General features: G+C 47.9%; 1 protein-coding gene across 1 annotated transcript; it reads right to left on the bottom strand.

The window, feature by feature from the left end:
- Positions 1–35161: 35161 nt before the first annotated feature.
- Positions 35162–50795, bottom strand: STC1 (stanniocalcin 1). Its single transcript, XM_075346248.1, has 4 exons — positions 50654–50795; positions 39156–39295; positions 36676–36887; positions 35162–35854 (listed from the first exon to the last, which is right to left on the bottom strand). The coding sequence occupies exons 1-4, from the start codon at positions 50772–50774 to the stop codon at positions 35584–35586; spliced, it is 744 nt and encodes a 247-aa protein (XP_075202363.1). The 5' UTR covers positions 50775–50795; the 3' UTR covers positions 35162–35583.
- Between the last annotated feature and the right edge of the window lie 21294 nt (positions 50796–72089).

Genomic DNA, 72089 nt, shown 5'->3' with positions numbered 1-72089 from the left:
CCGCACACACTTCCGGTTCCGTACATCCCCTGCGCTCTAACCCGCTCTTGCAGTCCACACAAACACGCACAAACAAACACATACGCACACACACATATTATGCTCCCCTTACCTTCTGTTCCATCGCTGGCCTCATGGTTCTTGTAGTCCACTGGTACAGGATGTGTATCAGGTAACCATCGCGACGAGGGAGGAACTTCCGCTGTCAGACACTACTCAAAGGCAGCGCGCTGGCCAATCAGAGGCAAGCGGCTCCTGCCTTTGACGTCAGCGCTCTGGCAGCGGAAGTTCCTCCCTCGTCGCGATGGTTACCCGATACCAGGGCCGCCATGAGGGCATTACTACTGTGCCTGGTGTACTGGGCCCGGTGAAGAGGGGGGGCCCGGGGGCCCGGCTGAGCCAGGGACAATTACTTATTTTTATTAAGCCCCGGGCCAGCCGAGCCCTCCCCCCATCTTCACCGGGCCCCAGTCACAATCACAGCAGAGGGGCCCAGCAGTGCTGCTTTTGCCACTATACACGTGGCTAATTTGCATCGCATGGAAATTAGCCACGTGTGCTGGAGATACCGCTGCAGCTGCACTGTGCCCCGACGTTTAGGGGGACTTTTCCTGACCTGTCAGAAATGAGGGCAATCTGACCTGTTGCTGCTCAAGGCTCTGGGGGCTCTTGGCCAAATTTGCCTCATCGCATGCAGAGTGTCGGGCAGGGAGCGATCCGCAGCTCTGTACAGTGTAGAGAGCGGAACTCAGGAGTTCGTCCTTTGCTCCCTGCCTTTCACTTTTCTGTGTGACACAGGCGCGCACTCCTTGATGACGTCATCACGCTGTGCACGCCTGTGTCATTTAAAAAGTACCCGGGAGCTGGGAAGTGAAGAGACGGCGCGGCACGCGTCTGTACAGCCGGTACAGGAGAGGTAAGGGTTAATTTAGCTTCTTATATTTTTTTTATTTAAATAGACTGAGGAGGGGATAATAAGGAGGGGGAGGACTGCAATTAGTAGAGGGGATTGAGGAACCTCCAGCAGCATTCACACACATTATATATATATATATATATATATATATATATATATACATGTGTATGTATATATATATATATATTATACTATGATATATATATATATATAGCCATATAATTTTTATATATATATATATATATATATATATACTAGAAGGTGGCCCGATTCTACGCATCGGGTATTCTAGAATTTACGTATTGTGTAGTTCATGTATGATTTTTGTTATATATATATATATATATATATATATATAGAGAGATGTTGTTGTCTGTAGTTACCAAGTGTTTGTGTAGGCGCTGTACATGTTCTGGGTGTTGTCTGGGTGTGACGGGGGGTGAGAGCGGTGTTGTATGTGTGTTGCGTGTGTTGCGTTGTTTGTGGAGCGCTGTGTGTCTGTAGCGTTGTGTGTGTGTTGCGCGGTTTGTGTGTGTGTGGTGTGTTTTGGGGGGAGGTATGTTTTGAGCAATGTGTGTGTTGTGCGGTATGTGCGTATATTTGTGTGTGCCGCGGTGTTTGTGTGTGCAGCGTTGTCTGTGTGTGCAGCGTTGTCTGTATGTGTGGGTGTCTGTGTAGGGCAGTTGTTTGTGGTTCCCAGTGTGTGTGTGTGTGTGTGGTGTGTTGTGCAGTGCGCGCGCGTGTGTGTGTGTGTGTGTGTGTGTGTGTGTGTGTGTGCATCAGCCTCTCTTCTCTCAGCCTACCTCTCCCAGCCTCCCTCCTCCCAGCCTCCCTCAGCATCAGCCTCCCTCTCCCAGCCTCCCCAGCATCAGCCTCCGCCAGCATCAGCCTCTCTCCTTCCAGCCTCCTCCAGCATCAGCCTCCCTCTCCCAGCCTTCCCAGGATCAGCCTCTCTCCTCCCAGCCTCCGTCCTCCCAGCCTTCCCCAGCATCAGCTTTCCCCTCCCAGCCTCCCTCAGCATCAGCCTTCCCCAGCATCAGCCTCTCTCCTCCCAGCCTCAGCCTCTCTCCTTCCAGCCTCCCCCAGCATCAGCCTCTCTCCTTCCAGCTTCCCTCAGCATCAGCCTCCCCTTCCCAGCCTTCCCCAGGATCAGCCTCTCTCCTCCCAGCCTCCTTCCTCCCAGCCTCCCTCAGCATCAGCCTTCTGCTCCCAGTCTCCCCCAGCATCAGCCTCCCCATGCATCAGCCTCCACCAGCATCAGCCTCTCTCCTTCCAGCCTCCCCCAGCATCAGCCTCCCCTTCCCAGCCTTCCCCAGGATCAGCCTCTCTCCTCCCAGCCTCCTTCCTCCAAGCCTCCCTCTCCCAGCCTCCCTCAGCATCAGCCTTCCGCTCCCAGTCTCCCCCAGCATCAGCCTCCCCAAGCATCAGCCTCCACCAGCATCAGCCTCTCTCCTTCCAGCCTCCCCCAGCATCAGCCTCTCTCCTTCCAGCCTCCCTCAGCATCAGCCTCCCGTTCCCAGTCTTCCCCAGGATCAGCCTCTCTCCTCCCAGCCTCCTTCCTCCCAGCCTCCCTCAGCATCAGCCTTCCCCTCCCAGTCTCCCCCAGCATCAGCCTCCCCAAGCATCAGCCTCCACCAGCATTAGCCTCTCTCCTTCCAGCCTCCCCATGCATCAGCCTCTCTCCTTCCAGCCTCTCTCCTTCCAGCCTCCCCCAGCATCAGCCTCCCCTTCCCAGCCTTCCCCAGGATCAGCCTCTCTCCTCCCAGCCTCCTTCCTCCCAGCCTCCCTCTCCCAGCCTCCCTCAGCATCAGCCTTCCGCTCCCAGCCTCCCCAAGCATCAGCCTCCACCAGCATCAGCCTCCCTCATCCCAGCCTCCCCCACCATCAGCCTCTCTCCTCCCAGCCTTCCCCATGATCAGCCTCTCTGCTCCCAGCCTCCTCCAGCACGCCGTGCTCCTCTGCCGACACTCACACACGCGATCGCATCCACTCACACACACCCGATCGCATCCACTCACACACACCCGATCGCATCCACTCACACACACCCCATCGCATCCACTCACACACACCCGATCGCATCCACTCACACACACCCGATCGCATCCACTCACACACACCCGATCGCATCCACTCACACACACAGACACTGACGATATCGCACATACGCGCTTATACTCACAACATCCGGGGATATCACATGCTTCTGGCCATGTGATCCTCCGGCAGGTCCTGGAAGATCACAACAGCACAGTATCGAGGCCGAGAAGCAAGCGATATCCCAGGATGTTGTGAGTATGTGGATGCGATGTGATGTGTGTGTGTGTGAGTGTGATCTGATTTGTGTGTGTGTATGTGTGTGCTGTTATGTGTGTGTGCTGTTATGTGTCTGTATTTTCCGGCGCTGCAGGACCTTGATGTGTGGATGCGATGTGATGTGTGTGTGATGTGTGTGTGAGGTGTGTGTGAGAGTGAGTGTGAGCCGCTGTACACTGTTAACTATGATACACATCGGGTAACTAAGGGACCTTAGTTACCCGATGTGTATAATGGTTACCAGCTTTCACGGCCTCCGTGAAGATCCCAGCATCGCAAGGTTATGTCTGGCGCTGCTGGGATCCTGACGGAGCCGGTGTAGAAGCAAGCGATATCCCAGCATGTTGTGATGTGTGAGGTGTGTGTGAGAGTGAGTGTGAGAGTGAGTGTGATCTGATGTGTGTGTGTGTACTCACCTGGGAATCGGGGCTCCGTGTCAGTTGGGCCACAGCGAGCGTGGATTGCGTGAGGGGGGCGGGGCCTGCAGAGAGCCGGGGCGAGAGGCCAATCCGTGTGGGGGGGCGGGGCCATGGCGAGCCCAGCGGCCAATCAGCTTTGTGTCACCGTAAGGACACAATTTCGGAGCATGACAGACAGACAGATAGACAGATAGACAGACAGACAGACAGACAGACAGACAGACAGAATAAGGCAATTATATATATAGATATAATATCTATATGTACAGTTAGGTACAGAAATATTTGGACAGTGACACAATTTTCGCGAGTTGGGCTCTGCATGCCACCACATTGGATTTGAAATGAAACCTCTACAACAGAATTCAAGTGCAGATTGTAACGTTTAATTTGAAGGTTTGAACAAAAATATCTGATAGACATTGTAGGAATTGTACACATTTCTTTACAAACACTCCACATTTTAGGAGGTCAAAAGTAATTGGACAAATAAACCAAACCCAAACAAAATATTTTTATTTTCAATATTTTGTTGCGAATCCTTTGGAGGCAATCACTGCCTTAAGTCTGGAACCCATGGACATCACCAAACGCTGGGTTTCCTCCTTCTTAATGCTTTGCCAGGCCTTTACAGCCGCAGCCTTCAGGTCTTTCTTGTTTGTGGGTCTTTCCATCTTAAGTCTGGATTTGAGCAAGTGAAATGCATGCTCAATTGGGTTAAGATCTGGTGATTGACTTGGCCATTGCAGAATGTTCCACTTTTTTGCACTCATGAACTCCTGGGTAGCTTTGGCTGTATGCTTGGGGTCATTGTCCATCTGTACTATGAAGCGCCGTCCGATCAACTTTGCGGCATTTGGCTGAATCTGGGCTGAAAGTATATCCCGGTACACTTCAGAATTCATCCGGCTACTCTTGTCTGCTGTTATGTCATCAATAAACACAAGTGACCCAGTGCCATTGAAAGCCATGCATGCCCATGCCATCACGTTGCCTCCACCATGTTTTACAGAGGATGTGGTGTGCCTTGGATCATGTGCCGTTCCCTTTCTTCTCCAAACTTTTTTCTTCCCATCATTCTGGTACAGGTTGATCTTTGTCTCATCTGTCCATAGAATACTTTTCCAGAACTGAGCTGGCTTCATGAGGTGTTTTTCAGCAAATTTAACTCTGGCCTGTCTATTTTTGGAATTGATGAATGGTTTGCATCTAGATGTGCACCCTTTGTATTTACTTTCATGGAGTCTTCTCTTTACTGTTGACTTAGAGACAGATACACCTACTTCACTGAGAGTGTTCTGGACTTCAGTTGATGTTGTGAACGGGTTCTTCTTCACCAAAGAAAGTATCCGGCGATCATCCACCACTGTTGTCATCCGTGGACGCCCAGGCCTTTTTGAGTTCCCAAGCTCACCAGTCAATTCCTTTTTTCTCAGAATGTACCCGACTGTTGATTTTGCTACTCCAAGCATGTCTGCTATCTCTCTGATGGATTTTTTCTTTTTTTTCAGCCTCAGGATGTTCTGCTTCACCTCAATTGAGAGTTCCATAGACCGCATGTTGTCTGGTCACAGCAACAGCTTCCAAATGCAAAACCACACACCTGTAATCAACCCCAGACCTTTTAACTACGTCATTGATTACAGGTTAACGAGGGAGACGCCTTCAGAGTTAATTGCAGCCCTTAGAGTCCCTTGTCCAATTACTTTTGGTCCCTTGAAAAAGAGGAGGCTATGCATTACAGAGCTATGATTCCTAAACCCTTTCTCCGATTTGGATGTGAAAACTCTCATATTGCAGCTGGGAGTGTGCACTTTCAGCCCATATTATATATATATAATTGTATTTCTGAACATGTTTTTGTAAACAGCTAAAATAACAAAACTTGTGTCACTGTTCAAATATTTCTGGCCCTGGCCCTGACTGTATATCTATCTATCTATCTATATATATATATATATATATATATATATATATATATATATATATATATAATATATTATATGCATATATAATATATTAATATATATAATATACCGTATTTTTCGCTTTATAAGACGCACCGGAATATAAGACGCACCCCAAACTTAGACATAAAAAAAGGTAAAAAAAAGAAAAATGGGGTCCGTCTTATACTCCGGTGTTCTCTTACCGGAGGGGGGCAGCAGTAGTGGTGAAGCGGGGTCACAGGAGGCACAGGTTGTGCTGGCAGGCGCGGCGGGTCAGTGGCAGTGGGGTCCGTGGTTGCAGGTGCCGTGGCGTCCGTGGTTGCAGGCGCGGTGGCGTCCGCGGTGGCAGGAGCCGTGGGGTCCATGGTGGTGGCAGCAGCCGTGGTGGGTGAGCCGTGCAGCAGGTCAGTGCAGTGAGTGTCCGCGGTCCCGGTTCAGTGGTGGCAGCGGCGGCGGCGACGGCTCAGTGGTGGGAGCAGCGGCGACTGCTCAGTGGTGGCAGCGGCGGCGACTGCTCAGTGGTGGCAGCGGCGGAGACTGCTCAGTGGTGGCAGCGGCGGGGACTGCTCAATGGTGGCAGCGGCGGGGACTGCTCAGTGGTGGCAGCGGCGGGGACTGCTTAGTGGTGGCAGCGACAGGGACTGCTCAGTGGTGGAGCAGACGGATGCGGTGTTTTCCCAGTGTGTCCGCGGTCCCGATTCAAGTAATGGCGCTCTGAGCGACGCATGCGCAGATGGAGCTCTCATGCAAGGGCTCCATCTGCGCACGCGCTGACTCCCGGAGCAGTGCGTGCGCAGATGGAGCTCTCATCCAAGAGCTCCACCGGCGCCATCATTTGAAAGTGGGACCGCGGACAACTGGTAATATGCTGCACAGCCGCCCGCCCCGCATGTGTAAGGGGTGGGCAGACCCCTTACAATGAGGTACAGTTTCCCCGGAATGTTGTTGTTATTTAATAAAAATGTTTTATTGTTATATGCACTGTTTTTAGGGGTTCCCCTAGTGGCCGGGTGGGACGGCTGTCTCCACAGAAACAGGGCAGAGGAAAGGAGGAGCCGGCAGCAGAAAGGGGAGGGAGAAGGAGAGTTGTAAAGGAAAAAAATTAGAACCAGAGTTGTTGTGTCCGGGACGGGAGAGAAGAAGCAGAGAAGGGGCAGAGTGTGGGAGCTGGGTAACTAGGAAAGCCGGAGAGAAAAGGAGAAGGCGTAACCTCAAGTGTGAAGCAGTACTGGTGTGGGTCCGGTCTGTGTGTAGCCGTAGTGGGAGCCAGGTGAAGTGGATTAGCCGGGCACATCCCCACTGGAGGAGACGTCAGGAACAGGTTTTTCCCCTAGCCAAAGAAGTGTGAAGTCATCTTGCTGTGTGTTTGCCTCTGTGATGGAAAAGTGCTCAATAAACAAGCCTGCTGGTTCAATTGATCCACGTCTACAGAGTCTTTGTACAACTGACGGCGACATCTGCACCACAACACTCTGCCCCACCAAGTCATCTCCTGTCCCAAAAGTGACGGCGGCACCCGGGGTAAGCCTAACCGAAGGGGCCACGACTACAATCCCCGAGGCACCCCTGGCGCCCCGTTGCATGTGGCGTAGTCGGCAGGATCCGGATTATATGCAAAGGGTCCCGATCCCATGGTGGGAAGAACAAGTGGTGCCTGAGGCGTTGGACCGGGCACAAGATGGCGGCAAGATGGCCGTCGTCTTCAAGGACACAGTAAGCGCGCTAAGAATTGGCGCCAAAAGAAGAGCCTGGGGCTGGCCAGTGAAGAAAAAGAAGTACGGAGTACTCCGCCCAAAGAGGGGAGGTGCTGGCCCCAGGATGCTGAAGACGACATGTGAAGTGGGCGGTGTTCCAGGAAAAAAGAAGAACCGCCGCGGAGGGGTCGATCTGATGTGTAAGACTGGGGGTGGAGTATACCCAAGAGCGGGAAAAGTAGGCCCGCCTCCACTTCCTCCAGCATCTCCACTGACCCTGACGCCCTTACCAGAAACGCTGACTGCAAGCAAGATGGAGAATTCCGAAGGACAGCAAGCTGCGATGGCTGCATTGGTCGCGACTGGCCTGGGCAGAGGACACCAGAAGCAGACTGCGGCTGCGTCTGCGGAAGGACTCACCCCTAACTTACCGGCTGTGCCCGGAGGACCGGAGCGGCCCACGAAAGTTACCTGGGTCACAACCTGGGACGCCGCGACCGGAGAGACCACGACCGAGGTCCGAGCTACTTACACGGCACAGCTGCCGTCGGGAAACAGACTCCTGGGAACTCCCTATCGGTGCCCGGAGGTACCCCCGCCGGTCGCGGTGGGATCTTCAACCCCCGCAACAGTTCCGGCCCCGGAAAAACCACACGCCCGGGAGCTAGAAAAGGACGAGTGGGGTTTCTTCTGGGATCCAGTGCAGCCGTCGTCCCAGATTCGGCGGAAGTCTCCATCACCAGAACCCGACCCGGTACAGGAGAGGTTGCTGGCCGAGACCGTGGCCCGTGAAATGATGGCCGGTCCCCGGAGTGATGAATTCGAATGACAGTGTACCGTCGGAACTGTGGTAAAGTTCAACCAGAAAGAGGGCTATGGTTTCATCGAGGATGAAGAGACCGGTGATCATTACTTTTATAACCGGGTGAATCTGAACACTGAGGGCCTACCACAGCGCCTTCATACTTTATACCCGGGAGAGAAGGTGCGGTTCATGAGAGAGGTGGGATGCCGGGGCCTATTTGCGGTAGGAGTGACCCGGATGCCCACTACACAAGAGGCTGCCCAATGGCAGCAAGAAATCGAGTGGGAAGAATGCCAATACCGGCGGCGTGCACAGCAAAGACCGGTACTAGCTGAGATTTCCCACCCGAAAAGCACACTGGCAGTAGCCCTGGAAGTCATGCCCGGACCGAGCACTGACCCAGAGAAGGGGACCCCGGCGGTGCTGGCTATTCAACAGAGCCTGGTTACTCACCCGGTGATTGTCATGGGCAGCCCCCAGCCGTCCCGTGCAGCGACCCCATCATCCCCGTCGGGGGTTGAGGAGACAAGACCAGAGACCGAGACACCGGAGCAAACTGTCAACTATGAACCCTTCCGGAGGCTGCGCCGGTTACCTGGTCAGTCCTTGTCTGACTACGTGAAGGCTCAACGGGCTGAATGGCAACGTGCTTATCACCCTGAGTAAACTGTCATGACCGGGAGATAATGGACTTGTTTGTTTGGAGACGGGCATTGTTCCAGAGCCGGAAAAGTTTTACCGTTTACAACTTGTTCAAGCTGCTGAGCCCGGAGAGAGCCTGATGCTGGACTGAGCCCGGGGCTCCTCCGTGTTGTTGAAAAAGCTTTGTAGTTTGGTGTTCCTGCCTTCTAAGACCGGGAGTGCTGCAAAAGCCTCCGGGCAGAAGCCCTGCAAAGACCGGGAGTGCTTACTGAAGGCCTCCGGGCACGCTATCTTCTAAGACCGGGAGCTCCCAGGAGGGACTCCGGGCGCCGAACTCGTGCGCCCCTTGCGTGTATCCTAAGGTGGACATGTTTGCAGTTTTATTACAATGACTTTATTATGTGGTTTTTAGGTTTGTGCCTTGCCGGGAGGCTTAGGCTTAAAGAGGGGAGGTATGTAAGGGGTGGGCAGACCCCTTACAATGAGGTACAGTTTCCCCGGAATGTTGTTGTTATTTAATAAAAATGTTTTATTGTTATATGCACTGTTTTTAGGGGTTCCCCTAGTGGCCGGGTGGGACGGCTGTCTCCACAGAAACAGGGCAGAGGAAAGGAGGAGCCGGCAGCAGAAAGGGGAGGGAGAAGGAGAGTTGTAAAGGAAAAAAATTAGAACCAGAGTTGTTGTGTCCGGGACGGGAGAGAAGAAGCAGAGAAGGGGCAGAGTGTGGGAGCTGGGTAACTAGGAAAGCCGGAGAGAAAAGGAGAAGGCGTAACCTCAAGTGTGAAGCAGTACTGGTGTGGGTCCGGTCTGTGTGTAGCCGTAGTGGGAGCCAGGTGAAGTGGATTAGCCGGGCACATCCCCACTGGAGGAGACGTCAGGAACAGGTTTTTCCCCTAGCCAAAGAAGTGTGAAGTCATCTTGCTGTGTGTTTGCCTCTGTGATGGAAAAGTGCTCAATAAACAAGCCTGCTGGTTCAATTGATCCACGTCTACAGAGTCTTTGTACAACTGACGGCGACATCTGCACCACCACACTCTGCCCCACCAAGTCATCTCCTGTCCCAAAAGTGACGGCGGCACCCGGGGTAAGCCTAACTGAAGGGGCCACGACTACAATCCCCGAGGCACCCCTGGCGCCCCGTTGCACATGCACAGAGTGGCAGCCAGCAGGCTGCCCGCCCACCCTGCGTACAAGCCGCTGGTTACCTGTGCTTGCGTGCGGTGGCAGCCGGGTACCCATGGCTGTGTGCGGGCGGCAGCCGGGTGCTGTGTGCGGGCGGCAGCCGGCTGCCGCCCGCACGGGCACCCGACTGCCGCTCGCACACAGCACCCGGCTGCTGCCCGCACACAGCCATGGGTACCCGGCTGCCACAGCACGCAAGCACAGGTACCCGGCCGCTTGCATGCAGCCACAGGCACCCGATCGCCTCAGACAGGACCCTCCCCCCAGGTACCGCTTTATAAGACGCACCCCCCATTTTCCTCCCAAATTTTTGGGAGGAAAAGTGCGAAAAGTGCGTCTTATAAAGCGAAAAATACGGTATATATTATATACTGTATATATAATATGATATATATATATTTATATATATATATAAAAATATATATAATCTATATCTGTCTATCTATCTCAGGATTCCCTGCCTCACCAGCTTTGATAGCAGCTGTTTCTGCGCTAATTAGGCCTGTGACTAGTTGCAGGGGCCGTTGTTTCCCCAGACTAGTCTGCCATCTTTCCATGCTATCCCACCCCTGTGGGCATAATAATATGATTTCCACAAGTCGGCGTCACCGCTAGCTCCTGGAAATTTTGTGCACACGTGTTGCTGTGCTTACTCACCCACACATCCCGGCTATAGAGAGGTGCACTGAGCATGGTTAGAGGTGCAGAAGCTGTTCCTCCAATCAGGTACAGTGCGCCTCTCTGAGGCCGGGACCTGTACACCCAACCTCAGATGAGGCTCAATGCGAGAGAACACAGCGGCTCATGTGCAAAATTTCCAGGGGCTGACGATGACTCCGGCTTGTGGAAATCATGTTATTATGTCCACAGGGGTGTGATAGCATGGAAAGAGGGCCAACTAGTCTAAGGAAACAATGCCCCTTCGACTAGTCATAGACCTAATTAGCATAGAAACAGCTGAGTTTATAAATCCTCTTTTTTTAAACATTCATTTTAGTGAATAACATTACACAGGGCTGGTGAGACCGGGAATTTTATCATACAGACGTGAATGCTGCTGGAGGGCATAGAGGACCTGACAGCAGGTTTCCTTTAAAATTAGTTGGATGGTGGGTGAGGATGCTAAGTTCTTCATAGTTTCCGCTCCAAAATGTATTATATGGCCCTGATAACCTCCTACCCAAACTAAAATTCATTATATAGCCCTGGTTGTGTCCTGTCCCCCCACAATTCATTGTGAAGCTATTATGGACGTATGATAAATTGTGGGGGGAGATCACATGACAGGGACGAAGGCTTTGTGCACACATTCAGTATTTGCAGCATAACATTGTGATGTGATATGATGTGTTGGCAGGAAGAGCACTGCATAAAATATGCGTTTTGCTTGCAACTGTAAAACGCTGCGTATTTTCCGCTACAAAATCGCAATGTGTGCACATAGCCTAATAATTAATTGGGGGAGTGTCACAGAGACTGATTAGTTTCTATTTATTAGGCGACAGATTATAGATAATGGGGGGCACAGTGCAGCTTATTTATCACCTTATATTCTGAATGGTGTGTGGCTCATTGTATAATGTATAGTCTGGTACATATTTATATTCAGGGGCGCAGTGTGAGGTAAATGTATGTATACAATATATGTGACCTTGTTATTTTCAGGGCTGCGGTTATCAATGTGACAAGAAGAGTAGTGGCTGTAAGATGGCGACATGAAGGTCTGACCAGATGGAGAAGAAACAACAGAGAATAACTTACCAGATGAGACGTCAGCGGTAAGTAACTTTCTGAAAACATTTATTCTGTACTGTATGACTTGGAGTATTGCTGTTAATTGTTAAATCCGTTAGGCCACATTATCATATTTGTGTGACATTTCCGGGTGTTGCCAGACTTTTTTTTATCAGACGGCACGCGGACCCCTAGAGTTTCATAGATGCATTCACATATCTGTGAAAATCACAGCTCTGAGAATGAGATCTGCGAGACTCGGAGCATGTGCTGTTCTGATCTGATTATGAGGAATAGGACAAACTCCATGGGTCTGTGCGCTGTCCGAGAAAAAAAAGTCAGGCAGCACACTGACACTGCACAGGGATGCAGGATGTAACCTCATTATTTAGTGTACTCACTATTTAAAGCGCTGTCCTTAACACTAGATGTCCCAGAGAGGGGTCATTTAACATTTCTACCTTTGGAACCCAGAGACGGGTCAAATGACCTGAAGGATTTGCGGTCTCTGTTGGCTCACTCGCCAACCGAGCTCTCTTTTTGGGTAGAGGAAGAGTCTCCTCATCTGCAAGATAAATAATTTCAAATTAACATTTTGTTTTGGTTCTAAATAAAAAATATAGTCTAAGGGTCATTTGACCCTCTTTCGGGACTTCAGGGGGGAGCTCGAAATTTCTGGGACTTCTACTGTTAAGTACATTGTTTCTCCTTTTATTATGTATAACACTGTCCCTTATTAGCATCCTCTCTAGTTATGTATGGTGCTGTCCTTTATTATATAGTGTCCTCTTTTTCTCTGTATAGCACCATCTCCTATATAGCATATTTTATTTGTGTTATTCACAGCTCCCTCTCTTTATTATGTATACTACATAGTTACTTAGTTACTTAGGTTGAAAAAAACCTAGGTCCACCTAGTTCAACCTTCCTCCACCAGTTCTACATTTGGTCACTAAGTCATTTATAACCAACAATGTTGTGTGTACTGAGGAAATCATCCAGCCCCTTTTTTAAAAGCTGTTATAGTATCTGCCATTACTACCTCTTGTGGTAGAGCATTCCACAGTCTGACCGCTCTAACTGTAAAGAACCCTTTCCTATTTACCTGTCGGAATCGCTTTTCTTCCACTCGCAGTGAGTGTCCCCTGGTCCTTAGTATTGTCTTTGGAAGAAATAAGTCATGTGCCAGTCCTTTATATTGACCACACATGTATTTATACATATAAATGAGATCTCCTCCGAGACGTCTTTTTTCTAAGCTAAACATATCTAACTTTTTCAACCTGTCGTCATATGGGAGGCCTTCCATTCCTTGTAGCAGTCTAGTTGCTGCCTTTGAACTGACTCTAACTTCTGAATGTCCTTTTTAAAATGTGGAGCCAAAAACTGGACCCCATATTCCAGATGTGGCCTTACAAGTGACTTATAGAGGGGTAACAATACGTTGGGATCACAGGATCTAATCTCTCTTTTTATACACCCTAAAATCTTGTTTGCTTTAGCAGCTGCTGCCTGACATTGAGTGCTGCTGCTCAGCTTATTTGTAATGAGAATACCCAAGTCCTTCTCCTGTTCTGTAGTCCTGAGTTTACTTCCATTTAATGTATACGCAGCTATAGGATTACTCCGTCCTAGGTGCATTACTTTACATTTATCAACATTAAATCTCATTTGCCAAGTGTCTGCCCATTCTGACATCTTATCTAGATCTTTTTGTAATATTGTACTATCCAGGTCAGTTTTTAATATCCTACATAGTTTAGTGTCATCAGCAAAGACTGACACTTTACTATCAATCCCATCCACAAGGTCATTAATAAAGAGATTAAAAGAATCGGTCCAAGCACAGATCCCTGCGGTCCCCACTGCTGACTATGGCCCATTTAGAGAATGTACCATTTATGACTACTCTTTGTTTCCTATCTTTTAGCCAATTCCTTACCCAGTTGCATATAGTTTCCCCTAGTCCTTGCTTCTGGAGCTTTAGTATAAGGCTATTATGTGGTACAGTATCAAATGCCTTTGCAAAGTCCAAATAAATCACATCAGCTGCATTACCAATATCCAGGTTTGCACTTACTTAGCCCCAACAGGTTGGTTAGACATGACTTATCTTTCATGAATCCATGCTGTCTGTCAGTTATTATATTATTTTCTGCAATATATTTTTGCATGTCATCCCTTAAAATGCCCTCAAAAACTTTGCATACTACTGATGTCAGGCTTACTGGACGGTAGTTGCCTGGATCTACCCTCTTACCTTTCTTAAATATCGGTACCACATCAGGCACCAACCCTGTTACAAGCGAGTCTAAAAGTCTAAAAAGATTAGATACAGCGGTCTGTCGATTACGGAGCTCAATTCCCTCAATATTCGTGCATGAATGCCAGCTGGCCCTGGGGATTTGTCAATGTTTAATTTACTCAGACGTAGGCGTACTTCTTCTTGTGTTAAATTAACTATATCGGGTGGTGAACTTTGATTTTTCACTTGTTGAATGATCCCTGGTACAGTCAGTTCCTTGGTGAACACAGATGAGAAATGCCTATTTAATATCTCAGTCTTTTGTTTGTCCTCTATAACTAACTTATTATTATATTTTAAGGGGCCGATACTATCCTTTGTTTTCCTTTTGGCATTAATGTATTTATAAAAGATTTTGGGATTTATTTTAATGTCATTGGCGATTTTTGTTTCAGTAGCTAGTTTTGCTTGTTTGATTTCTTTTTTGCATTTCCTATTGATATCTTTATACTTCTGAAATGCTATTTCTGTAATCTCAGCCATTAAGATTTTAAACGCCCTTTGTTTTGTTTTATTATACTTTGTACAGTCTTATTTATCCATAGTGGTTTCTTTTCATTCCTGGACATTTTATTACCAGAGGGTATAAGTTTTTTACAGGACTCTAGCAGTATATCCTTAAACTTTCCCCATTTATGTTCAGTATCCCCAGTTACCATGACTTTGTCCCAATCTACACATTTAAGCTCTTCCCTTAATTTGTTGAAATCAGCTTTCCTAAAATTCCAGGTTTTAGCATTTCCCCTTTGAAATGTTCTATTGAATATTATGTTGAAGCTTACCATATTATGATCGCTGGTGCCCAAGTGCTCCCGGACCTGTAGATCTGAAATTGTATCCGGTCTATTTGACAGGACCAGATCTAGCAAATTATCTCCCCTCGTCGGTTCATCTACCATCTGAGAGAGGAAATTGTCTTGAATAGTAGTTAAGAATTTACAGCTTTTAGCACAACCAGAAGATTCTATGTCCCACTGTATGTCTGCATAGTTAAAATCCCCCATAATAAGACCCCGATTATTATTATTAGCTGCCTTTTCAATTTGTTCCAGCATTTCACCCTCTATTTGTTCAGGTATGTTAGGAGGCTTATAGCAAATTCCAATTAGCATTTTTCCATTATTCCCCTTCCAATGTACATTTACCCATACTGACTCTACATTGTTGCAGTTCCCCCCAATGTCATCATTCAACACAGGTTTTAGGTTAGATTTGATAAATATACACACCCCACCACCTTTTTTGTCTTTTCTGTCCCTCTTGAATGTACTATAACCCTGTATGTTTGTCACCCAGTCATGGCTTTCATCCAGCCAGGTTTCCGTAATGCCCACCACATCATAATCCATGGTTGACATAAGAGTCTCCAATTTATTCATTTTGTTTGCAAGACTTCTTGCATTTGCCAGTAGACATTTAATACTATTAACACCTTTATTACTCCTAGCCTCCCTACGTTCCTTGCATATCCCATCCCCCCTAATTCTTCATTGACCCCTACCATCTCACTGTCTCTATGTGCTCTATCCCCTTTTTTGCTCCACTACCCTCCCTCCCCCCAGATCCTAGTTTAAAAGCTCCTCCATCCGTCTGACCATTTTCTCCCCCAGCACAGCTGTACCTTCCCCATTGAGGTGCAGCCCGTCCCTACCGTAGAGCCTGTAACTGACTGAGAAGTCGGCCCAGTTCTCCATGAACCCGAACCTTTCCTTCCTGCACCAATTTCTAAGCCACATATTTATCTCCCTAAGCTCCCGCTGTCTTTCTAGTGACGCTCATGGCACCGGTAGTATTTCTGAAAACACCACCTTGGAGGTCCTGGACTTTAGCTTCTCTCCTAGTTCCCTGTAATCATTTTTAAGGACCTTCCACCTGCCTCTAACTTTGTCATTAGTACCAATGTGCACCATGACCGCTGGGTTTTCCCCAGCCCCACCCAGCAATCTGTCTATCCGATCCGCAATATGCCGAACCCGAGCACCCGGCAGACAACACACTGTTCGGCATTCACGGTCTCGGCGACAGATGACCCTGTCTGTCCGCCTAATTATAGAGTCCCCTACCACCAACATCTATCTGGGCTTTGCTGCACTCCTATTTCCCTCCTTCCTACAGCAGTTGTTTTCCTGGTTGCTAGGAGCAACGTCCTGCTGTAGTGACCCTAGTCCTGGCCCTTCATTCCTAATATCAGCCAAACAGGCATATTTATTAGGTTGTGCCAGGTCAGGACTAGGCTCCCTGACACTTTTCCCCCTACCTCTTCTTCTAACTGTTACCCAGCTACCTACCTCTGGGTCATGATCTTCCCCACCTCCACCCTCCTCCATAGCACTGGCCCTAGCCAGAGAAAGCTCAGTGAGCTCTAAACTCCTCTCCAGATTTGCAATGCCCCTGAGTGTTGCAAGCTGCTTATTTAGATCAGTTACCTTGGCTTCCAAATACACAACATGCTTGCATCGAGTGCAGACATATTCACCCTCGAACGGCTGCTCAAGGCATGCATACATCTGACAAGATACACACCTGGTAGCATTGTCCATGGAGCACCTATTAAATGGGGATAAACAGTAAAGTAGAAAAATAAAGAAAGAAAAAAAAAACAATGGGAAACGTATAAGGATAAATTCAAACTATGAAATTGTGTTTAAACTATGCCACACTTATCTGTAATCCCCGCACCCTGCTGCAGTTCCTCGCACGCTCAGAACCTCGCTTGCTCTGGCTGGTTTATATAGTTCCACAAGGATTACCAGAAGCTGGCAGAAGCTTCTAGAAACAGGTGTGGCTAATACTACTAATTAAATCAGAAGACAACTTTTTTTTTTTTTGCTTTTTCACAGTATCACAGACAAACACAGACACACAATTCCCTAATGAAATTAAACAATTACAGTTATCACCACTATGAAATTGTGTTTAAACTATGCCACACTTATCTGTAATCCCTGCACTTTGCTGCAGTTCCTCGCACGCTCAGCACATGGAGGTGCCTAATGCTATGTAGGTCTGCACTGTGCTATATGCAGCCTGTATACTACATGTAGGTGCCTATTGCTATCAGGGTCTTCACTGTGCTATATAGGTGCTGTATACTACAAGAAGGTGCCTAATGCTATCAGGGTCTGCACTGTGCTATATAGGTGCTGTATACTACAAGAAGGTGCCTAATGCTATCAGAGTCTGCACTGTGCTATATAGGTGCCGTGCACTACATGGAGGTGCCTAATGCTATCTGGCTCTGCTCTGTGCTATATGTTGGCTGTATACTACATGAGGGTGCCTAATGCTATCTGGGTCTGCACTATGCTATATGGCAGCTGTATACTACATGAAGGTGCCTAATGCTATCTGGGTCTGCATTGTGCTATATGGCGGCTGTATACTACATGAAGGTGCATAATGCTATCTGGGTCAGCACTGTGCTATATGGCGGCTGTATACTACATGAAGGTGCCAAATGTTATGTGGGTCTGCACTGTGCTATATGGCGGCTTTATACTACACTAGCTGTACTACCCGGCTTCACCCGGGTTAATAACTACTGTTAACAAAATAGAATGTATTAACAAAAATGTATTCTGCACACAAAAAACACAAAACAAATAGATAGAAATGTAATTATTAAATTGTTTCACATGGTGAAATGTGTGCTGAGGGTGGTATATGTGTTCAAGCATGTGGTAGTGTGTGGCGCATTTTGTGTGTGTGTTCATATCCTCGAGTGTGGTGAGTATCCCATGTCGGGGCCCCACCTTAGCAACTGTACGGTATATACTCTTTGGCGCCATCGCTCTCATTCTTTAAGTCCTCCTTGTTCACATCTGGCAGCTGTCAATTTGCCCCCAACACTTTTCGTTTCACTTTTTCCCCATTATGTAGATAGGGGCAAAATTGATTGGTAAATTGGAACGCGCGGGGTTAAAATTTCGCCTCACAACATAGCACCCGGCGCTGCCTGGGATAGTAACTGTCTCTCTGTTTCTCTCCCATTCTCTGTCTGTCTCCCCCTCTGTATATATCTCTCTGTCTCTCTCTCTATCTCTTTGTCTGTCTGTCTCTTTCCCTGTCTGTCTCTGACTGTCTCTGTCTCTTTCTCCGTCTGTCTCAATCTCTTTCCCTGTCTGTCTATCTATCTCTGTCACTTTCCCTGTCTGTCTCTTTCCCTCTCTTTCCCTCTCTTTCCCTCTCTTTCCCTGTCTGTCTCTTTCCCTCTCTTTCCCTGTCTGTCTCTTTCCCTCTTTCCCTCTGTCTCTTTCCCTGTGTCTGTCTCTTTGCCTGTCTCTTTACCTGTCTTTGTCTGTCTCTTACCCTGTCTGTCTCTTTCCCTCTCTTTCCCTGTCTGTCTGTTTCCCTGTGTCTGTCTTTTTGTCTGTCTGTCTCTTTACCTGTCTGTTTCTTAACCTGTCTCTCTCTTTCCCTCTCTTTCCCTGTCTGTCTCTTTCCCTGTCAGTCTGTCTCTTTGTCTGTGTCTGTCTCTTTGTGTCTGTCTCTTACCCTGTCTATGTCTGTTTCTTACCCTGTCTGTGTCAGCCTCTTTCCCTGTCTGTGTCTGTCTCTTTCCCTGGCTGCATTGTGACACGCCAACATTCCATTTAAGGGCGTGACTGCGCATTCTTCTGAAGTTCTGGCTGAACTGTGGCTCCCAGCTCCATTCGCTTTAATGGAGGCAGGTTTTTTGGTGAATAACTGTAAAGCACGGGGTTAAAATTTCCCCTCAAATCATAGCCTATGACGCTCTCGGGGTCCAGAAGTGTGAGTGTGCAAAATTTTGTGGCTGTAGCTGCGACGGTGCAGATGCCAATCCCGGACATACATACACACACACACACATACATACACACACACACACATTCAGCTTTATATATTAGATGAGGGTGCCTAATGCTATGTGGGTCTTTGCTATATGCAGCCTGTATACTACATGAAGGTGCCTAATGCTATCTGGGTCTGCATTGTGCTATATGGGGGCTGTATACTACATGATGATGCCTAATGCTATATGAGTCTGCATAGTGCCATATGGGGGCTGCATAGAGAACTAAGGGGGCTTCATAACATTATATGGAGGAATATGGGGGATGCATACTACTATATGTAGTACTGTATGTCACCTCCACCCCAATGCTGTATACCCCCTCAGAGCTGTGTATAACCCCAGAGCTGCATGTCACCTCCCCACCTCAGAGCGGTTTGTCCCCCACCCCAGAGCCACTGCCCTCCTCTAGACCTGTATGCCCCCCTCTGGAGCTGTATGGCCCCCATTGCTGTATATCCCTTTCCTCAGGAATATGTATGCCCCCAAGTAATGTGTATGTCCCCAGCCTCTCTTGTGATGTATATACAGCAGTATTAGTGTTCTCTATGTGCGGCCATGTCTGTTAGTGACGACCACCAATCAGCGTGGCACAGACAGATGCCCAAGAGGAGCTGGATAGAGACAAGCGGGGAGGTGAATGAGGCTGTTGCCGGCTTCCCAATATTAGAAATATCTCTAATGTGTGTGTGTGTGTGCATGTATGATGTGTATCTATGTATGTCAGTGTATATGACTGTGTATAGATTTTTGTCTATATGTATTTTTGTGAATTTCCCTTTAAACATATATGTGTACGTATGCCTGTATGTTTATGTATCTGTGCATGTCTATGTGTGGATGGGGCCCACTGAGACTCTTTCGCCCAGGGCCCACAAAAACCTGGAGCCAGCCGTGGGGTGACCCACAGAGATTAACTGTTCCCTGCCTATTCTGGACAGCATGGAGCAGTACCTAAGTACCTAAACACTTACTTTCATACTTTTTGCATAAACACATTGCATACATTCACACAATTCACATTATTATAATTTAACAGCGATCAGTGTCTTCAGGGCAGGGGCACACGGGCCTAGTCACCCTCTTACATGGATGCAAGAAAAAAATCGGATGCCACAGTACGACGTGATTTTTACAGATATGTGCCGCACCCGTGTCAGCAGTCGGGCTGCTCGGATCCGGATCCGCGGTGGCTCAAGGGGTCTCCGGACCCGGGGGTCGTGCGGCCACTCCAATGAAGGGGGTATTTACAGGGGATTGTGTTAGAGTTCGTGACGCCACCCGTGATATGTGGTAATTTGGAGTACCACCGCTGCAGGAGGGAGTACCCGGGGGTGATGGAATGGGGCAGCCAGGTGTTAGAACCCTCCACGGGTAGGGGGGGATGCTTCGGGACTCGGTGATGGTGTTCGGGGAGTGTCGTGGGGAGTGAAGATGTCACTTGCGTACTCACTCAGTCCATTAAGCTGACACCGACAACTGGATAAATTAAAGTTCTGGATACTGCTGCCGCTGAGGGGAGCTAGTTTGGGTCCCGTCCCCAATGGTGCTGCCTGGTGATCCGTGACCTGTCTCCTGGCAATAAGTTTACTTTTCTGTTGGTCCCGTAGTATGGAACTTGCCAGGTCCCGCTCTCCACTATGGCTAAGTGTGGGAGCTTGCTCTCAGGGTTCACGCTTGGGATTTTCTGAACTGTTTTAGTGGAAAGTCCTATTCCCCTCGTTGCGCTAGTACCCCGATTTTGGAGCAGGTTGAGAGCGGATCTTGGAGGCTCCGTTCTTGTCGGGTAAATTGTCAGGTTGCCTGAAGCTACTTCCCGGCCTAGGGTTCACGTACCCCGTCGTGCCCTGGTCCCAGCCCGGTGATGGTGCAAGGTCGCCGGCTGTCCTCCTCGACAGCTCTGTGCCCCTTGCCACAATCCCCTGCGACCGGGGGTCCAGCTCTTCTAGGCCCAGACCACCGTCTGCTACCTAGACAGCTTCCTAGGAGCCCTGCTCCTGACCTCCTCTCTCCTTCGCTTCCAACACACTTCTCTCCTTTCTCCTGACACTCCTGACCTCCCCTAACCAACCCCCCCAAGTGGGCGACTGTATTCCCCTCAGGCCGTCCACTGGTGTGTCTGGTGAGTGTGGTGCAGAGTGTACCTAGGATTTAATTAGCTGATGTAGGCAACACCATATAGTTGGGAACCCATACCATGAAGGAGGCAGATATTGCACGGGAGGGCAGATTGTGCAATACCCTGTGACAACCTGATAGTCCAGGGGTGTCACAGATACATTACAATTCTCCAGCATAGGAAACTGTAAATGCTCCTGTAAATCATTAATAGCTGCGAAGTAAAAAAACAGATTGTATGTGTCGCGGGCGGGGAGGATGCCGCCGCTGCGCTCGCTAACGCTCAGGTCCGGCGCTGCTGCGGCTGCTGCTCGGTGGCTCGAGCGGTGGGCCGGATCCGGGGACTCGAGCAGCGCTCCTCGCCCGTGAGTGAAAAGGGTGGTTGGTTTTGGGGGATTTAGTCCGTGACGCCACCCACGGGTTGTGGTGAAGATGGGCACCACCGCTGCTGGTGACGGGGATCCCGGGAGCGATGGTAGGGAGCAGCTGGGATGTTGTTTTCCTCCTCCGTGGGTAGGGGTCGGTGGTCCCGGGGCCCGGTGGTGTGATGGGGAGGCAGGGTTGGTGAGGTGCAGGGTTGTAGGGACAGCGCGGCGCGGTACCGGATGGCACGGGTGTACTCACTCAGTAAGAGATGCACAAAGTCCTCGGTAAACCAAACGGCTGGATAGACGGGTCCCGCAGCCAGCCGCAGCGTCTCTCCCCGGACAGGTGATGGCGGCTGTTTTTCCCTGCACCTTTGTGTACTGTTTGACTACAATGGGTCCCCAACGGTAGTCCGCTCCCCGGTGTATGGATGCCGGAGGAGCCCGTTTGCCCGCTGGCGCTGGCCCTTGCGTCTCTAGCCTTAGGCGGTAGCTGTATACCCTCACGGTGCGGACGGTTGACTTCTAACGGGTCTTTGGTTGTTAGGAAACCCCTGGGGTTCCTGTCACACTCGGATTTGACTGTTGACGGCGACTCCAAGCCTAGTCAGGGTCCGATGGCCCTGCCTGTGTGTGCTGGCTTCATTTCGCTCCCCGGTCAGTACCGGCGGGCCACTGCTCGACCCCGGTCCTACGGTTCCACGTTGATTCACCACTCCTGCAGACAGCCACCACCATCTGCCAACCTTGCTGTCAGTACCTGGGCCACAAACCCAGACACTCTCCACTTTACTCCTCTCACTTCAACCTCCTCCACTGTTGTGTCACTTTTCCCGCCTCCAGGCCTGTGAACTCCTCGGTGGGTGGGGCCAACCGCTTGGCTCCGCCCCACCTGGTGTGGACATCAGACCCTGGAGGGAGGCAACAAGGATTTTATGTTTGGCTAATGTTGCTGTCTAGTGGGGGTGGGGGTGTATGTATGTAACCTGTGACGACCTGGCTAGTCCAGGGCGCCACATATGCTAATGCCAAATGAGAAAAAAAATCATCCACTTTTCTGGATGAAAATCAAATCGATTTTTTTTTTCATGCTTTCGTATAATCCTAGATTTGCACGACAGTATAAGAATTTTCATCTGATTTCCTCCAGAAAAGTGGGACTATTTTTTTCACCTGTTTTTACTCCGCATCTATTATTCAGTTACAGGAGCATTTATAATTTCCTATATTACAGAATTGTAATATATCTGTTAAAATCGTAGGCAATACTGTGACATCCGATTTTTTTTTTTCTCGCACCCATAGACTTGTATGGGGGAGTTTCTTCCGATTTTAGAGAAATCGCAGAAGGTCGAGATTTTTTTCACACAGATTCTGTCCGTGAAAAATTTGGTAATTTGCACTGCCCCATTAAATAACGTGTCAGTGTACTATCTGGTAAAAAATTGGACAGAACAAGTCCGATTTTCATGGTCATCTGAACAAGCCCTTAGCCCTATGATGGCTAACCTATGACACACGTGTCAGAGGTGACACGCAGAGCCATTATTGCTGACATGCGCGGCAGGGGCAGGCGGCCGCATCCCAATCTATAAGCCGTGGCCATCCGTGATTTAACTAGAACTGCATGTGCGGCTAAACTCTTCCAAAATGACCGGCCTGGTCATATGAAGTTCTAGTTAAATCACCAGTGGCCACGGCTTGTCTTGTAGATCGGGATGCAGCCGCCTGTAATTTGTGTTCTGTACCTTTAATCAGATGGGCAATGAGCCCCATAGGGGTGAATGAGCCCATGACTATCGGGAGGGTATAGGGTAGGAAGGGGTTAATGTTGAGGGAATAGGGCTGTGTAAGGGATTAAGGGATTGGTGGTTTGTTGAGCGGCGAGGATTGGGCCAGAGGTCATGAGGGGTGGGGAGAAAAGGGGGGGTTTATAAGGGGCAGTTAGGGGCAGTACCTCCTCTTTTGCCGTTGGTGCCAGTCGTGTTTGGTCAGCATCGCCGGTTCCAGGATGGCTGACCTAGCTGCGCTTTTGGAGTGGGTCCGTGGAGCCTCGGAAGTCCTGGGAGTGGATGTGGTGCGGGAGCAGCTGCGCGCAGCCTGTGGGGACGGAGCGACGGTGCCCTCAGCTGTGGCTGCGGCTGCAGCACCCGGACCTGTGCTGCGTGCTCGGCGGTCGCGGCCGCCGGAGCGTTACTCCCCCAGCGGGAGGGGAGCAAGATCCAGGAGCCCCTTACGGGACCCTCCGGGGCAGGGGAGCCCTCTCCAGCCTGCAGGAGCTTTGCCGGCCTCCGGGAGGAATCCTCATCGGAGATCCTGCGGGCCGGAGGTGGGCGGAGCTTGTTTGCGGCCTACTTCCGGTCCGCGGGCGGCAAGGCCCCGGACCAGATTAACGGCAGCCCCCGGTGATGTGCCGGCCGGGGGCAGAGCCCTGCAGACCAATGTAGCGTCGGGGACTCCCTGCAGACGGCAGGGGAGGCATGCGGATAGTGCAGCACAGGAGCTGCAGATCGCCAGACACAGGGCTGCGGGGGATGGGTCCAGCAGCCGGCAGGGCCACAGCAGGCTGTCGGTGGTGACGGTCCCCCCCAGCGTGGATCGTGCTGGGGGGAGGACTCAGCGGATATCGGAGGCCGGACGGCCTTCCTGCAGTCGGCAGGGAGGGAGACCAGTGGGGATGGCAAGTGGAGCCGAAGTGCAGCAGCCGACCTCGGGATCATCGTGGGTGGACGGCGGCAGGACGCCGCGTCGGGCGACACGAAAAAGGTCCAGCAGGAGGCGATTGGAGGAGCAGGGTGCGGTGACCGTGAGGGTTGACGGCCGCCAATCGCGAGCTGTCCCCTTGCTGGTCCCCCCTGAGGTCCTCAGCGGCGATTCGGACTCTGGTGACGAGGACGGAAGCGACAACACAGCGAGACGGATGGAGCGTCAGGAGACTCGTGATACGGCTGTTCCGGATCCGATTCAGAGGCAGCCCGGTGAGCGAACGACGAGTATGCTTAATGTTGTGGGTAGTGTGGGGGGGTGTCTTCGGTGTCGGCGAGTGCGCAGGGCTCTGGGGTTCGGGAGCCGGCGGCGTTACCGGGGGCAGAGTTTTGGGGGCAGTTATTGGGGGTGTTGCAGGGGCTGTCGGCTGAGCGAGCAGGTGCGAGCGGGTCTGGTTCTCCGGCGGGGGCTTGGGTGGGTCCCTCGGGTGGCGTGCCGCCGGGGGTGGCGGCGCAGAGTGTTGTTACGCAGGGAGCTGCAGTGGCGACAGAAGCAGGGCAGGTGGCAGGAGTAGCGGCTGGGTCGGACGCGGTGAAGGACGGGGGAAAAGAGAAGGAAAAGGAGAAAGAGGATGAGGTGGTGCGGCTAGATGATAGGGCGCGGAGCGAGGTATACGTTTGCTTCGAGAGTCCGCTGGGGGTGCATTTAAAAAAGGAGGTGAGGGAGAAGATATGGAAAGGGGAGTATGTGGAAATTTTTTCCCTGCTTCCCCTTGAGAAATTTAACTTGGATAAGGTGAAGCCAAGCGACTCAAAAAAGGAGAAGGAGGATGAGGAAAAGAGGAGGTATAGGCTTATTCCCAGGACATTTACCAACTGGTTACAGGCCTTTGCGATCTTAGCCAGTGTCATTGGGGAAAAGGAGCCGGAACATTGTTCCGCACTTTTCGGGTATATGGATTCGATTGGGGAGGCGTATAGAGTGTACGGCGGTTTAGGTTGGTTGAGGTACGATGAACAGTTCCGGCAGCGCAAGGCTCTGCGGGCCGGACTAAAATGGGACCACAAGGACATCTCCTTGTGGATGAGGTTAATGACAGCCCCGGCTCAGCCCTTTCGTGGGGCTGCCGGGGGTTCGGGTACAAGCAACGGGTCTTCGGCGGGTCAGAGAAAGGGGGCTTGCTGGCAATTCAATGAGGGACAGTGTAAATTTGGGGCCTCGTGCCGTTTCAAGCACGAGTGTTCCGGATGTGGAGGTTCCCATCCTGTGTCCAGGTGCTTTAAGAAGGGGAAGGGTAAGCCCGGGGAAGGGGCTGGAAAAAGGGAGGACGCCGGTGAGGGTAGAGGCGATGCTTCCCTATTTAAGTAGGTATCCGGATGTACGGGCGGCCGAGTTATTGAGGAAGGGTTTTACGGAGGGTTTTCGGATTCCGTTTGAATCTGGGGCCCCAGTTTTTCGCCCGGGTAACTTGAGGTCTGCAAGGGAACATCCGGAGGTTGTGAAAGAGAAGCTGGACAAGGAGGTTGAATTAGGGAGGATGGCGGGCCCCTTTCAGGACCCACCAATTTCCAATCTTCGGATTTCGCCATTGGGGGTGGTTCCCAAAAAAGAGCCGAAGAAATTTCGGCTCATACATCATTTATCCTACCCGGCTGGGTTGTCGGTGAATGATGGGATATCACCTGAGCTGTCAGCGGTTTGTTATGTGTCTTTTGACAGAGCTTTGGATTTGGTGCGGGCAGCCGGGCGTGGGGCCCTGATGGCAAAAGCGGATGTGGAGGCAGCGTTTCGCTTGCTCCCAGTGCATCCGGACAGTCAGCATCTGTTGGGATGTATGTGGGAGGGAGAGTTTTATGTGGACCGATGCCTGCCCATGGGATGTTCTATTTCTTGTTCTTATTTCGAGGCGTTTAGTTCTTTTGTGGAATGGGTAGTCCGGGACATGGCGGGGGTGCACTCCGTGATACATTACTTGGACGATTTCCTTTGTGTTGGGCCGGCAAGGTCCTCGGTTTGTTCATTGTTGTTGTTTACGTTGCAGCGGATAGCGCAGAGTTTGGGTATTCCTTTGGCAAAAGACAAAACGGAAGGGCCAGTGACTGCTTTATGCTTTTTGGGCATAGAAATCGACACGATGGCAATGGAATGCCGCTTGCCGGAAGGGAAGTTGGTGGATTTAAAAGCGTCAGTGCGGTCATTGTACCAGGCTAAAAAGGTGAAGCTGAGAGAGCTGCAGTCAGTTTTGGGAAAATTGAATTTCGCCTGTCGCATCATGCCGATGGGGCGCATATTTAATAGGAGATTGGCGAGCGCGACTGCTGGGGTGACAGCGCCGAATCATTTTGTCAGAGTGACGAGGTTGATGAAAGGGGATCTGCTGGTTTGGGATTCTTTTTTAGACAAGTATAATGGTAGGACACTGTGGATGAGCAAGGCAATGTCCAATAGTCAGATTGAGCTGTTTACGGATGCGGCAGGGGCGACGGGTTTTGGAGCGATTTTCCAGACTCATTGGTGCGTGGCACAGTGGCCACAAGCATGGAAGGAGAAAGGGCTGGTGAAGAATTTGGCTTTGCTGGAATTGTTCCCGATCATAGTGGCGCTCGAACTGTGGGGCTCGGAATTTTCGGGAAAAAAGGTTTGCATGCATTGTGATAATATGGCGGTGGTTCATTCGATCAATTCGTTGTCAGCAAAATCTCCCCCGGTGGTGGGGTATCTGAGGCATCTTGTGCTCCGTTGCTTGGCACTGAACATTTGTGTTGTGGCGAGGCATGTGCCGGGGGTTCAGAATGAAGTGGCTGATGCGCTGTCTCGGTTTCAGTTTCGCAGGTTCAGAAGGCTGGTGCCGGGAGCAGACGACGATGGAGCACTATGTCCGGAATGGTTGTGGGATCTAGCCTTGGCGTAGCTTGGGAGGGCATTAGGAGATCGGTGTCTGAGGCTACTTGGTGCCGATACCAGGCAGTGTGGAAGGAGTGGGAAGAGTTAGGCGGATCGGAGTTCATGGGGCCGGGTTATAATGGCCGAGTGGTGGGGGTTTTGGCGGCGATTAGTGGCGATTTTTCAGCGGGGCGGTCCGTATCGGTAATGAGTTACCGTTTGTCAGCCTTGGCCTTTTTATTCAAGTTGCAAGGTGTGCGGGATGCCACGAAGGATTTTCTAGTACGGCAGGCCATGAAGGGTTTTAGGAGAGGGGTGCGGTCGCGGGACTCTAGGCGGCCGATATCGCTACCATTGTTGGTGCGTTTAGTGGGCTGCTTGGGGGAAGTATGTGTGTCCCCTTACGAGCAGAGGCTGTTTGCAGTGGCATTTGTGTTGGCTTTTTTCGGGGCCTTTCGGATTGGCGAGTTGGTTAGTCCGGCGAAGCAGGTAGTAGGAGGTTTGTTGTTGGAAGACGTAACGCTTGGAGTTGATCGAGTGGAATGTCGATTACGTTTTTCCAAAACGGACCAGGTGGGGCGTGGGCGCCTGGTGGTTTTGTATGGGATACCTGGACACCCATTGTGCCCGGTTGGGCAGGTGACGGAGTTTTTGAAGATAAGGGGAGGTTATCCTGGGGTTTTTCTTGAGACACATGGAGGGTTCTGCGCTGTCCAGATTCCAGTTTATTGCGGTTTTAAAAACGGTGTTGGCACGAGTAGGGGAGGTGCCAGGTGACTATGGGTCACACTCCTTTCGGATTGGGGCAGCGACAGAGGCGGCCAAGTGGGGCTTGAGTGATGATTGTATCCGGCGTATTGGGAGATGGGAGTCGTCCAGGTTCCGTTTGTACATACGGCCTCACCTGCTGAGGGGTGAGGGGGAGTGACTCGGCTGGTTTGGAATTACAGGGGTTAATAGGTGTTTATTGTGAGGCATGGTTTTCGTTCAGTTGCTGTTTACTCTTGGTTTTATATTTTTTAGGTGTGTGCCTGGTGTGGATTCTCGGGCATTCCTTTGTTCACTGGGGAGCGTTGCGGGCGGATGTGCGTCCCGACGGTCGGCAACTTGGAGTGGCGAGGACGGATGCACGGGTCAAATGGATCGGGATTCGGGGCATGACCTGGGGGAGAGTTCGGCCAGAGGTGGCTTACTATAGTAGGATCGACCAGGATCCTAATGTTCTCATTTTGCATGTGGGGGGGAATGATTTAGGGGTGAGGACAGCAAGGGAACTAAAAAGGGACATTAAGCTGGATCTTTTGCACCTGTGGAGAGCGTTCCCGGGTATTATTATCGTATGGTCGGATATTGTGGCTAGGGAAAATTGGCGTTTTGGGAGGTCGGTCGACCGTATTAATAGGGCACGAATTAAATTGAATAGGGCGATTGGCCGTTTTGTGGCGCGGAATGGGGGCTTGGTGGTGCGACATAAGGAATTGGAGGAGTCGGCAGGTCAATATTTGAGGAGAGATGGGGTGCATCTCACAGATATCGGCTTGGACTTGTGGATGCTTGGTTTGCGGGATGGTCTGGAGCAAGCCATAGGGGTGTGGGGGGCCCGGGCCACGTAAGGAGTCACGCGGCCGGTCTGTGGCGGGGGGATAGGTCCGTTCCTAGAGGCTGGGAGCACCGATAGTCGGTGGGGAGTATGAAGTCACTCAGGGGTAGTGGCTTCAGACAGGATTGGGAACTTGTGGGCGTAGGTCCTGCAGGTTCTGGGGAGGGGTATTTTAACGATGGAACGTTAGTACCCCACACCTTGGGTTGGTTGGACACAGCCGAGGTGGTCCTCTGGGCCAGTGGTATGTTACGGCCAGGGGATAAGGATGATTAGTGGCTTCTTGGACGGACCTATCGGTTGTTTGCCAGTTGGGAGGGTATACATGTATCGGTTTATGTTTAAAGAGGGTGGCATGCTGAGCCACAAGTTTTGATACATGTATACTGTTAAATAAAAGCTGTGGCCATTCGCCCAAAAAGTTGTTATGTCTTTATTTCAAGTAGAGTGGTTAAGAGGTGTTTTGGTACATGGGAGACCCAATTATCCCTTTTAGATACGTCAAGATGGGCAATGAGCCCCATAGGGGTGAATGAGCCCATGACTATCGGGAGGGTATAGGGTAGGAAGGGGTTAATGTTGAGGGAATAGGGCTGTGTAAGGGATTAAGGGATTGGTGGTTTGTTGAGCGGCGAGGATTGGGCCAGAGGTCATGAGGGGTGGGGAGAAAAGGGGGGGTTTATAAGGGGCAGTTAGGGGCAGTACCTCCTCTTTTGCCGTTGGTGCCAGTCGTGTTTGGCCCGCCCACCCGCCCTTAATATATAAAAAAAAAAAAAAAAAAAAGAATGTAAAAATTATATATAAAAAATAAAAAAAAAAAAAAAAAAATGAAAAATTCAAAAAAAAAAAAAAAAAAAAAAATTGTAAAGGTTTATATGGTGGTTTTCTTTGTTTGTCGCAGCGGGGGGATAGGTCCGTTCCTAGAGGCTGGGAGCACCGATAGTCGGTGGGGAGTATGAAGTCACTCAGGGGTAGTGGCTTCAGACAGGATTGGGAACTTGTGGGCGTAGGTCCTGCAGGTTCTGGGGAGGGGTATTTTAACGATGGAACGTTAGTACCCCACACCTTGGGTTGGTTGGACACAGCCGAGGTGGTCCTCTGGGCCAGTGGTATGTTACGGCCAGGGGATAAGGATGATTAGTGGCTTCTTGGACGGACCTATCGGTTGTTTGCCAGTTGGGAGGGTATACATGTATCGGTTTATGTTTAAAGAGGGTGGCATGCTGAGCCACAAGTTTTGATACATGTATACTGTTAAATAAAAGCTGTGGCCATTCGCCCAAAAAGTTGTTATGTCTTTATTTCAAGTAGAGTGGTTAAGAGGTGTTTTGGTACATGGGAGACCCAATTATCCCTTTTAGATACGTCAAGGGAGCTGAGTGAGGCGTGCTTACGTACCATGCAGTACATAACTCGCCTCTCTCTAACCCAGGGATCTCAAACACATGGCCCGCAGGTCCCCTAAGTTTCTTGCAGCACGTAGGTCCCCTGACAATCGCGGTCCTATGCGGGGGGACCGCAGCCATCTGCGCTTTCCTTCAGAGTTTTTATTTCCCCCACAGTGCACAGGAACTCTACAGCCGCCAGCCAGAGGCCAGCAGGTGACATAGTTGTATGGGTCACCTGCTGGCCTCTGATTGACTGGCGGCTGCCATTGGTAACGCTCTGCAGAGAGAGTTTCTGTGTGCGGTGGGGGAAATCAATCATCTGAAGTAAAGCATAAATGGCTGCGGCCCCCGGTATAGGGCCGCGATCGTCAGGGGGCCTGCGGGCCGAAAGAAACAGGACACCGAGGGAATGGAGGACAGGTGAGAAGAATTTTTTTTGTGTTTGTACGTGTGTGTGTGTGTGTGTGTGTGTGTGTGCGAAAATGACATAATGTGACATAAATAGGGAAATTACTACAGGATGGGGCATTGCTAAAAGAAGGGTACATTTCTACAGAATGTGACATTGCTAAAAGAAGGGAACAAGGATTGGCACAAGAATGGACACATTACTATAAGGGTGACAAGATTGGCACATTACTAAAGGATGGGGCATATTACAACAGAGGACAAGGATGGGGCACATTGTTACAGGATGGGGCACATTACTACAGGATAGAGCACAAGGATGGGCACATTACTACAGGATGGGGGACATTACTACAGAGGACAAGGATGGGCACATTACGACAGGATGAGGCACATCCTCCTGAATGGAGCACAAGGATGGGCACATTACTACAGGATGGGGCACATTACTACAGAATGGGGCACATTACTACATAGTACAAGGATCTGCACATTATTACAGGGGACAAGATGGGTACATTACTACAGGGTACAAGGATGGGCACATTACTACAGGATGGGGCACAAGGATGTGCACATTACTACAGGATGGGGCACATTACTAAAGAGGACAAGGATGGGCATATTACTACAGGATGGGGACAAGGATGGGCACATTACTACAGGATGGAGAACAGGATGGGGTCATTATTACAAGATGGGGACAAGGATGGTCCCATTACTACAGGATGGAAACCAGGATGGGCACATTACTGCAGGATGAGGATAAGAATGAGCACATTACTACAGAGGACAAGGATGTGCACATTACTACAGTTGACAAGGATGGGCTCATTACTATAGGGGACAAGATGGGCACTGTCACGAACCTGGCCGGGGGGGTCACTCAGACGTCCCCCACTTGGTTGTGACCCTGTCAATCTATGATGAAACCGCACCTCGCAACCCCACCCTGACGTCTCTAATACGTCGGGGCCACGCAAGACGACCTTGTCACTTCCACCAACACGCGACATTCCGCGCCCCTTAAGGGTACGTAAGGTCCACTTGGCACAATGCAGTACTGACACTGCTTGTCCCCACAGGAACAGGGAGGCATGGGGAGTGGAACTGAGTCGGCCGTGCAACATTCGGCATGGCACCCAGCTTTCCCACAACCCCGATAGGCTGAGAGGGACTTTCCACTAGCTGCAGTGGAACAGAATTCTGCCAGTCCAGTACAGTGCGGTAGGCTGCCACCAGTTCCTTGTTAGATATAGACTTGGTCTGTTAGCAGGACTATATTTGGCCAGAAACCAGCCCAGGTAACGTGTAAAACTAAGCCGAACTCACAGACATTGGATTCGGAATCGAGATAAAAGAAACAGCCCAAGATTAAATTATATATTTAATCACCTTGAGGGCACACTAAATAATATACTATATGCAAGATGGGATTTACAGAATATATATGCCAGACGTACAGTTACAGGTAAGACGTGGTTACAAACAGAATAAAGATGGATCAATTTCCTTGTTCTTATGAATATGACTGGTGGTTGGCTGGCACACGAGGGCGCTGTGGAGCCGCAAGTTTCCTGGGACTTCTTCCACGTGTATCGAACGAGGTCACCTGAAAAAGTACACAACAAAATGTCCACTCTGAGGTTATGAATCTGGCCACATTCTATGTCCCCTCCCACTTGTGACCTCAGACTGCGCTGGCCTTCTACTCATCCAGGAAAATATAGATTTTCAGTTTTCCCTCATAACTCTGCCCCTGAGTGTCCCACACGGAATATATGAATATTATATTTCCCATCAGGATCTTATCTATCCATAGATAGGAAATATGATATGTCTGTGGGCTACCTTCAGGGAGTTATTAATTATTGAGGGCTGCGCACATCTTACAATTTAGCGGAAATATGTGGGACGTGCATCGTGCAGTCAGGAATCTGAAAATATACCTACCTTATTTGTGGAATCGACGCATTTGCCAATATTGTAACTCTTTCAACGGCTCCGAAGAGCCTGAAGAACCTGGAGAGCCTAATTGAAATTTGGTGTAAAACGTGTAAGAACTTGAGTTGCCCACCCCTCTTGGGGTGGGCAGAAGGATGTGCATATTACTACAGGGTACAAGGATGGGCACATTACTACAGGGGACAAGATGGGCACATTACTATAGGATGGGGACAAGGATGGGCACATTACTACAGGGGACAAGATGGGCATGTTACTACAGGGGACAAGATTGGCACATTACTACAGAGGACATGGCTGCTGGGGGGAGAGTAGATAATCATTATCTCCTCTCCCCCCAGCAGTCATTATCTCCTTTCCCCCTCCCCCAGCAGTCATTATCAGATAACTTTTTGTTATTAGAGCTACAAATATCACAAAATTATGGATTATTCGAGAAGTGACACACCACCTTAGTTATGCTTTTTTTTACGAATTTTGACACACCAAGCTCAAAAGATTGGCCATCACTGCCTTAGGTACACAAAGTCCTACAGGATAGACTCTACCCTGGATAAGTTGATTTATGGCATAATCTTTATTGAGACATGGACAAAATGTATTTAAAATCAGAACACACTATACAACGATAGATGCATTCACAATTTCACAATGATAAAAGCCACTGTTTCCCGCCAAATAAATGACCTCAATAACAGCAGCAACCAACCTGCCTGCAGATTTTTACTCATGAGATTATGGTCATACAACTGTCATCATTACCAATAATTTTTATGTGGCCCTTTGCAAACACAGAAAACTGACTACAGATGAATATACCTGATCAAAACATATGATTCTAAATCTGAGAGCAGCATGATGTAAAGGCAGAGGCCCTGAGTCACTTACTGGGCTGCTTAGTGTAGTTTTCATAAAATGACTGTTTTATCAACAGAGGATTATCATTACAGGACTAATAAACTTGTTTTTCCGTACTCAGATAACACAATAATGAAACATAGATTTTTAAAATAGGAAAGAACAGTTTGATATCCTACGACTTAATTATTACTGCTTCTTAAAAAGCAGGCTGAGAATGAAGTTCCCAAACAAAAAGTGACCAGGAGGTCACCTTTGGGCTTGTTCACAATTTGCATTTTTGCCACATTCTTTCTGCAAATTTTTGCTGTGAAAAAAAAAACAAAAAAAAAAAGTTTTACAGTATCAGCAAAGTGAATGAGATTGAATGAACATGCACACGCTGCTTATTTTTTTTGTATCAGATTTGGAGCATCAAAGCGTGTTCTCAAATCTGCAGCATGTCAATTCTTCAGTGTTTTTGCATTTTTTTTCACCCATGAACGGGGAAGATACATAAAAACTGCATGCAATTAACACGCCAAAAATGTGCGTATTTCTGTAGCATCTTTTCCTGACAAGAGATGCATTTTTCAGTGCAGAAATTAGTTAATATTTAGGTCTTGTGCACACATTGAGTATTTGATGAGTTGTTTATCTCAGTAATTGTAGCCAAAACCAGGAGTGGAAAAATCAGAAAAAAAAGTATAATAGAAACACGGGCACCATTACTATATTATTCACCCACTCCTGGTTTTGACTTACAAATACTGAGGTAAAAAAACTCACCAAATACTAAGGTAAAAACTCACCAAATACTGTGGTAAAAATCTCACCAAATACTGTGGTAAAAAACTCACCACATACTGAGGTAAAAAACTCACCACATACTGAGATAAAAAACTCACCACATACTGAGGTAAAAACTCGGCAAATACTCGCTTGCACGTGGCATTATCAGGTATGATATAACGTTCCTTTCACATTGCGTTTCAGTGTCTCCGTCGGGGCATACGTCCAAAATCCCACCCCGCCCCTCTGCTACGTCTGGGCATCCGCCTGCAGAGAGCGTATACACCCAAAAATGGTGCAAGACAGAGAATACGATTGCTCCGTCTGCTCCATTATACTCAATGGCCCTGTCGGCGCATACATCCAAAACTCGTTATGTGGGGGGAGGGGCGGGATTTCGGGCGTATGCCCCGACGAAGAGACTGAAACGCAATGTGAAAGGGGCATTAGACACCTTTGGCTACGTGCATACGTTAAGTATTTGGTGAGTTTTACCTCAGTATTTGGTGAGATTTTTAAGTCAGTATTTGGCGAGATTTTACCTCAGTATTTGGCGAGATTTTACCTCAGTATTTGGCGAGATTTTACCTCAGTATTTGGTAACATTTTACCACCGTATTTGGTGAAATTTTACCTCAGTATTTGTAAGCCAAAACCAGGAGTGGAACAATCAGAGGAAAGTATAATATAAACAACGGTATCACTTCTGTATTTCCTATCCACTCCTCATTTTGACTTAAAATTACTGAGGTAAAAACCTCACCAAATACTCAATGTGTGCACGAGGCCTTATCAGTAGGTTTCCTGGTAGGTAAGATTGTGCATAGCCAGTGGTCAGGGACCTGGTCTTGAGATGAGATTTCACGACCATGATCATATAGCATGTTAGTATGGACCAAGGAAAACAAAAAGAAGAGAAATGTTAACGAGATTACCGAACATTGGAAACAATTTGATTTTTTTTACGTAAATGCATGTATTTGGAAATCATTTTTGTAATTGGGTTTCATTAAAAATGTTGCACCATTTGACTTCTACAGCCTTTGTGTTGCACTATTTCTGGCTACAGAATAAAATAACTGAGGATCTGTGAGTAGGCTCCTTTTGATTGTCTTATGGGGGAGCTTGTTACTTTTAACCTTTTTATCTGATCGCTCTCAGCTCATTTATGACCACAGATTGCATCAAATATCAAATTTGAAAGTGTAGTGAAACAAAAAAGCTGTAAAAGCCTCAACTTTTAATGAAATCCAATTGCAAAAATGATTTTTTAACCCAATATACATGCATTTAAATAAAAAAAAAAAAAAACAAAACCCTTACGGTAAGTAATTGAAAAGTGTATTAATTTGCAAACTAACCAACCCAATGGAAGCTTATTAAACCTCTGATAACTGGAGAGAAAATGATGATTCAGTGATCATTTTGATGCAATGCAACATTTTGATATTGCGATCTTAGGCCATGTTAAATCTGTAGCACCAGCTTTGAGGTGAGTAAATGTTCTTTAATATGTAGGAACCAAAATGACATTTCCATCAACAATGGCAGATAACTGCTACCTGAAACAAAGAGTCAGAATTCTCAATACTAGGTGAGGTCATCATCCATAATATTTAGTTAAAAAGTTCGGGGAAAAACTAATAATTGGGCTACTCAACAAAAAAAAATGAAAAGTGTTCTACTTGAGTTGCATCAAGACATTTTCTGGTCATGGTCATTCATATCTTCAAAGCTTTGTCACAGCTATTCATCTTCTGAGGAGACTTGGGTAGAAGAGAGAGTTCCAAGGTCTTTGTTTCTGAAACTACGAAGATACACTCGAAGTTTCTGTAGGTCAACGTTTCTTTTGCGGTTAAAGTCTATTTTGGGTTGACTTTGGGAACACTTGTCACCTTGAAAGGTTTTAAACAGACTAGATAAATTGGGTCCAATCTGATCCATCAGGTTGTTTCTCACGGTGGTGACTGTTCCTTCATCACACTCCAAAAGACTGCCCAACAGTTTGTTATAATATCTGGAAGAGAAGCAGGAGACCATTTATAAAACTGACAATATGATGCATACATTCAATCTTTCATGGCATGACTATACATTTTAGGTAAACTATGGATAAGCCATTCAACAAAGATGATGTTATGATTCACATTTGTCTTTGCTCCTTGCAGAAACATTGGGATTTGTCTATTGCTCAGTTGTTTATATTCCCCAGGTCCTTACCGGTGAGCGGAGCTTGTTTGGTGCCTTGTTGCGGTAATTGCCTTGCTTTATCTGTGGGCTGTTTCCACCGGAACTTCGCCACTGATAGTTCCTGCTCTACAATGTGCGCTTCTGGTTCCCATGAATTTGTTCTGATCATCGTCCCGCTACCCCGACTCCTCTCCCTGTCCACCGCTCCGTCCATCTTGTCTGTGCTCCCTGACTTTCTGACCCTCCGTTTGTTTGGTTCCCTCAGTCCCGCTTCCCCCCCTTTTGTACTTACGCTCCCCTTCAGCTTCTGACCTCGGATTGCTCTCTGACTATGGTTCTGCTCCCCATCTGTACCAAACGTTACCTCCCGGCTACCGACCCTAGGTTTCCACATGACTTCGGCTCCTCTTCCTCCTTTGCACTGACGTGACCTCCTGGCTCTGACTCTCAGCTTGTACGACCATTCTACTACCTCCCCGTCTAGAAACTGGTGACATCTAGTGTGCAGACGCCGCATGCATTACACCTAGGAGCTCCACATCTCTCCTGTGTACCTGCATTACAGATGAACCTTCTTCTTCAGAATCTTCATAATTTAGTCTCTTTCGTAGACCAGAGAGCCAATTTTAGAGTCAAAGGAAGACTCACCTGTTAGAAAAATGCTGTGGTAGATGCACAACCTCGCTAATTGCCTCCACATTGTGACGAGCAATACTGCAAAGCTCAAGCTTAGAGTAACAGTCCTCTTGTACCTCAGCGATCATACGTTGTAGATTGGTACATCTTCTGATAGCCAGGAACACCTTTGAGGTTATGCCACCAACAATGCACTTTAGGCTTTCCTTCACAAACACTTTGCCCTGAGAGGAGAAAGTAACATCTGTAGAATTGCATTGCATGTCCACTACAATACCCCAAGCTGAAGATTAAATGGGTAAACCTGGCCAATTTTGTGTAATCTATTAACAATATAGTAATGCACAGCTTACTAACATTAGTGGAACTCCCAGGTATTGGTTGGACTGGTCACCATTCAATGTGTATTATATATTTAGCTGAATTTTATCACATAGCATAGCACAGTCAATAAGGAGGGATTATCATAGCCTCTATAAAAGCCGAAGCAGGAATTGCAGCAGCCATTTGGTACCTCTGGACAGAGAACATCGCAGCTCACAGCGCACCCACAGATGGGAAGAAGAAAGCCATAAAACAGTCAATAAACTATTCAGATAGTCAGTGTGACAGCAAGCAGTGAAGAACAGTTATCATCCGATTACCCATAGACTATAGGCCATAGTCATAAATTTTGAGGTCAGTTTGACATTACTAAATCTGTTTTTGTGTTGAAGAGCTTGAAAGAGATTGGATACCGTTTTAGGAGACCTCAGTGTATCATACACATCTTTTCAGGGAAATTGGTGAATTGATATTCTACAAATCGAATTTCCTAGGACCATTAAGCCAAGCTGGAAAATTTGATTTTTAAAAGATTCTCTAATCTCTATCATGTATATTGAATTTTCAATCTGTTGTTATTAGGGAAGACAAGCCACTGCCGGAGGCCAGTCAAAATATGTTCAATGCCTTATCTAATACTGACCACCATCTTTAATTTTAAAGGGGTTGTCTATTACTTTGATACTGATGACCTATCCTTAAAGACGTTTTCCAAGAGTATAATAAAATGGTCCCAATCATGTGATTCAAATGGCAGTCCATCCCAGTCCCGTGTCAGGACAGGTTGCAGTCTGAAGAAACAGCTCCTGAGAACTGTGTCTCAACTGACAGCAGAGTTGTATCGTAAGTATGTACCTGAGCTGCTGGAGCTGTGACAAGAGAAGAAATAAATCTTCTCCTCAGCTGACTGAGCACAACAGATTTTTTTTCTCCAGTCTCAGTCCTCTGCATGTAGTCAGTTGGAGAGAAGATTTATTTCTTCAGTCACAGATGTTACTCGACAGCTCATAGGTATGGTGAGATTATGATGCAGTTCTGTCAGTTGAGACACAGATCTCAGTAACTGTATTTCTTCAAACTTATAACTAACCTGCAATAATAGTAGGAGAGGCCATTTGAATTACGTAAAGGTGCCCTTTTCCTGGAGCCCCTTTAAGATGGATCGTCAATATCAGATCGGTTAGGGTCCAACACTCTATTCAATCGAATAGGACCTTAGCTTTTACAGCCACTACACAGTATATGGAGTTACTCTGTTCATCTTCCTAGCAGAACTTATAACAGCTGATTAGTGGGGGTGCTAGGTGTTGGACCCCATCGATATGATGTTAATGACCTGTCCTTGGGTTGGTCATCAATTTCAAAGTAGTGAACACATCTGAAGTATAATAAACACATGAACATAAACAAATTATTAACAAATTACTGTATTTTTAGGATTATAAGACACATTTTCCAAAAATTTGGGAGGAAAATGAGGGGTGCGTCTCATAATCCAAATGTAGCTTACCAGGTGGTGGAGAATGGTTACAGTAAGCAGGGGCAGTGCTGTGGGCGGGGCGGTGCTGTGGGCTGCGTCGGTGCTCAAAGTGGCTGGTGAGGCAGGGGCCGCCATCCTGAAAATGTCAGCGGTACGGGCTTCAAATAATGGTTGGCGCGTTGGTGCGTGTGCGCAGATAGAGCTCTTTGCTCAAGATCTCACGCGCCGCCTCTGGCCCGTTGATCTCCCAGCAGGGGTCTTAAGGAAGATGGTGCCCAGAGGTGGTATGTTTGCAGATAAAATCTCGACTTTTCATTGAGCGGATAACTCAATCTGCCCATGCGCCGACTCCAGACGCCATTTCTTTGAAGCCTGCAGCGCCAACCATTTCTGGATGTTCCTCCTGCCACACAGCACCTGCAGCGAGCATATAGGACACCCGCTGCACTGCCCGCAGCATTGCCCTGCTAGACTACCGCCCCTGCCTCCTGTGACTCTGCTCCACCATCGCTACCGCCCATTCCTCTGGAGTAAAAGATGGACCCATATTAATTTATTTATCTTTTTTCTCTCTAAATTTGGGGTGCATCTTATAATCCGATACGTCTTATAAATGAGAAATACCGTAATACCAGGAATAATATCAAGTACAATACATGCAGCGTGTGAAAATTCATTGTTTCTCTACCTGGGTATCAAATTTAGCAGCATTGAACAAGAAGGACTTGCAGATGTCATAGAGTCCATCAGTGTCACATGTTGTGTTCTCCAGACAGGCGAACGCTCCACAACCGACTGTCAAAGCTCCATTTAGGCAACGAACAATTTCTAATTTAAGGGGAAACAGCAGAATTCAATAGCTAAGAAAGAAATATTTTGACAAGTATTTTTCATGCTGTGTCTATGGAAAGTTATCTACCCTCTATAATTCTCTGGTGATGTGTTTTTCGGCTGATTTGTATGATTATCCTGTGAACCACAACCCCTTAGTAAATACCAATAAAATTAAAGGGAACCTGTCAGGTGCAATATGCCTCACCGCTAATGACGCTGGGCAATGGGCATTGAGTAGCATGTTAGCACTTCTGTTGTGAATGTCAGTTATGCTGTTGCTGCTGTGAGTCTCCCTCTTGTGGCCAGGAATAGTTTTGACAGAGACCAGGTGTTCTTGAGCAATGCTAACTCTCTGCCTATTTAAGCCTTGAGAACAAGATAGACAGAGTCTTTAAATTTGCTTAATAAGAAAAGCCCATACAAGCCAGAGTTAGAAAGATATTAAATATTTTATTAATGTGCTGTTGGGTACAAAAATATATGAAATATACAATAGAACCGGAGGGAAAGGTGCTGAAGGGGAAAGAACCCCACGTGTCCCAGAAGATGGAAAGGGAAAATTATTCCTCAGCCGTGATCATAGCGAGATTATTAAGGGCAATTGCCCAAGGCCACAAGAAGAGCTGCATCATAACAAAAAATAGGAAGAAATCCACATGGAGTGAAAGGGCCTTCCATGTGCCACCTACTCAGATCACTAGATACCGGGATAAACACGGGGGGACCGGCGTCCCAACACGTGTTTCGCGTTCAAGTATGCTTCGTCGAGCAATACTTGAACGCGAAACACGTGTTGGGAAGCCGGTTTCCCCCGTGTTTATCCCGGTATCTAGTGATCTGAGTAGGTGCGTAGTGCTGCCTTTTACTACATGGCACATGGAAGGCCCTTTCACTCCATGTGGATTTCTTCCTATTTTTTGTTATGATGCAGCTCTTCTTGTGGCCTTGGGCAATTGCCCATAATAATCTCTCTATGATCACGGCTGAGGAATAATTTTCCCTTTCCATCTTCCGGGACACGTGGGGTTCTTTCCCCTTCAGCACCTTTCCCTCCGGTCCTATTGTATATTTCATGTATTTTTGTACCCAACAGCACATTAATAAAATATTTAATATCTTTCTAACTCTGGCTTGTATGGGCTTTTCTTATTAAGCAAATTTAAAGACTCTGTCTACCTTGTTTTCATCATTTATGAGTTGTTGCTTGAACTACTCTGTGATTTACCTGTGTGTCCTGCATGTTTCTATTTAAGCCTTGGCCTCCTGGCTGTCTGAGCTGGTTATCATTGTCCTGTGGCTCACCAGCCTTTTCATCTTGCTTCTGACCACATCTACCCCAGATAAGTGCTTGGTTCTTTCTTAGTTCTTTTGTTCTTTTTGTTCTTATCTGGGTTTGTAATTTACTTTGGTTATTGTCAGTTTATTTGCATGCAGGAATCTCCCTTCTCTGTGGCTCCCTGCAGCTTTGTTTGGAGTTTTGCTCCTATAAAGGCCCAGTCACACACAACGACTTTCCAGCGATCCCGAAAACGATGCGACCTGATAGGGATCGCAGGTAAGTCGCTGGGAGGTCGCAGGTGAGATGTCACACAGTTAGATCTTACCAGCGATGCAGGAACAATACAGGTCGCAGTAGCAACCTGTATAACGATCTCAGCACTCACTGTGACCCTGTCACACAGTGTCAAACACAGCGATGTGTCCTGCCCAGCAGGACATCGCCTTTGAAGAAAATGGCCTGGACCATTCTGCAATGACTAGCGATCTCACAGCAGGGGCCTGATCGCTGGTAGGTGTCACACATAAGAAGATCGCTAACGGAATCGCTACTGCGTCACGGAAACCATGACTCAGCTGCGATCTCGCTAGCGATCTCGTTATGTGTGACGGTACCTTAAGTCCATGTGTTTGTTTCTTCTTGAATTTGTAATTGTTCCTGTTTTCTGTTCATTGGTTTGACAAGAGCGCCTGATATAGGACGGAGTACAGATCGTGCGATCTGAGAACCTTTTTGTACTACCACGTATTTGGGTTTTTGTAGGGTTTTTCTCTGGCCACAACCAACCCCTTTCCTATCCTTTCCTATTTAGTTAGTGGGACCTCACCTTTGCTAATCCTATCCTCCATCTGTGTATTGTATTTTCCTATATCACCATAGTCTTTGAATGTGGGGGGCTTGCTATACCTTTGGGGGTCTACTTTGAGGCAGAGAGTTATTCATTTTTCCTTCCTTTAGGATAGTTGGTTTCTCCGGCTGGGTTTGCGATGCATAGGATATTCGTTCACTCCTCAGCTACTTATAGTGTTGGTGGTTAGTAAGGGGATGGTGGCCAGATTAGTTGCCAATGCTCTTGTCACCTTTTTGCCAATGATATATTGTGATCTTACATGGTTCTGGATCATAACACACTTCCCTGTGTGTGTGCTAACCTGCTAAGATGGCAGAATGAGCGCAGGAACTAACTACCTTGTGACTAGTCCCTGGCCTCATTAGCATATCATAAAGGATCTTTAGAAATTCTTTTTATAAAGATCTCTTTATCTATGCTACTAGATACAGGGACAGTTAGTCAGGGATTAGTAATATGCACCCAGAACTGCTCGTGGTTCTGGGCGCATATTGGACCTGACAGGTTCACTTTAACATTAAATAAAAGGGCCCATACTTCTAGAACCATATAGTGGATTATGAAAAAAAAAAGGAGCAGCAGGAATACAACGGGAATAAAATAAGAACAAGGAATGGCAACTTTACACTCAGTGACACATCCTCTCTAATTGCAACAACTACAAAAAACACACAAAAAGTAATAATTAAAAGGTGGTTGTCTACTAGTCGGACAACCCTTTCTTAATCACTATGTTTGCCACTTGTAAAATAATAACATCTATACTCACCTCTATTAATGGCGCCTTACCAGCACTGCCTCTCCTGGGGCTCACATGACATCGTTATTTCACATGAGCTAATCAGCTTCATTGTCTCCTCCTTTGGACCTAATTGACATCTAAAGGACGTGAGGCCTGCAGCTGCTCTCTCAGTGTCTCCAGATGTCTGATTTGTCCAAAGGAGGAGAAAGTGATTAGTTTTAGGGATTGCGTGAAATAATGATGTCACGAGAGCCCCAGGAGAGGCAGTGCCGAACTACTGGAATAGTACTGCATCGGATGATATTATTTTACAAGGGGAAAATATAGTGATTGAGAAGGGGATATCCGTGTAATGGGCAACCTCTATATTAAAGATCAATACAAAAAAAAATCTAAAGTGACACAAAAAACACCAATAAAAAAGATAACAGCACAAAGCTAAATATAGCTTAAATATAAATTAAATATAAATACCCCCTATTTTACCATATAAGTGGACAAACCTCCTAACACATCAAATACAACATAATACAAACCATAAGAAGTACAAAAGTGCAAAAAGCATCTGTGAAATATATGAAAATCCAAAAGATTCAATAAACCAGACAAAATACAGCAATAAATAAATCAATACACAAATAAATATGACCAAACTAAATCCTACAAAAAGGCAACAAAGTAAAATAAAGAGGGATGCCAAAGTAGAATAAGGGAATATGAGGAAGCCTGATGTGTATTGTCACAACTCTCACAAAACTTCAATAACAACCCTAAACCAATCCAAAGTGCTTTACCCCTGACATCTTTACGGGAAGGATCAAGGTAGAAGTGACTCCAGCAATGGCATCTTGGCAGCAGTTTGTCCATAGACTAAGAAATCACGTTGAAAATTCAGCTTTAAAGGGAACCATGAAGTGATGTCCTAATAGCATGCTGTAGAGCAGGAGAGGAGCAGACTGATCTGTAGGTTTGTGGGAAAATATTAAGTAAAACCTGTAGGTTATTGATTGACATCCCTGCTCATGCTATGCTTAGGAGTCCAGTGGGCGGTCCTAAACAGTGACTTACAGCTATATATGTGTGTGTGTGTGTGTGTGTGTGTGTGTGTGTGAAAAAGTATACAAAAATGGCTGTTAGTCACTGATTAGGACCGCCCACTGGACTCCTAAGCATAGCATAAGCAGGGATGTCAATGACAAACCTACAAGTTATGATAAATATATTTCCACAAACTCATCAGTCTGTTGTATCATATGCTGACATTAGTTTGCATTTGTCTAGGGCGACAAGTGGTTAATCTGTATTTTAATAAGGTGTGTAGTCTGATTGTGTATGGAGGTTTGGTGTGTGATCTGCATGTGTATGGGCATCTGGTGTATGATCTGCATGTATATGGAGGTCTGGTGTGTGATCTGCATGTGTATAGGTGTCTGGTGTATGATCTGCATGTGTATGGAGGTCTGGTGTGTGATCTGCATGTGTATGGGTATCTGGTGTATGATCTGCATGTGAATGGAGGTCTGGTGTGTGATCTGCATGTGTATAGGTGTCTGGTGTATGATCTGCATGTGTATGGAGGTCTGGTGTGTGATCTGCATGTGTATGGAGGTCTGGTATGTGATCTGCATGTGTATAGGTGTCTGCTGTATGATATGCATGTGTATGGAGGTCTGGTGTGTGATCTGCATGTGTATGGGTATCTGGTGTATGATCTGCATGTGTATGGAGGTCTGGTGTGTGATCTGCATGTGTATAGGTGTCTGGTGTATTATCTGCATGTGTATGGAGGTCTGGTGTGTGATCTGCATGTGTATGGAGGTCTGGTGTGTGATATGCATGTGTATAGGTGTCTGGTGTGTGATCTGCATGCGTATGGGCATCTGGTGTATGATCTGCATGTGTATGGAGGTCTGGTGTGTGATCTGCATGTGTATGGAGGTCTGGTGTGTGATCTGCATGTGTATGGAGGTCTGGTATGTGATCTGCATGTGTATGGGTATCTGGTGTATGATCTGCATGTGTATGGAGGTCTGGTGTGTGATCTGCATGTGTATAGGTGTCTGGTGTATGATCTGCATGTGTATGGAGGTCTGGTGTGTGATCTGCATGTGTATGGAGGTCTGGTGTGTGATATGCATGTGTATAGGTGTCTGGTGTGTGATCTGCATGTGTATGGGCATCTGGTGTATGATCTGCATGTGTATGGAGGTCTGGTGTGTGATCTGCATGTGTATGGAGGTCTGGTGTGTGATCTGCATGTGTATGGAGGTCTGGTGTGTGATCTGCATGTGTATGGAGGTCTGGTGTGTGATCTGCATGTGTATAGGTGTCTGGTGTATGATCTGCATGTGTATAGGGGTCTGGTGTATGATCTGCATGTGTATGGAGGTCTGGTGTGTGATCTGCATGTGTATGGAGGTCTGGTGTGTGATCTGCATGTGTATGGGCATCTGGTGTGTGATCTGCATGTGTATAGGGGTCTGGTGTATGATCTGCATGTGTATAGGTGTCTGGTGTATGATCTGCATGTGTATGGAGGTCTGGTGTGTGATCTGCATGTGTATGGAGGTCTGGTGTGTGATCTGCATGGGTATGGAGGTCTGGTGTATGATCTGCATGTGTATGGAGGTCTGGTGTGTGATCTGCATGTGTATGGAGGTCTGGTGTGTGATCTGCATGTGTATGGAGGTCTGGTGTGTGATCTGCATGTGTATGGGCATCTGGTGTGTGATCTGCATGTGTATAGGGGTCTGGTGTATGATCTGCATGTGTATAGGTGTCTGGTGTATGATCTGCATGTGTATGGAGGTCTGGTGTGTGATCTGCATGTGTATGGAGGTCTGGTGTGTGATCTGCATGGGTATGGAGGTCTGGTGTATGATCTGCATGTGTATGGAGGTCTGGTGTGTGATCTGCATGGGTATGGAGGTCTGGTGTGTGATCTGCATGTGTATGGAGGTCTGGTGTGTGATCTGCATGTGTATGGAGGTCTGGTGTATGATCTGCATGTGTATAGGTGTCTGGTGTATGATCTGCATGTGTATGGAGGTCTGGTGTGTGATCTGCATGTGTATAGGTGTCTGGTGTATGATCTGCATGTGTATGGAGGTCTGGTGTGTGATCTGCATGTGTATAGGTGTCTGGTGTATGATCTGCATGTGTATGGAGGTCTGGTGTGTGATTTGCATGTGTTTGGGGAGTCTGGGTGTAGTCTATACTTGTAGTCTGGGTGTAGGCTATACTTGTATAGGGGATCTGGTATGTGGTTTCTATTTGTATAGTGTGTCAGGTGGGTGGTCTGTATTTTTATAGAGTGGGTGGTATGGATGTGCGTCTAGTGTGCAGGCTGCATTTGTATAAGGGGTCTGGTGTAAGGTCTGGATTTGTATAGAGGGTCCCTATGTGTCAATGTGATCTGTATTTATATGGGGGGAAGGTGTGTGGGCTACGTGTGTGGGCTGTATGTGTTTATGGGGTCTGCTGTGTGGTCTGTTTTTGTATAAGGGCTCTGGTGTGTGGTCTGTACTCATGGTGAAATTCACTATCGCTTACACCTTGTTTTCTGGAATAAAAATGGTTCTGAGGCAGTGTGGGGGGATGGGCAGTACACTAGAGATGACTGTGCTAGGAGAGAAGGAGTTATGCTAGAAGGGTTTACAATTTCGCACAGGTAAACTCAGCTGCACTGCCCTCCACCCACACCGACTTATACAGGAGACTAAACCAGGAGATTAGGGCTGTATCATTACATCTCACAAGCTAAAAATATTTGAAACCACCCGTGCCTCAACCAGAAACAAAATGGATAAAACACAAGAAGGAAGCAGCAGGTAGGTATAAAGCACGCCTTTCCACAGTACACAGTAACACAATCAGGGGCAGACATATCATTGATGCAGTCTGTGCATATGCACAGGGGCCCAAGAGGTAAGTGGCCCATTTCTACCTCCAAAGTAGGTGGAATTGTGCATTTTAATGAGTTATTGGACTGAGAAGGGCCCATATTCTCTCCTTGCACAGGGGCCTCTTCTGTCTGTGTCCGCTAGTAAACACAATTAATATAAAAAGCCAATGAATACCTCTGCGCTAATGATGGGCGTGCTTGCCACTGCTCGATACTCGATCGAGCATCAGGGAATGAGACCACTATGCTTGAGTCTCCAGCCTGATATTTTGCTACTCTTTTTCAGCCACCAAGCATGCAGGGATTGCCTTCCAATCACAGCAATGCCATGGCCATGTTAACTACTGGCATTACTGTGATTTCCATCAGCAACGCGTCATTGGGTCTATATAAGACATGCGATGATTGGCACACTCTACCCCAGAAAATGTGTAGGGATAGCTGTTGGAGGAGGGATAGGTTTTAATTAGAGGCATGTAGGTAGGGATTATAACCTTACAGTCCTTGCTGCTGCACCCTAAAACTAAAGGTCCCGTGTCAGGGCTACATCTATTCTATTTCCTATTAATACCACTGCTTGCTGCATTCGGTGTAGGGATAGCTTCTGGAGGAGGGATAGGTTTGAATTAGAGGCATGTAGGTAGGGATTACAACCTTACAGTCCTTGCTGCTGCACCCTAAAACCAAAGGTCCCTTGTCAGGGCTACATCTATTCTATTGCCTAGTAATACCACCGATTGCTGCATTCAGTGTAGGGAAAGCTGCTGGAGGAGGGATAGATTTTAATTAGAGGCATGTAGGTAGGGATTATAACCTTACAGTCCTTGCTGCTGCACCCTAAAATCAAAGGTCCCGTGTCAGGGCTACATCTATTCTATTTCCTAATAATACCACTGCTTGCTTCATTCAGTGTAGGGATAGCTGCTGGAGGAGGGATAGGTTTGAATTAGAGGCATGTAGGTAGGGATTACAACCTTACAGTCCTTGCTGCCGCACCCTAAAACCAAAAGTCCCTTGTCAGGGCTACATCTATTCTATTACCTATTTATACCACTGATTGCTGCATTCAGTGTAGGGAAAGCTGCTGGAGGAGGGATAGATTTTAATTAGAGGCATATAGGTAGGGATTATAGGTTTACAGTCCTTGCTGCTGTACCCTAAAACCAAAAGTCCCTTGTCAGGGCTACATCATTTCTATTCCCTATTAATACTGCTATTAGCTGTATTCCCTGTAGTAATAGCTGCTGAAGGAGGGATAGGTTTGGACTAGAGGTATATAGGCATGAATTATAAAAATTGTATTCTGAGGCCTTCCTCTACAAGACATCCAGGGTGTATTACAGACCCTCCTTCATTTTTGGCAGCCCTTTTACATAGTGCATAGGCTTTACTAGTCCAGGAGTCCCGCTGCTTAATAATGGGAAAAAATTGTATTCTGAGGATCTCCTCTACATGCCTTCTAGGGTGTATCGCAGTCCCTCCTTCTATATTTTGGCAGCCCTGGCAAATAGTGTATAGGCCTTGTTAGTCTAGGAGTACCAATCCTTAGTAACAGGAAAAATTGTATTCTAAGTCCCACCACTACCTGTCTTCCTGGGTGTATTTCAGTTCCTCCTTTGAATTTTTGGCAGCCCTTGCACATAGTGCATAGGATTTACTAATCAACTAGTCCCACTCCTTAATAATGGGAAAAATTATTTTCTAACTCCCTCCTCTATGTGTCTTACATGATATATTGCAGTCCCTCTTAATTTTTGGCAGTCCTTGCACTTAGTGCAAAGGCTTTAGGAATTTAGGAGTCCCACTGACTAACAATTTTAACAGAATGTGTATGAGGCAGCCATCCTTTGTGTCAAATATATGGTGTATCGGAGTGTCTTCTAATTTTTGAAAGTTCTTGAATTTTCTGCATAGGTTTTGTGAGGTTCTGAGTCCCTCCTTCACAAATTAAACAGGATGTGCCTGACCATGTTACACACATTACGTGCCAGATAAGGTAGTAAAATATTAAAATTACATTAACCGGTTTAATGTCCGCCTCCACAATGTCATCTACTGTAGATGATGACATTGTAGAGCGATACGGTGTATACGGTGAGAGATGGTCCGACTATTCAGGCTATATTCACACATTGCATTCTACTCTATGCTATGCTGGGGGCGTGTTCTTCTTTACTTCAAGTGTTGCTTCCTTCTTATGAGTGGTCAGCATCATACAGGGTGAAAAAGTACACAACCCCAGTGAAACCTGTCTGAAAACACCAACTAGAAATTAACAAAAATTAACTCATTAGGTGCCAAATCCACTGTTACATCATGTGTCGAGTTCAACCTGAAAATTTGGTGAAAGGTTCTCTTTAGGTTACCTTTACTTGATTTGGTCTATGGTTGTTTTTCTGTTCAGAATTATGGTCATGGTTTTGGCTATTCAGACGTTTTATCATAATTCATCATTTGTGATGTTTCTAAAATGTTTCTACAACTGTGTTCTCTCTTTCTGTAGTCGTGTGCAAAATATGTATTTTTTTGAGCAGGTGAAGACTTATGTACGACATTTTCAAGCTTATCGAAAGGATCGGGCTACTTTTACTTTACAAAGGTGCAAAAAAGCAAAAGAGACAAAAAAATAAAAGCATTTTAGAATTTGCAGTAATTCGTCAAACACTGAAAAATGACAAAAAAAAATAAAAAAGAAAGAAAAAACAAAATGATGAATTGGGGCGTTTGTGCAGCATGCCATACACATTTATGGCAGGTTTTCAAAACTTTTCCGTACATCAGGCAGATTATCAGCTAAGATGTAGCAGAACATAGAGCATTGTCAACTTTGCAGCATCTTCATGTATACAATGCACAGGGTAAGATGAGGAGGTGATGTGTACCCCCCTCTTCCCCGAATCTGCTGTAGAACTCCAAGCACAGGCATGCCTTGCCAGTCTCCAACAGTGAGGAAATGCAGGGATATGTAGTTCCACACCTGCATTTCCATATTCAGTGCAAAACAACTCATATAATGTTCTACATAATTTTATGCATATAATAGCGTAATTAGGATACTTCTATTCCACAGTTCACTTCTAAATTAAACAGATATAGCAAATAGTATTAATTAATTCATCTGGTACAACTCACTACACTATGTTACCTGAGCTCTGTGATGCCCATCTCCCTGCAGTGTGCCCCTTACCTGAGCTCTGTGATGCCCATCTCCCTGCAGTGTGCCCCATACCTGAGCTCTGTGATGCCCATCTCCCTGCAGTGTGCCCCTTACCTGAGCTCTGTGATGCCCATCTCCCTGCAGTGTGCCCCTTACCTGAGCTCTGTGATGCCCATCTCCCTGCAGTGTGCCCCTTACCTGAGCTCTGTGATGCCCATCTCCCTGCAGTGTGCCCCTTACCTGAGCTCTGTGATGCCCATCTCACTGCAGTGTGCCCCTTACCTGAGCTCTGTGATGCCCATCTCCCTGCAGTGTGCCCCTTACCTGAGCTCTGTGATGCCCATCTCCCTGCAGTGTGCCCCATACCTGAGCTCTGTGATGCCCATCTCCCTACAGTGTGCCCCATACCTGAGCTCTGTGATGCCCATCTCCCTACAGTGTGCCCCATACCTGAGCTGTGTGATGCCCATCTCCCTGCAGTGTGCCCCTTACCTGAACTCTGTGATGCCCATCTACCTGCAGTGTGCCCCTTACCTGCGCTCTATAATGCCCATCTCCCTGCAGTGTGCCCTATACCTGAGCTCTGTGATGCCCATCTACCTGCAGTGTGCCCCTTACCTGCGCTCTATGATGCCCATCTCCCTGCAGTTTGCCTCTTACCTGAGCTCTGTGATGCCCATCTCCCTGCAGTGTGCCCCTTACCTGAGCTCTATGATGCCCATCTCCTTGCAGTGTGCCCCTTACCTGAGCTGTGTGATGCCCATCTCCCTGCAGTGTGCCCCATACCTGAACTCTGTGATGCCCATCTCCCTGCAGTGTGCCCCTTACCTGAGCTGTGTGATGCCCATCTACCTGCAGTGTGCCCCTTACCTGCGCTCTATGATGCCCATCTCCCTGCAGTGTGCCCCTTACCTGAGCTCTGTGATGCCCATCTCCCTGCAGTGTGCCCCTTACCTGAGCTCTGTGATGCCCATCTCCCTGCAGTGTGCCCCTTACCTGAGCTGTGTGATGCCCATCTCCCTGCAGTGTGCCCCATACCTGAACTCTGTGATGCCCATCTCCCTGCAGTGTGCCCCTTACCTGAGCTGTGTGATGCCCATCTCCCTGCAGTGTGCCCCTTACCTGAGCTGTGTGATGCCCATCTCCCTGCAGTGTGCCCCATACCTGAACTCTGTGATGCCCATCTACCTGCAGTGTGCCCCTTACCTGAGCTCTGTGATGCCCATCTCCCTGCAGTGTGCCCCTTACCTGAGCTCTGTGATACCCATCTCCCTGCATTGTTTGCGCCCCTTACCTGAGCTCTGTGATACCCATCTCCCTGCAGTGTGCCCCTTACCTGAGCTCTGTGATGCCCATCTCCCTGCACTGTGCCCCTTACCTGTGCTCTGTGATACCCATCTCCCTGCTGTGTGCCCCTTACCTGAGCTCTGTGATGCTCCTCTGCTTTTCCTGACCAGCACAGAGTCTTCCATCTCTTCATCCTCATAAGCAGAGCACACACTGACCAGCAGCAGAAGGAGGAGGTTGCTCTTCAGATTCATTCTTCACTCCGTCAGCTCAGACCCTTTCTGCAGGCTGATGGGTCAGATCTGCCACATTTTATACACTACACTTATCTTCACGATGAATCAGCAGCCAATCCACAGTCTTCCTTCTGCCACCAATCACGGCACAAACCCATTCATTAAAAAATATTTTAAACCCCCTCCTCAAGTTTTCCAGGAAATATCGACCACCTGATTAAGCAAAACACCTCCTAGCATACAGAATATTTCATTGGGAAAACAGGGGTCTGCACCAAATTTCAGTGCAAGACAGTGCCCTGCCAGAGATGCCACTTCTGCCACATGGACCCATCTCACATAACGTCTATCTAGTGTAATGCCCCTTAAACTATATCTTGCCATGCCCTGAAATTTCCGTTGCTGAAGGTCTTTGACAAATACTTAGATGATTATGGAAATATTGTTACTTTAGGGAACTACAATGTGTTTTAATTATTAACTATTACTATGTGCATTTATATACAGGCAACATATTCCACATATTGCACAATAGTGAGCGGGACATTTTAACACATTGGTGGACCCCTATGCAAAAGCGTGTAAAAAGAGCCACCTTGGAATGCTTTGATTAACCCCTGTGACCAAGATGGGTTACACACCTCAAAATGTATTATTGTAAAACTGAATGGAGCCTACAGTGGAGCCATGAGCAAAGTGACCCATAATTCATTTTGTAGGCTAAAGAGGGGTTAACTCCAGGAGGTTAGAAAAGCACGGGTTGTTATGATTCAGGGACTGAAGGAGGATCAATAAATGCGGAATCCCAAAAGGTAACAGAGTGGCTGGAACCTTAAAGGACTACAGCCCTAATCCTGACACACAACTAGAAGTAGCTGTGGGGCGTGCCTACCATGACCTGGACGCCTCGACAAAGCCGGAGAACTAAATAATCTCACAGATAGAGATATAAGAAAGCTAATATGCCTCAGAGCAGTCCCCAAAGATAGATAGATAGCCCCCCCACATGTAAAGGCTATGGTGATATGGAAAAACACAATACAAAGCTAGAAAAGACAGATTTCAGCAAAGGTGAGGCCCAAACTACCTTTATAGGACAGGATAAGATGGAGCAACTGTGTGCAGCCGTAAAACCCTAATATATACCAGCACTTCTGATATGGAAAAATCCTAAGGTCACACAACCTCTCCCCCACTGTATCAGCATTCTGATGTTACTGGGATCCAAAAACACTAATACAGATGAGTGACTAAATTAATACCAAACATGACAAACACAATACCTTTCAGAATCATGGAGCTAAGTATACAGACACTCTCAGCAGGGAATGATCCCATTCCACCAAGAACGCCACGCAGACAAAATAGGAATCAAGCACTTGTATTAAGCAGAAAAAAAACAAGAAAATGGAAAACAAACAGCAGAGGTACAAAGACCACTTATCTGAGAGGAGTTCTGGTAGTGAGCAGAGCTGCTTACAGAATGTCCTTAACACACAGGAGACAATGACCACCGGCAAGTAACAAGAGAAAACTACTCAGTTAAATAGCCCAATCTGACCTTGATTGCCAGACCTCCACAGGTGTTTGGCTTTCATTCCACACTGTTGTGAATGTTAGTTATGTTTTGGCTGCTGGGAGGCTCCCTCTGGTGGCCAGGAATGGTTTGGACTTGGACCAGGTGTGTTGTGCAATGGGTGTTTCCATTGCTAACTCTCTGCTTATTTAAATCCTGGTCTGATTGCAGGCTGTTGCCGGATGTCAGTTGTTCTTTGTATCTCCATCCTGCTTCATCCTGCTCTACACCACATCTATCCCAGATAAGTGCTTGCTCTTTATTGTCTGGTTCTTTTGCTTATCTGGGTTTGTCTTTTGCTGTGGTTGTTTTCAGTTTATTTGCATGCAGGGATTTTCCCCCTCAGCGGTTTGTTGGGGAACTCCCTGCAGTTCTGTGTGGAGTATAGCTCCTTTGAGTCCATGTGTTTTTGGCTTGTAGAATTTGTTATGATTCTTGTTTTCTGTTCATTGGTATGACAAGGGCACCTGGTATAGGACGGAGTTCAGATCGTGCGATCTGAGGGCCTTTTTGTACTATCAGGAAGTTGGTATTTTGCAGGGTTTTTCTCTGGCCACCATCAGTCCCTTTCCTGTCCTTTGCTATTTTAGTCAGCGGGGGCCTCACCTTTTGCTAATCCTGTCATCTATCTGTGTATTATGTTTTTCCTATATCACCGCAGTCTTTTAATGTGGGGGGCTTGCTATTCCTGTCTATTTTCTGTTGCAGAGAGTTATTCATCTTTCCTACCTTTAGGATAGTTAGTTCTCAGGCTGGGTTCGCGGTGCACAGGATGTTAGTTCACCCCTTGGCTACTTCTAGTTGTGATGGCTAGTAAGGGGATGGCGGCCAGATTAGTTGACAATGCTCTTGTCACCTTTTGCCAATGATTTGTGGTGGTCTTCCATGGTTCCGGATCATAACACCACACATCAACTGCACCGCCAGCACTGACCACAAGAGGGAGCCCCAAACTGGAAAACGTATTCACAACAATGGTGCTGGCGGGGAGGGTCAAAAGTTTAGGGGGGTCGGTATAAGCTGGGGGGGTAGTTAGGTTTGAATGAGGCATATAGGGTCAGGAAGGGGGGTGGAGACTACCAGATTGGCACGTGTGGCCACCAGGAAAAGGTCTCGCTCTTCCGTCTGTATCTAGTTGGAGTATGGGTGGTGCTTGTGTTGGGGGTTGTATTGTGATAACTGTTCAGTGTCATTTCGGCTAGAGGTAGTGAGGGGGTTTTTGGAGTTGGTGATAAAATGGTGGTGGGGGGTTATACATTAGGTGAATGGTAACCCCCCCTTTTTCTTTGGAATGGTAATTATCTGGCAGACTTTTGGGCTCTCCAGGGTGGGGTTCCCCGGGCGTCGGTGTTAGGGAAATGGTTTTCCGGTAAGAGGTGTCCCCGAGCTGATGGTCACGGCTGTGGGCATCGCCAGATGGTTAATTGACACTAAGGGAACGTCCGCCAGATCTTTGGAGCGCTAAGAACCTTCTCGCCTGAAGAAGTTGTATTATTTATTTACTGTTATGTTTGTCTAATAAAGAGCCAGTTTGGCCAATTTATCCAAGCAGGTGTGACGTGTTTATTGGAGGGGGAATTCTGTGGGAAAAGGGTAAAGGTATAGTGGGTCGGTTGGAGTTGGGAAGGAAGCATCTACAATAGTACAGTCATGATCCAATAAAAGTAATGAGCTTTATTCTCATAATCCATCTGTGATTCTTCTTGTTCAAGGAGCACGGTCCTGTTGACATTTTTTCTTTTTGCATCAATTCTGAGTCAGATAACCCACAGATGTCCTCCCGGAACCAGTCTGCCATATCATCCTGATGGAAGATGCCACCAGGTGCTGGGTGTCTTTGTTTCATTTTTCCGATAAATTTTGGGGCTTAGATTAGTGACAGAAAAGTGATCAAGCATACATTTTGGAAAAGTGGTGAACATTCAAATGCTCATATTGGCGTTAAGAACATTACGACCACCCAAAGAAGCATCAGTGGAGATGAGAGGCATTGGAAGAGGACACAGAACAGATCGGAGACAATAACCACATGTGACGGTAACAGTAATTTCTTTGCCTTAAAGGGAAGCTGTAAACTATAAAAATTATTTATCTGTAGTTATAGAGGAAATCTGCAGGTAAATAGCATTTAAAAGCTTGTCTACTACTTAGTCCACCCCTTCTGAAACCAGACCTTATTGAACATAAAAAATAGCTTATACAGACAGTAAAGGCTGCTTTACACGCTACAATTTATCGTGCGTTCGCATGAGCGATCGCACCCGCCCCATCGTTTGTGCGTTACGGGCAATTTGTTGCCCGTGTCGCACAAAGTCGTAAACCCCCGTCACACGTACTTACCTTCCAAACGACCTCGCTGTGGGCGGCGAACATCCACTTCCTGAAGGGGGGAGGGACGTTCGGCGTCACAGCGACGTCACACAGCGGCCGGCCAATAGAAGCGGAGGGGCGGAGATGAGCGGGACGTAAACATCCCGCCAACCTCCTACCTTCCACATTGCCGGCGGGACGCAGGTAAGCTGTGTTCATCGTTCCCGGGGTGTCACACGGAGCGATGTGTGCTGCCTCGGGAACGATGAACAACCGGCGTGCAGAAGGACGTTCGATTTTTTGAAAATGAGCGACGTGTCAACGAGCAACGATAAGATGAGTATTTTTGCTCGTTCACAGTCACTCGTAGCTGTCACACACTACGATATGTCAAACGATGCCGGATGTGCGTCACTAACGACGTGACCCCGACGACATATCATTAGATGTACAGTGGCATGTAACGTGCCCTTAAGGAAAAAAGTATTTAGTCAGCCACAATTGTGCAAGTTCTCCCACTTAAAAAGATGAGAGAGGCCTGTAATTGACATCATAGGTAGACCACAACTATGAGAGACAAAATGAGAAAACAAATGCAGAAAATCACCTTGTCTAATTTGGCAAGATTTTTTTTGCGGTGGAAAATAAGTATTTGGTCAATAGCAAAAGTTCATCTCAATATTTTGTTATATATCCTTTGTTTGCAATGACAGAGGTCAAATGTTTTCTGTATGTCTTCATAAGGTTGGCACACACTGTTGGTGGTATGTTGGCCCATTCCTCCATGTAGATCTCCTCTAGAGCAGTGATGTTTTGGGCCTGTTGCTGGGCAACACGGACTTTCAACTCCCTCCAAAGGTTTTCAATGAGGTTGAGATCTGGAGTCTGGGTTGGCTACTCCGGGACCTCCATATGCTTCTTACGAAGCCACTCTGTCATTGCCCTGGTGGTGTGGTTGGGATCATTATCATGCTGAAAGACCCAGCCACATTTCATCTTCAATGCCCTTGCTGATGGAAGGAGGTTTGCACTCAAAATCTCACAATACATGGCCCCATTCATTCTTTCATGTACACGAATCAGTCGTCTTGGTCCCTTTGCAGAAACACAGCCCCTAAGCATGCTATTGCCACCCCCATGCCTCACAGTAGGTATGGTGTTCTTTAGATGCAACTCAGCATTCTGTCTCCTCCAAACACGATGAGTTGTGTTTCTACCAAACAGTTCTACTTTGGTTTTATCAGACCATATGACATTCTCCCAATACTCTTCAAGATAATCCAAATGCTCTCTAGCAAACTTCAGATGGATACGGACATGTACTGGCTTAAGCAGGGGAACACGTCTGGCACTGCAGGATCTGAGTCCCTGGCGGCGTAGTGTGTTACTGATGGTAGCCTTTGTTATGGTTGTCCCAGCTCTATGCAGGTAATTTACTAGGTCCTCCAGAGTGGTTCTGGGATTTTGGCTCACCGTTCTTGTGATCATTTTGACCCCACGGGTTGAGATCTTGCGTGGAGCCCAGATCGAGGGGATTATCAGTGGTCTTGTATGTCTTCTATTTTCTTATTATTGCTTCCACAGTTGATTTCATCACACCAAGCTGCTTGCTTATTGCAGATTCAGTCTTCCCAGCCTGGCGCAGGGCTACAATTTTGTTTCTGGTGTCCTTCGACAGCTCTTTGGTCTTCACCATAGTGGAGTTTGGAGTGTGACTGTTTGAGGTTGTGGACAGGTGTCTTTTATACTGATAACAAATTCAAACAGGTGCAATTACTACAGCTAATGAGTGGAGGACAGAGGAGCCTCTTTTAAAGAGGAAGTTGGAGGTTTGTGAGAGTCAGAAATCTTGCACATTTTTAGATGACTAATTACTTATTTTCCACCATAATTCGCAAAAAAAATCTTGCCAAATCAGACAAGGTGATTTTCTGCATTTGTTTTGTCATTTTGTCTTTCATAGTTTTGGTCTACTTATGACGTCAATTACAGGCAAATTTCATCTTTTTAAGTGGCCACTGTACTTCCTGGATGAGCTCAGTTCCATCGATGCCAGCGCTGTATCTGCCCATACTTGCATGACATTGTTATGTCACTTTAGCAGGATGTGTGGCATCATAGTGTCTCGTTGACACTGGAAACATCATACTGTGCAAACTGTGTGTTGGGGAATGTACTGTAGGGGCATTATACTCTGTGTGGGGATTGCAGGTGAATCATACTGTGTGGGCTTCATACTGTGTGGGGTGGACTATGGGGGAATCATGATCTGTGTTGGCATCAAACTGTTGGGTTTGCTATGAGAGGTTTATACTGTGTGGAGGGCTGTGGGGACATCATAATATATGGGCATAATGTGGGGGAATTATACTGTGTGAGGAACTATAATTGGCCTTACTTAGAGCAATATGTATGTGTGGGCACATAAAAAGGACTGTGAAAGGTTAAAGCGGTTGTCCTCTACCTTTATATTGATGGCCTATCCTTAGGAAAGGTCATCAATCTCTCATTGGTCAGGGTCTGACACCCCGCACCCCCGCTGATCAGCTGTTCCCGGTCCTAGTGGTGGCAGCAAGCAACTGGAAATGCTCAGTTTCGGCACAGCTCCATCTTCTCATAGTGGCCACGGCCGGGTACTGCCATTCTAATCAATAGGAGGCGGATATGCAGTATCCGGCGGCGGCCGCTATCAGAAGACGGAGCAGCACCGGAACTGAGCATTTCTGGCTGACTGCTGTCACTGCCAGGACCAAGAACAGCTGATAGGCGGGGATATGGGGTGTCGGATCTTGGCCGATCAGATATTGATGACCTATTTTAAGGATAGCTTAGCAATGTAAAAGTAGTGGACAACCCCTTTAAGGAATTGACTAAACATAAAATAAACCTTTCTGCGGCCCTCTACACACACTATGTCCCCTTCGTAACTTTCAAGGTTGGAAAATATAGCTGACTTGTTCTCTTTACTAATGTGAAACCTACCTAAGGTTATGTGCACAGTTTAGGAAAAAAAAGCTTACAAAATAGCAAAAAAAAACTGTTTAAAAGACTTTACCTATTCATTTCTATTGTAGAACCACTACTATTCAAATGTTCAGACTTTCAAGCCTATTTTTCTACTTCAGGTCTTGAAAAGAACACATAGAGGGAAAAAAAATAAAACGCACGTTGTTTCTCTGAATCGGCTACTGATGGAAACTGCTCCAAACTAGGCTCCGCGTAATCAACAGGCTGCAAAGAACACTTTAGGAGAAAAATGCCAGCAAAAAAACTTCAGAAAGAAGAAACTTTTCTTCAGGAGGTTTCCACTGGAAGGGTACTTTCACACATCCGGACTTTTGCTCTGCGGCACAATACGGCGTTCTGCAGAAAAACCGCAACCGGCTTTTGTAACGCCGATTGCGGTTTTTTTTGCATTGACTTACATTAGTGCCGCATTGTGCCGTAGGGGCTTGCGTTCGGTCCGGTTTTTGCCGCATGCGGCAGATTTAGCCGATGCGGCGGCCGGATCGAACGTACCCTGCAACGTTTTTTGCTCCGGCAAAAAACACCGCATCGCGCCGCATCCGGCCGCTGCGGCGCATTTTTCAATGCATCCCTATGGAGGCCGGATGCGGCGCGATGCGGAAAAAACCGCATCCGGTCGCCGCATGCGGTATTTTCCACTGCGCATGCTCAGTAGCATGCCGCAACCGGAAAAAACCGGACCGGCCGCATGTAAAAACTGATGCAAAGGATGCGGTGTTTTCACCGCATCCGTTGCATAGTTTTCACAGCCGGATTGAGCCGCAGGGCTCAAACCGGATGTGTGAAAGTAGCCGAAGACTCAATGTTTTTGACCGTCTCAAAAACAGCAAACTATGGCCGCAATTTATCAAGATTGGCAATCTTTTTCATGGTTTTGATGAGGGGGCTTGTAGGAGTCAGATGCTCCGATTCATTAAGAGGTGCACACTGCTTAATGAATCAGGAGCATTTGACAAGTGACGTGTGCCTTTGTGCACCACACCAGAAATCTTACTGCCCCTGTGGAACCCCATCAAGTTGAGCCAAATTTTGCTACTTTTCAAAGAATCCTAGCAAAATTGATTTGATGAGTCAGGGCACCTCCTGGGGACGGTCCATGATATTGTTTGTTTCCTGAACTCTGTAAGCAGAAAATCAAGTCAATTATGGTGCTGGACAAGAGATTTAGGCAGCTAGAAGAAAAAGCAAAGTGCCTCTCAGGGTATGTACGCAAGGGGGTGTAGGGCTCTGCCCACCACAGACCTGCTAACTTGTCATATAATAGGGGTATGGAGTTATATTTATGTACAATGTGTGTATCCAGCCACTAGGTGGCCGTCCTGTGTAAAAGCCAGTTCCCTGGTGCCTGCTAGGCAGGAAGGGGTTAGTGTTGGAGGAGAGTAGGACACAAAAAGGGGGAGCACACAGGGAAGAGCAGGAGAGTCCCGATGGGAGAGTGAGAGCCCATATCTGAGAGAGGTGTGAGGAGAGAAGACACAGATACCTTTGATTAATTTGGACCCGCTGGGTCGCATCCTGGTACCGTACCTGTGGGGCCCAAGTGAGAGTTGGGCTGGTGTAACCACGTCCCGAGCGGGTGAAGTCCAGACTACCGGGATGGTGGCCACTCCCTGGAAGATACCCAAAGAACCCCCTCTTTCGGCTGAAGGTCAGTGAGCTCCCATGGTGGGAGTAGGTCCTGGCAAACCGGAACCAGTGGAGTGCTGTCCCTAAGGATTTCATCATAGCTTACAGCTAAATCCCTGAATCCCTGTGGGTGGGACGTTGGGACCCTTGAAGGAATTTTTGAATCTGTGTTGAAAGAGTGAAACAGGATAAAGGGGATGAGGGGCTCGAAGGCCTGAGTACCAGTGAAGTGACTGGCCAGCAAATTGTGAGTAACTCAGGTTGCTAATGGTGACCACAAAGAAGAACCAGAGTGGAAGTCTTGTAACGGAAACAAGTTGTGCCCGCTGCTGGCGAGATGTAAAGTTGTTGAAAAATGTTGCTAGTAAAGCGAAGTTCGTGGTTAAGAAAGATTGTGTCATTTTTTGGTGTTTGAGGGCACCGGGACCTGCTGCAACCGGCAGCTGGGAAGCGCTCCTGAAGAACGAACATATCCTGGCCTCCGGCCTGAAAGTGAGTGCTCCGCACCACAAGTCCCAGCGAACTTTCCCCAGTGTTAGAGAGGCGGTGGCAGTGCAAAGGACTGACCCAAGGCAGTAGTATCTGCCACTACTACACCCACACCCCGCCGCCTATCTAACATGTACACATGATGTCTTTTAGATGCCAGCGTACCCATTGAGTTTTTCAAGCAAAAGGTGTTACAGAAAAACTCCAGCAGTGTTTTCCCTGGAGCATCTTTTTTTGGTGTCTTTGCGTTTGCTTTTTGCCTCAACTTTGCAGCCAACATTTTTTCTATTGCTTCTATGTATAAAATAGTGAGTGGTTTCCATCTGGAAGTCTTCTGAAGGACAGTAAGAGCATTTATTTTAACTGTTTCTCATCTTTACAAATGTGAAGCGATTAAAAGAAGCTCAAAAGACAGAACATATGAACGGAAAGTCATTTATATATTGCTGTTTATTCTTTGTAACGTTTAGTAAAGAGGTTATCCAGGGTTTTTTTTACTATGTGCCTAAAAAAACTAACATGCAGGTAGTTGCTAGTGTGGCGCCCCTGAGGCTCTAGTCGCCAAAGAGGTACTGCACCTGAGGCAGAGGTGTGGTGTCTCATTCCCGGGTATGGAGGAGGTCGCAAGTCATTACACACATACACAAACACACACTCTTAATTTAGCGACATTTCATTAGGCCGTAGTTAGGGCAGGTTGCAATTTAGGGAAGAACACTCCCGAAGCTAGTCTGGAGGTGGAGTTTAGTTAGTGGGAGCAAACTGTAGAACGTTAGTCAGTCAGGAAGTGGACGCGAAGGAGAGAGGTCCTGGGGTTTGGAGCTGGACAGGGAAGAAGGAGTCCCAGAACCATGGGAAGTACGCCATACACACGTGGGCTCGCATCCACAGCCGGTATACCGATGTGGAGGGACTTGGCCGCAGAGGGGACCGGCCTCTCAACTGGTGGAGAACTACAAGGTTCAGCTAGCAAACCGGAGGCTGAGGCTACTTCAAGTACCGAAGCCACATCCACACACATCCAGGGATAAGGTGACCACATAGGACCAAGGGACAAGGCAAGAAAGCCACCTACAAAAGGGATCTATGGACACTGGCTCAGGGCTTTGTGTGTGGGGAGCGGGGCAGGCGGGAGAGGCCAGCGCAGGAAGATGACCAGGGAAGGAACACAGAAGAGTGTACCGGGTTGTGCCTCCGAACTATCCGGGGATCGGCTGGGGCCCATCACAGCAGGACTCAGCACTCCAAGGGCAGTCTCTGACTAGTCGTGGTAACCTGAGACTCAACTATGAGTAAAGACCTTGTGACTGCATTCCTGTGTTGCCCAGTTATTTCCTACGCCTCCGGCCCTGCACCCCGCCATTACATCCTATCTCCCATCGACAGCCCTGGGGCCCAGCTCTACCTGTGGAGAGCTATATCAACTCAGCTGCATCACCACCGACCCCAAGGGAACTGAATAGTAGCGGCGGCACCTATCTTGCTTCATACCATGGGTGGCGGCACAAGCTCATCTCCCCTTGTAAATAACATTTCCCCCATTTAACTAATGACACCACCGGGGTCACGAAGGCGGGTCCTGTCGCCGTGGCATCGTCCAAGCAGAAACAGAACCACGGCCGGGTTCAGAGTGCCCAGAATCAGTAACAGAAGCAACTACCTACGTATTTTACCTGGTGCCGGCACGGCGCAGTCACTTCCCGCTCCTCCTGGTGATTCAGCTACTCCATGTAACAGAGCAACTCTTCTTCTTCCGGGATGCTCTGTCGGCGGGGCGTGACTGCCAGAAATATGCTGATAGACAGCCGGCTTCCTGCAGTCAGACAGTGGGGCTGTCAGTCAGTATGACGTCAGAAGTCACACTGGCTCAACACAGTAGAGAGGAAAAGAAGTTGTTGTCGTTCTATCAATCTGACGTCAGCAGAAGCCGCTGAATTGCCGGCAGGGACAGTATATGACCGCTCTGTGCTGGCAGAGATCAGCGCTGGGCACAACAGCCAGGTAGTTAGCAACTTAAAAAAAAAAAGCAAAACTATTGCAAAAAAAAAAAGTGTGAACGAAAACCCTGAAAAATATTTTGCCACGAAAGCAAACAAAAAAAGTACACGTTTGGTATGGCCAACTCTGACCCAAAGAAAACTATAAAAGTATACCATAAACCTTATTATAAACACTGTAAGAAAATAAATAAAAACATATTAAAAAGGCAGCATTTTAATTTTAACGCCATACGAAGAAGGAATAAAAATTGATCAAAATGTTCTATAGAATAAAAAACCCGTTATCACTGAAAATATAATCTCGTTCAGCAAGGAATGTGTGACGCCCTGGGCAAGCCAGGGGTCACAGGTCACAACACCACACGCACCCCACATTCCCTGCAGGTACACACTAGGTCAAAACACAAATCCTTGTTGCCTTCCTCCAGGGGCTGGTGTCCACACCAGGGGGTGGGCCAGGCGGTTGGCTCCACCCACCAAGGAGTTCACAGCCCTGGAGGCGGGAGAACCAGGCAGTTGAAGTCTAGCTGAGGGCTAGAGTAGAGTGAAGCTAGGGAAGTGAAGGAGTAAAAGATAGAAGTGGAAGTTCAAAGTGAGAGGAAGTGGTAGAGGAGCTAAAGGAAAAGCAACAGAGAAAGTGACAGAAAGAAGCCTGAAGTTAGTCGGGGTGTGTGCCCCGGACTGAGACAGCAAGGTTGGCAGACGGCGGTGACCGTCTGCAGGCGAGACTGATTGGAGGTTGCCGAAAGGACCGTGGACGGGTGGTGACCCGGCGGTACCGGAGCGGTATACGAAGATTAGTCAGCACCAGGGCAGGGGCCTTTCGGATCCCGGCAAGGCTAGGAGTCGCCGAATTTGCCAAATCCGTCAGTGAAGGGGACGACTGTCTCCCAACAACCAAGTCCCGTTTGAAGGCAACAGTCCGACCGTTAAGGGGAGACACCGCCACCGCCAAGGCACCAGTTTCCCAGGGCCAGCGCCTGCGGGCAAGAGTGGAGCTCCTCCGGCTCATATCCAAGCTGGGGAGCGGGTTACCGGTGGGAACCCATCGCTACCAAACAACAACACATAGGTGCAGGAAAGAGACCGTCACCGTCAACTGCAGGGGATATCAGCAGCGCAACCGTCCAACCAGCCGTTTGTTTACCGAGAACTGTGTTGTGTTTACTGGCTGAGTGAGTACCTCCGTGCCGTGCGGCACAGCGCTGCCCCTGCGCCCCTGCACCTCCACAGGCCCCATACCCGCCTGTCCACCATCCCAACCCCATCACTGGGCCCCGGGATCACCAACCCCTACCCACGGAGGGGCAACACAACATCTGGCTGCTCCACACCATCACTCCCGGGATCCCCAGCCAGAGCAGCGGTGGTGTACATTCAATCACCACAACCGTGGGTGGCGTCACGGACAATAAACTATCCCAAAAACCAATCCCCTTTCACTCACGGGCGAGGAGCGCCGCTCGAGTCCCCCGGGATCCGGCCCATCGCTCGAGCCACCGAGCAGCGGCAGCAGCAGGCCACAGCAGCCGCAGCGGCAGCCGGACCCGAGCAGTAGGGAGAGCGCGGCGTCCCCTCCTCCGCCCGCGACTACTGCAGCGCATCAATTTCACAGTTTTCTCTAACTAAGTTTGAGACCCCTGGTCTAGAAGAAAGAAGCATTAATCGCTATAGATACTGATTCTTTACTGTACAAGTAGTGAAACGTATGGATCTCTCTGCTACAACATGTTGTAGTGGACTTCATTCATTGACTAAGGGTGGCTTTACATGCTGCGATATCCGGCCCGATATCGCTAGCATGACACCCGCCCCCATCGTTTGTGCGCGACGGGCATATCGCTGCCTGTCGCGCACAAAATCGCGCACCCCCGTCACACATACTTACCTGTCCTTCGACGTCGCTGTGACCGGCGAACCGCCTCCTTTCTAAGGGGGCAGTCCGTTTGGCGTCACAGTGACGTCACTAAGCGGCCGCCCAATGTAAGCGGAGGGGTGGAGATGAGCGGGGCGTAACATCCCGCCCATCTCCTTCCTTCCGCATTGTGGCCGGAGGCAGGTAAGGAGATGATCCTCGTTCCTGCGGCGTCACACGTAGCGATGTGTGCTGCCGCAGGGACGAGGATCAACTTCGCCCCAGCGACAGCAGCGATAACTGGCAGCGGACCCCCATGTCAACGAGGAGCGATTTTGGACGTTTTTGCAACGATCCAAAATCGCTTCTAGTAGTCACATGCTACGACATCGCTACAGCGGCCGGATGTGCGTCACAAAATCCGTGACCGCAACGAGATCGCTGTAGCGAAATCGTAGCGTGTAAAGCCCGCTTAATTTCGGAAGGACTGGGATGTCTTTCTTAAAATATATATTATTACAGATTAAGAAACAGTAGAGCCTAGAGATGGGACGTTGATCCAGGGACTGAGATATTTTTTAAATAGGGAAGGAATATTTTATTTAATACTTGCAATTGGTATTTGCCTCTTGGAAGTGTTGCTGTCTTTTGGATCAATTGTAGTATAGTTTGTTCCCAATGGACCTATGGGGGGGGGGGTTCAGCCATTATCATCTATGTTACTATATACATCCTTATGGCATTGCTGTTATACACAATGCCTGTGTATATGGTTGTGTAGGAGCTCTCCGTGTCTGGCAGGTTCTTCTGAGATGTGTTGTTTCATAGCAGACAAATAAGGTAGAACATTTCCATTTCTTACTCCTTAACAACCTCATTGCCCCATTCTACTTTTATACCAATGATAAACAAGCGATCTTGTGCCTGACCTGATCTTGTGACTGTTTTCAGACACTTTCTCATCCTGCCCTGAGGAAAATTTCCTACAAATATTCAATTTAGTATTTTACGCTTCCCTTTTAATGGCGCGGAACCTGTGGGAGGTGAAAACAAATTAACTCTATGGCTCCCGTTCCTAAGCCAGCAATGTTGGCAGGTGACATTTTTAATCCAATGTCCTTATTACTGACTGTTAAGAATAGTAATGTTCCAGGAAAGGTTTCTTTCCTTCTCTGGTTGAAGATATTGGATATAAGCTTGTGAGGCTATTTGGTACTGGTCATATCTACAGCTTGTAAGTTCTATGGTGAAGAGCCTTCATCGATGCTCTGTAGAGATGAGCGTATTCAGTTTGAGTTGAATTTCCTGAAATTCACAGCTTCACGCAAATTCAAACTTTTTGAGATTCTATTCTGCGGTTCACAAAACCTAAACCTTGCCCTGAATCATTTTCCGCACTGCAGAAGCATTTTCGGTGGAGGCACAGGCCTCCCCATAATCCCTGCAGCTATGACATCTTATCATACCGTGTACAGTAGTGGTCAGTACCTCGGCCATCCAAAACAGTGGTTCCCAGTGTAGCACAGTATGTACAACAAAGTAGTTTTCCATGTCCAGAGTCACCGGGTAAATCTCTTTCTCGGCTGTAATGTGTAAGCTCTTTGGTGAGTTTTTTTACCTCAGTATTTGGTGAGTTTTTTACCTCAGTATGTGGTGACTTTTTTACCTCAGTATTTGGCGAGTTTTTTACCTCAGTATTTAGTGACGTTTTTACCTCAGTATTTGTAGCCAAAACCAGGAGTGGGTAAAAAATATGGAAGTGGTGCCCGAGTTTCTATTATACTTTTCTTCTGATTGTTCCACCCCTGGTTTTCGCTACACATACTGAGGTAAAAACTCAACAAACACTCAATTTGTGCATGTGGTCTTATGGTCAGAAGGGTCCTCTCTATTCCTCCACAAAGTCAAGAGGGACTATCCAGTTGTCCATGACTTTGTTACGCACATGAATAAATTTTTCTTCAAATCATCTTGGGAGTGCCTTGTATACTTTTCAACCTGTCTAATTGAAAGCTTGTTATGCAGATGAAACACATCATCCCAGAAGCATCACAGTCCTGAGCATGACCACCAAATGTGTGTGAACGTGCCACTCTCCAAGTCGCACCTCCAGCATGTGTCCGATACAGAGGGAAACACTGCATGGACCGCAATCGGGCACTTATACCACCGAGTCATCACCTTATAGCTCCTCTCCTGCGATACTGTGTTCATTGATGACTTACCAGAAGGAAAATCTTCCCAAGTTCTTCCTGTATAAAGGAGCCGCCCCACTCTGACTCCCATCTCCTAACATATCACGGCCGGCCCGCAACCCCACATTTGTGGATTCCAAACAGGTCATACAAAACTGAGACTGTGTGTGCTAATGTCAGCCCCCATACAGCAGTGGATTCCGCGTCTGACAGCCCACACAGCATGTTCCCTCACACATGTGCTACTGAGGAAGGTCCACATAGGACCGAAAACGTTTTTGTTACGCACATGAGTTAAATTTTATTTCAAATCATCTTGGGAGTGCCTTGTATACTTCTCACTGTTTGGCTTTGGAACCTGAAGTGCACCCCAGTATCTCCTTGATTCATATATAGGAAGTGCCATTCTCTTCTTGCTAAATTAGACAGGTTGAACCCTCTAGGGAGTTCGCATTGCACTCACTGGGAGACATTTAGTTGGCAGGATTCAAGAGAGGCCATTTGAGACATTTGCTTACAGCAGCTAGGATTTTGATTCCTAGACGTTGGAGACAAGCTGAGGCCCCATCTAAAGTGGATCTGGTAGCAAAACTTAATTATATATGCAGGCTATAGACTCTGGTAGGTCATGTGGTGGGAAATACAGAAAAGACGGGTGCCCTCTTTCTCCTTTTTCCTCTCCTCTGCTCCTTGTTTATTTTTAGGAGCAATTACAAGAAGGTATGAGTGAACATGAAAAGTAAAGTTCGGTGTTCATACCGAACATGGACTTTACAAAAAAAAATTGTTTGATTTCAGAGTTCGGGGGCTTTACGTATGTAAAGCACTCGCTCGAGCATCGCTGTGCTTGGGTACACTTAGTACTCAGTCCAGTGTGAGTTGCTTACAGTATTTAATCAGCTTGTACTGGGGGTAACAAAAGTGTTATCTGATGTAGTGTGCACCAAACAAAAAAAAAATATATACAGAAAAAGTCCTTCCCTGGAAGTGATCTGCTGGCTTCATGTGGGTGGAGACCCGAACTGCTCAATCAGTGACTTCAATTGGGGTTCAGGTCAAGTCCAGGTCCCAAACCGAATTTTATCTATAGTCTGACTGAAACCACCGAACTGAACTTCCATGGGTCTGCTTATCTCTAATTACAAGCATTTCAGTATTGAAATTTGTGCAAACTTATTTGCTCCAAATCAAATGATTGGGGAAAATTTGGCAAAGTTAACAAATTCGAATTTCAAAAGGTTCACTCATCTCTAATGCTCTCCTTCCATTTAAATCAGGAAACTAAATTTAGATAACATTATATCATTATATACGCAAACAAGCAGTGATGGATAACCTAATCATGGGCAACAACATGGTCAAACATATCTTGAGGGTTGCAGTGAAGTTCCTTAGAGCAGGGTTCCCCAACTCCAGTCCTCAAGGCCCACCAACAGTGCATGTTTTCAGGATTTCCTTAGCATTGCACTGCTGTTGGAACCAGCACCTGGGCAGATAATTACATTAAGACCTGTGCAATACTAAGGAAATCCCAAAAACCTGCAGTTGGTGGGCCTTGAGGACTGGAGTTGGGGACCTCTGCCTTAGAGGAGTGCCATCTCAGACTGTTCATTTGTGATGCCCTGGCCTATCAGGTCATCACAGGGTATTGAGCAATCTACCCTCCTGTGCAATATCTACCTCCTCCTAGGTTACGGGTCCCTAACCAATGGTGTTGCCAAAACCAGCTAATCAAAATCCTAGGAACACTCTGCACCACACCCACCACACCCACCAGTGGACGGCCTGAGTGGAAAAGGGTCGCCCACTTGGGGGATTGGGAAGGGAAGGTCAGGAGCGTCAGGAGAAGGCCAGAGTAGTGTTGGAGGGGAAAGGCTGGTGGGCTCCTTGGAAGTACTAGGTAGCAGACAGTGGTCTGAGCCTGGTAGGAGCTGGACCCCCGGTTGCAGGGGATCGTGACAAGGGGCACGGTATTGTCGTGGAGGACAACCGGCGGCCTTGTACCATCACCGGGCAGGGACCAGGGCACGACAGGGTACGTGGACCCTAGGTCAGGGAGTAGCTTCAGGCAACCTGACAATTCACCCGAGGAGAACGGAGCCTTCAAGATCGGATGTGTGAGAAGATGAACCACTTGGTGATCAGTCTATTGAAAACCCTTCCTCTTGAGGAGCGGAATCAGTGGCCTGAAAAAACGACCAGACCTTGTAGACATCTATAACAACATCCTGGTGGGATCCACCAAGTCTACCCCAGCTTACCTGATGAGAGCTAGACCTGGAAGACTTCACGTGGACTTGGAGATGGAGGTCGAACTGCCTGAAACCTACGCGCCCGGAGCGGATTGGGACTAGCGTCGCAAGATCCAGTATAAACAGATTAAGAAGTGTGTTGAAGAGAGTTTGAATCAAGCCCGGGAACGTCAAGAAAAAAAATTTAACAATCAAGCAAAAGCAACCCCCTTCGCCCCCGGCGAGATTGTGCTAAAAAGGAAGAGAAAGCTGCACAAACTAGATGATCAGTGGGAAAAGGAGCCATATGTGGTGCAGCTATCCAACTTTGATAACCATAAGACCTGCCTAACTAGCAAGGATCAAGGTAGGACCACGGCTACGGTATCTCGAGACCATCTGAAGAAGTGCCTAGAACCCTTAAGGGTGGAAGATGAGCCCCAGCCTCAGCCTCAAGTGGTGGAAGGAAAGAAGAGAATGAACCGAAACATTCTAGGTGACTTATCCGAAAGATTGGCCTATACAGAATGAAGCAGTAATAGTCCCTGTGTTAACATTCCCACAACCCGTGGAAGAACCAGAACAGGAAAGGCTTACTGACACTGCACCCACTCCAGCACCTAGAGTAGCGTCTGTACCTTTGCCACGCACACGTAGGGTCCTACCAGCTACACCCAACACTGAGGGCGAGGAACCTGTAGAGAGTGTTGCCATACCACCAGAGGTGGATGAGTGTCTAGTGTTGTAGAGTTTGGACCCACTCCAAAATCGGGGTACTAGCGCAACGAGGGGGATAGGACTTTCCACTAAAACGGTCCAAGAAATCCCAAGCATGAACCCTGAGAGCAAGCTCCCTCAGTTAGCCACACTGGGGAGCGGCACCCGATTAGTTTCAAGCTATAGGGGCTAACTAGAAGAGAACAAGGTGCCAAGGGAAAGGTCACAGATCATCAGGCAACACCAGCAGAAACGAGACCCAAACGTGCTCCCCCTCAGCGGCAGCGGTGTCCAGAACTTTGGTTTACTAAGTTGGCGGTGTCAGCTTTATGACTGAGTGACGCAAGTGACCCTTACCTCCCCAACGGCACGTCTCGCCACTATCACCGAGTCCCGTGGCATCCCCCCATCCGTGGAGGGGTTAAACACCTGGCTGTCCACGCTATCGCCACCGGGTACTCCCAGCTGCAGCGGTGGTACTCCACCTTACCACACACCATGGGTGGCGTCACGAAATTTAGACACAACCCCCCTGTAAATACCCCCCTTTATTTGAGTGGCCACACGACCCCCGGGTCCGGACGCCCCTCGAGCCACCGCGGATCCGGATCCGAGCAGCCCGGCTGCTGACATGGGGGCGGCACACATTTATACCACCACTTCGTTCTGTTTGACCCTTCCAACTCTCATGGTCTGAATACAGATCGCAATGACCTGGTCGTCAGCTGGTCTGAACCTACAATGTTGTTGGGTTCAGGTCAGGAGACCTGCAGCTGGTCCAAACATTGTGGTGCATACTTGCACTTGCACTGTGAAGGTTGGATGAGTGAGACCGGCCTCATACTGACTTTTGGTACATGAAGTGATGTCACTAAGCAAGATGTCATCACAAACCCTTAAGGGTGCTTTACACACTGCGACATCGCTAGCGATAGCTAGCGATGTCGTGCACAATAGCACCTGCCCCCGTCGTTGGTGCGACATTTGGTGATCGCTGCCGCAGCGAACATTATCGCTGCGGCAGCGTCACATGCACATACCTTGTCAGCGACGTCGCTGTGACCGCCAAACAATCCCTCCTTCAAGGGGGAGGTGCGTTCGGCGTCATAGCGACATCATGCAGGCGTCACTATAAGCGTCCGCCCAATAGCAGTGGAGGTGCAGAGATGAGCGGCCGGAACATGCTGCCTGCCTCCTTCCTTCCTCACTGGCGGTGGACGGAGGTAAGGAGATGTTCGTCGTTCCTGCGGCGTCAAACATAGTGATGTGTGACGCCGCAGGAGCGATGAACAACCAGCGGCAGGCACCACCAACAATATTTGGAAAAGGAGCAATGTGTCAACGATCATAGATTTTAGACGTTTTTGCGATCGTTGCACGTCGCTCCTTGGTGTCACACGCTGCGATGTCGCTAACGACGCCGGATGTGCGTCACTAACGAAGTGACCACGACGATATATCGTTAGCGATGTCGCAGCGTGTAAAGCACCCTTTAGCCAATTACAAAAAAGACTAACCCAACGTGCAAACAAAGTGACAATGAAGTGTGCCGTTTCGCTTATATAGTTCCCAGTTTGGTCGGCTCCTTTGCAGTATCTTAAGCCTACTTGACACATCCGTGAAAAATCAGTACCAGTGTCATCATTGTTTTCAATCAGTGAGCCATCAATGTCTCATCAGGGTTCGATCCGTGTTTTTGGATAAAGAAAGAATGAAATTACAAAGCTTCTTTTATACTTTGCAATGTTAAACACGTACAGCCCACGGATGCCATTCATTTGCTGTACATGTTTTTCACGGACCCATAGACTTATATTGGCCCTTGTCATCTGTGCTGCCGAAATAGAACGGACATTTCTCCATTTGGTTCATACGGACACATGGTGCATGTGAAAACACGGGCATATGAAGATCCCCATAGGTTATAATGGGCCCAGGGGCGTAACTACCGCGGTCGCAGCAGTCGCGATCGCGACCGGGCCCGGTAGGTTAGGGGCCCGCGGCCGCCCAGCAGATCCGCAGCCAGCTCCTTTCTGTGAGAGAGGAGCTGCGCTGTTCTGCCACAGACCACGCGGCTCAGTGGCCGCTATATGACCCGGTCGCCACCGCTGACATCGGGCTCCCCTGTCTGGTGTCAGTGGTGGCGTCATCGCACTCCCGTCACCGTGCTCCCGTCACCGCGCTCCACTTTGATATTGCATAGAGCGGCTGGCGCCGCTCTGTGCATCATCATTCTTCCCCTGTGCCTGCGTGGTGACGTCACTCCTGTGCGACTGCTGTGTGTGGTGAGAGCACAGAGCGCAGGAGGACGCCGACCGGAGCCACGGGGGAACGAGGACAGAAGTGAGGATGAGCAGCGGTGAAACAAGTATAGGTGAGGACAGAGCTGCGGTGGAAGGAGAATAGAGGTGAGTACTTGCTTTTTTATTTATAAATCAGTGAGTACACGGGGAGGCTGGCTGCAGGACACATGGAGTCTTTGGGGGGGCCTGGCTGCAGGACACATGGAGGCCCTCTGGGGCTGGCTGCAGGACACATGGAGTCCTTGGGGGGGATGGCTGCAGGACACATGGAGTTCTTGGGGGGCCCTGGCTGCAGGACACATGGAGGCCCTAAGGGGGGAGGGTTGCCGGAGGACACATGGAGTCCTTGGGGGCGGCCTGACTGCAGGACACATGTTGTCCTTAGGGGGGGGCCTAGCTGCAGGACACATGGAGGCCTGGAGGGGCTGACTGCATGGCACATAGAGGCCCTGGGGGGCTGGCTGCATGATACATTGAGGCCCTGGGCGGGGGGCTGGCTACATGACACATGGAGGCCCTGGGGGGGCTGGCTGCATGACACATGGAGGCCTTGGTGGGGGGAGGCTGGCTGCATGACTCATGGAGGCCTGGGAAGGGGCTGCCTGCATGACACATGGAGGCCCTGGAGGGCTGGCTGCATGACACATGGAGGCCCTGGGGGGGCTGGCTGCATGATACATGGAGGTCTATGGGGCTGCATTATACATGGAGGTCTATGGGGCTGCATAATAAATATAAAGGACACCTTATACATGGACTATATGGGTGCATTATACATGGAGGAGTATGGGGCTGCATAATACAATATGAAGGTTTATGGGGCTGCATTGTAATACATATAGGACTATGGGGGCTACATTATAATATATGGAGGACTATGGAGGCTTCTTTATACATGGAGGACTATTGGGGTGCGTTATAAAACATGGAGGACTGTGGTGCAGTATACTATATGGAGACCTATGGGGGGAATTATAATACATGGAGAACTATGGAAAATGCAT

The sequence above is a fragment of the Anomaloglossus baeobatrachus genome, chromosome 4, assembly GCF_048569485.1.
Source record: "Anomaloglossus baeobatrachus isolate aAnoBae1 chromosome 4, aAnoBae1.hap1, whole genome shotgun sequence".
In the NCBI taxonomy this organism is placed as follows: domain Eukaryota; kingdom Metazoa; phylum Chordata; class Amphibia; order Anura; family Aromobatidae; genus Anomaloglossus; species Anomaloglossus baeobatrachus.
The sequence above is the reverse complement of the archived record's forward strand: the minus strand, read 5'-3'. Positions and strand labels throughout refer to the sequence as shown.

What these genes read in the sequence shown, in the direction of transcription:
- STC1 (XM_075346248.1), bottom strand. Translation starts at nt 50,774, where the DNA reads ATGAATCTGAAGAGCAACCTCCTCCTTCTGCTGCTGGTCAGTGTGTGC. An exon ending in AGGAGCATCACAGAGCTCAG is followed by an intron (nt 39,296 to 50,653) that starts GTAAGGGGCACA and finishes CCCTTAAATTAG; the next exon opens with AAATTGTTCGTTGCCTAAAT. An exon ending in CCACAGCATTTTTCTAACAG is followed by an intron (nt 35,855 to 36,675) that starts GTGAGTCTTCCT and finishes CTTCTCTTCCAG; the next exon opens with ATATTATAACAAACTGTTGG.